Genomic DNA, 72,089 nt, shown 5'->3' with positions numbered 1-72,089 from the left:
TGGGGGGCATTTATCACTCAAACCGTCAATGTCCCTGGTGCCCCAGCCTCCTTATGTGCTGATTATCAACTCTGACATCGGGTAGGATCCAGAGCCGAGTTGAAAGTGTCACACATCTTTCTAGATGTACACCCCATAGCCTTTCTCGGCTGCGCCATTTATCTTTGTGTATATAGTGACCGTCATTTAAACTTGCTTTTCTCTGGGGAAAAAAAAGCCAGATTTTCACACGATCAAGCAGTGAGTGTTGTCCGGCATGTATTCCAAGTCATGACAATCTGGGTCAAAGTTCAAACTGAGGCCTTGATACTACCTAAAACTTTTCATAGTTAGACATTGCTTAGTTATACTTGTAATCTGTTGAATAAAATACTTTTATGTTCTTTTTTATTATAATTTATTCACATTGCCTCCTGATTATTATCCCTTGCTCTTATCCTCCTGATCCCACACTACCTCCCTCTTCTGCCCTACTCCCCTCCCCTAGTCCTCTGTCAAGGGAGAGCCTTTCTCCCCCACTACCTGACCTCATCCTATCAAGTCTCATCAGGATAGCCTGCATCCCTTTCCTCTGTGTGCCTGCCAGGCAGCCCCACCAAGGGACAGTGATAAAAATCACAGGCACCGGAGTTCATATCAAAGGCAGTTCTAGCTCTTTCCCCCTCCCTCCATGTAGAGAATGAACTGTCCATCAGCTACATCTGAGCAGGGAGGGGATCTAGGTCTCTGCTTACAAAGTCCTTGGTTGGAGCATCAGTTTGTGCAGGCCCCTCTGGGTCCAGATCCGCCCACCTTGATGGTCTCCTTGTGGGACTCCTGACCCCTCCTGGTCCTTCCATCCCCAACTCTACCACACAACCCTCAGTGCTTCAACCAGAGACCAGCTGTGAGTCCTGGTATCTCCCCCGCTGGGTGGAGTCTCTCAGAGGTCATCTATGTTGGGCTAACATCCACTTTTAAGTGAGTATATACCATGTGTGCCTTTCCGGGTCTGGGTTCCCTCACTCAGGATGATTATTTTTAATTCCATCCATTTGCTTGGCAAATTTCAAGATTTCCTTGTTTTTCATAGCTGGATAGTATTCCATTGTGTAAATGTACCACAGTTTCTTTGTCCATCTGTCAGTTGAGGCACGTCTAGGTTGTTTCCAGAATCTGGCTATTACAAATAAAGCTGCTATGAACATAGTTGAGCAAATGTACTTGTATAGTGAAGCATCTTTCTCAGGTATATGCCCAGAAGTGGTATAGCTAGATCTTAGGGTAGCATTATCCCCAGTTTTCTGAGAAAGCAACAGATTGGCTTCCAAAGTGGTTGTACAAGTTTGCACTCCCACCAGAAAAGGGAGTGTTCCCTTTTCTCCACCTCCTCATCTGTAGTTGCTGTCACTTGAATTTTTGATCTTAGCTATTCTGGTAGGTGTAAAATAGAATCTCATTCTGATTTAAATTTCCTTCATACCTAAGGACATTGAACATTTCTTTAAGTGTTCCTCAGACATTCAAAATTCCTCTATTGAGAATTATCTGTGTCTCTCTGTGCCCCATTTTTTAGTTGTGTTATTTGGTTTGTTGGGATTTAATTTCTTGATTTTTTAAAATATATTTTGGATATTATCCCTTTGTCTGATGTAGAGTTGGTGAAGGTCTTTTCCCAGTCTGTCATTTTGTTCTGTTGACAGTGTCCTTTGCCTTGCAGAAGCTTTTCAGTTTCATGACGTCCCGTTTATTGATTGTTGATTTTAGAGCCTGAGCTATTGGTGTTCTGCTCAGGAAGTTGCTTCCTGTACCAATGACTTCAAGGCTCTTCCCCACTTTTTCTTCTAACATATTTAGAGTTTCTGGTTTTATTTCGAGTTCCTTAACCCACTTGGACTTTAGTTTTGTTCAAGGTGATAAATATGGATCTATTTGCATTTTTCTACATGTAACCATCCAGTTAGACCAGCACCATTTGTTGAAGATGTGATACTTTTTCCACTGTATGGATTTGGCTTCTTTGTCAAAAATCAAGTGTCTATGGGTGTGTGGGTTTATTTCTGTGTCTTCAATTCAATTCCATTGATCAACCACCATACCGGTTTTATTACTTTTGCTCTATAGTACCGCTTGAGACCCAGGATGGAGATCGCTCCAGAAGATCTATTATTGTACAGGGTTCTGTTAGATATCTGAGTTTTTTCCATATGAATTGATCTTTCAAGGTCTGTAAAGAATTGTCTTGGAGTTTTGATGGGAATTTCATTGAATCTATAAATTGCCTTTGGAAGGTTGGACATTTTTAACTATGTTGACCCTCCCAATCAAGGAGCATGGAGATTTATCCATTTTCTGATATCTTCTTAAGTTTCTTTTTTAGAGACATGATGTTTTTTGTTACAGGTCTTTCACTTGCTTGGTTAGAGTTACAGCATTCTTTATGGAGTTTGGGGCTATTGTGAAAGGTATAGTTTCCCTAATTTCTTTCTCAGCCCATTTGTCACTTGTATACAGGAGAACCCCTGAATTTTTTTTAGTTGATTTTGTATCCAGCCACTTTGTTGAAGTCCTTGATAGAATTTTTGGAATCACTTATGTATGCAATCAAAACATTCATGAATAGTGATACTTTGACTTCTTCCTTTCAAATTTGTATCCCCTTGATCTCCTTCAGCTGTCTTATTGCTCTAGCTAGGACCTCAAGAACTATATTGAAGAGATATGCAGAGAGTGGGAAGCCTTGTCTTGTCCCTGATTTCAGTGGAATTGCTTTAAGTTTCTCTGTTTAGTTTGAAGTTAGCTATAGACTTGCTATATATGGCCTTTGCTATGTTTAACTACTGGCCTTGTATCTCCAGTCTCTCCAAGTCTTTTAATATGAATGCGTGTTGGATTTATCTGATGCTTTTTGGCATCTAAGGAGATGGTCATGTGTTTTTTTTTCTTTCAGTTTTTTTAATATGATGGATTGAATAGATGGATTCCCATATATTGAACCATTCCTTTATGCCTGGGATGAAGTCTACTTGGTCATGATGAATGGTATTTTTATGTGTTCTTGCATTGGGTTTGTGGATATTTTATTGAGTATTTTTCCATCAATGTTTATAAGAGAAATTGGTCTGAAATTCTCTTTGTTGAGTCTTGGTATGGTTTAGGTATCAAGGTGTCTGTGGCATCATAGGATGAGTTGGGTAATGCTCCTTGTATTTCTATTTTGTGGAATAGTTTGAAGAGAATTGGTATTAGCTTTTCCTTGAATGTCTGGTAGAATTGAGCACTGAGTCCACCTGGCTCTGGCTTTTTAACTTGGGAGACTTTTGATGACTGATTCTATTTCCACAGAAGATATAGGACTATTTAATTTGTTTACCTGATCTTGATTCAATTTATGTAATTGGTAGCTATCAATAAAATTGTCCATTTTATTTAGCTTTTTAAACTTTGTGGCATATAGGCCTTTGACGTAAGACCTAATGATTTTTTGGATTTCCTCGGTGTCTACCATTATGTCTCTCTTTTCATCTTTGTTGATTTGAATACTCTCCCTTTGCCTTATAGTCAGTTTGGCTAAGGGTGTGTCTTTCTTGTTGATTTTCCCAGAGAATCAGCTCTTGGTTTCATTAATTATTTGAATTGTTCTCATTGTTTCTAATTTATTGATTCCATCTCTGAGTTTGATTATTTCCAGCTGTCTACTCCTCTTGGATGTTTCTGCTTCTTTTTTGTTCTAGATCTTTAGGTATGTTGTTAAGTTGCTAGTATGGGTTTTCTCCAATTTTTAAAATAAGTTCTTAGTGCTATGAATGTTCATCTTATCAATGCTTTCATTGTGTTCCAAAAGTTTGGGTATGTTGTGCCTTCATTTTCCTTGAATTCTTAAGATGTCTTTAATTTCTTTTTTTTTTTTATTTCATCTCTGACCCAAAGGTCATTGAGTAGAGAGTTGTCCAGTTTCCATGAGTTTTTAGGCTTTCTGTTGTTTTTGTTGTTGTTGAGTTCCAGCTTTAATCAATTGTGGTCTGCTAAGATGCAAGGGGCTATTTCAATCTTCTTGATTCTGTTGAGTTTCACTTTGTGACTAAGCATATAGTCAATGTTGAAGAAAGATCCATGAGGTGCTAAGAAGAAGATATATTCTTTTGTGTTTGGGTGAAATGTTCTGTAGATATCAGTTAGGTCACTTTGATTTATGATGTCTATGAGTTTCATTATTTCTCCATTTAGTTTCTGTCTTGATGATCTGTCTGTTTGTGAGAGTGGGATGTTGAAGTCTCCCACTATTAATGTGTGGGGTTCTATGTGTGATTTAATCCTTAGTAATGTTTCTTTTATTAATGTGGTTGCTTCTGCATTTGGGGCATAGATGTTCAGGACTGAGACATCATCTTTGTGTATTTTTCCTTTGATGAGTATGAAGTGTCCTTCCTCATCTCTTTTTATTAGTTTTGGTTGAAAGTCTATTTTATTAGATAGTAGAATGGCTACTCCAGCTTGCTTCTTGGGTCTGTTTGCTTGGAATACTTTTTTCCAACCTTTTGCTCAGTGATACGGGAAAGAGATGACTAGAATGTGCCATATTTCAGACCTCCACCTCTAATGTCAGATACTGAGCAGGTAGATTGGGAAGTGTGCTGCTCCAAGGCGCCTGATAGTCAACTTTGAATGGAAGAGTCTGGCATTGAAGATAGCTTGACATTCCCAAGGCCAAAATGTTCTTCTACACATGGCATCTAAATGGGACATCCCAACTACTTAGAAAGTGTACATGTAGGAAGGGAAGGATTGTGTCTTTGGGCACTTGGGCATTTAACATTCAGAGAATAAAAACGCATAAAAAAGGCTTAGTATGAACTGCCGAGACAGAGTGGCTCTGAAGTAAAGGAAAATCCAGAAAATGTGGTCATCGTGAGTGCTGAGGGGATGCGGTTTGATAAAGATATGGATGCCCACACTGCATCTAACTCTTCTGAGAAACCAGGTAACACTGGAGAAGCTATCTGCCGAGTTGGAGGTCCTTAGAAACCTTTACATGTAATCCTGCAGAATGCTGGGCATGGAAGACTGAGCTTTACACGCCCCCTACAGTGCTTGCCTGAGGAGGATGGTGCTGGTCCTCGGGTTAGAGAAAGTGCATGAGTGACCAGCCATTTTGTGGTCTTGCTTAATTCACATTGGATAAGTTGGTACCAAGGGAATCTGCACAGGAAAAGAAGAGAGATGCTTCCGAGAGTGTGTACCTTGGGGCGAGAGATGAAGCGGTTGATGCAGAGTAAGGAGAATCGTATGACGTCCAGCCACTGTGCTTAAGAACTGAGGTTTGTGTTCTATGGGCTCACCTATTGGCTGGAGAAGGAGAGGGAGTCTCCCTGTGATTGTTGGCTGTTTCCTTTGGAACCTCAACTCAAGGTTCTGTTACAAGGGATCAAAGAGTGGAGGAGAAGCTTAACAAGAGAGGTACAAGGGGTGAAGTATTATTTTAGAGGTGAAAGCATAAGTTACACAAAGAGGTGATAAGCAGATCCACAGATGGTCCTGCATGCCCACAGATGGTCCTGCATGCCCACAGATAGTCCTGCATGCCCACAGATGGTCCTGCATGCCCACAGATGGTCCTGCATGCCCACACATGGTCCTGCATGCCCACAGATGGTCCTGCATGCCCACACATGGTCCTGTAGACCCACAGATGGTCCTGCAGACCCACAGATGGTCCTGCAGACCCATATATGGTCCTGAATGCCCGCAGATGGTCCTGCAGACCCACAGATGATCCTGTAGACCCACAGATGGTCCTGCAGACCCACAGATGATAGTCCTGCAGACCCACACATGGTCCTGCAGACCCACAGATGATCCTGCATGCCCACAGATGGTCCTGCATGCCCACAGATGGTCCTGTATGCCCACAGATGGTCCTGTATGCCCACAGATGGTCCTGCATGCCCGCAGATGATCCTCCAGACCCACACATGGTCCTGCAGACCCATATATGGTCCTGCATGCCCACAGATGATCCTGTAGACCCACACATGGTCCTGCAGACCCACAGAATATCCTGCATGCCCACTTCAAGAAGAACACGCACCCACCAAACCACGTGCTTGGCTGAGCTGGTGTTCAGCTCTCCAGCTGCTGGGATGGTAGAAGCAAATATTACACTGTCCCCAGTGCTGGTGTGGTCAGCCTTGTTCGGAAGAACACGGATTCTGAAAGTATTGTAAACAAAGGAAGCATGTGAAGGAGATGACGCCTACGGCTAAAATAAACACAGAGCAAAGGGATGAAGACCATGAAAGTGTGACAAGCTCAAAGGAGGTAACAGGTCTCAGGATTGAGCAGTCCTTCTCCATTTAAGTTGTATTGTCTACTTTTTTTTTCTCCTTTATTAATTTATTCTTGTTACATCTCAATGGTTATCCCATCCTTTGTATCCTCCCGTTCTTCCCTCCCTCCCATTTTCCCCTTATTCCCCTACCCTATGACTGTTCCTGAGGGGGATTACCTCCCCCTGTATATGTTCATAGGGTATCAAGTCTCTTCTTGGTAACCTGCCGTCCTTCCTCTGAGTGCCACCAGGTCTCCCCATCCAGGGGTCATGGTCAAAGATGAGGCACCAGAGTACGTGAGAAAGTCATATCCCACTCTCCACTCTACTGTGGAGAGTGTTCTGTCCATTGGCTAGATCTGGGTAGGGGTTTAAGGTTTACCTGTATTCTATTGGGACTCTAGATGAGAGAAGCATGGGAGAATGGCAAAGTAGAAGGATCCAGAGGGTCCTAGAAACCTACAAGTAGAGCATTATGATAGGCAGATTTGGGCTCAAGGGTCCCGCCCAAACTAAGGCACCAGTCAAGGACAATACAGACGGTATTTTCTACTGTTACCACTAAAATTGGGTAATCTACCTTTTGGAAGGCAGGCTCTCAGAGTTCTCAGCTGTCCCCTTGCACCACTTATTTGTGAAAGATGCAGACCTCACCTGAATGGAGGTAACCAAGGCGACCAAATGATTCCTGTGAAAAGCTTAAATGGCGTTTCAGACACGCAGTCCTGGTTTCTCCCTAAGATGGTCATGCAAGTTATATGTGAGGTGGAATATTCCGGCCACCGAAGGTGTCGGCATAGAAGGGATCCTGGGAGAGGAGAAGTGGTCAAGGAAGAATGAAAGGCCCCAAAATGTCCGACTACACCACTCTACTTCCTACCACTCTCGGAAGCCCCAAGGGAAACTGTCTGCTGTCTCTGCTAGATTCCCTCAGCTCCTTTCCTGTCCTCAAGTGCCAGAGGCAGTGACTTAGTGGCTGCCCTTTCAGGAAACAGCCTTGGATGTGAAATAGGGGAGGCTCCAGATTCCTGTTGGTTTTTACATTTCCCAGTCATCTTTTGTAAATACCATTTTCTGACCGTCATGTTGTCATTTTATTGTCCTTGACCCTGAAGATATTTTTAATGTCCTCTGCAAAAAGGGATACCTGACAATGAACACAGCAAACACATGGCATCTACTTACGTATCATAGATGAAAGGGCAATGTCTAATGTCATTGCCTGGGGCCCCTTTTTATTCCGTTTAGCCTGACCATGGGTGAGCTGCAGCAACAGTTCTCTCAAAAGTCTCTGAGCACCTGACTGTGTGATGATGACAGCTCTGGTTGGAGGACTCAAACCTGCCACATAAGTGCATTTGCTGTTCTGGGGTAAAGCGTGCTTGAATTGAATTTTTTTTTTTTTAGCCCAGGGAAGAGAAAGCTAAAAGGTAATTTAATTTATAGTCATTGAGTGTGTGGAAGTAAATTTTTCCCTCTAAGGAGAATGATAGCTTTTAGCAAGTACCTTGAAATTCAAAGGTGTAAACCTGTAAACAGACAATGGGAGGCCTTTCAATGGGAAGAAAAAGCCTCACCTGACCGTGCTTCCTCCTGGAAACTCTCAGCTGTGCTTGTGAGATGTGTTAGGTGGTGGGTCTGCATAGAGTTAACATGCACCCAGGAAACTCAGTTTCTCAGGAAGGAAGGATACAGAGCCAAGGCCTCTCTCCAGGTCCTCCTCAGTGCCCCTTTCCATGAGCATCTCACCCGCTGGTCAGTATCAAGTTACAGCGTGCAGCGTCACTCTCTTGGGATGTGCACCCAGGCCTTGTCCTCTGCTTGAAGGGCATGAACACATGGGGCCTGGGACTGCACATGCACTGGGCCTACAGCAGGGAGCACTGAGACTCAAGGGCCCGCTCCCAGCCTGCCTCTCTCCAAAGGCATCTGCTGTCTAGCACATTTCAGAAGCCTTTATAATTCACAGCCTCTCAGTTCTTGGAGACTGTCCGCAGAGCCTGTTTGTTCCAGCTTGATGGCAGCTTTCTTTAGGTGATAATAAAAGAACCCTGCTGCTTTACAGGGAGCTAATCCAACCCCTGTGTGGATAAGCGGTCTTCTAGGTGGAGTGGCTCATCTCTCTGAAAGGGGAGATAGATTATTGCTCTGAAATCTCGAAGCTTCCTTTGGTTCTTCCATTATAGTAAGGCACTTGCATATTTACTGTTAGGAGGGGCCTCAAAGCAACAACAAGCCTAGAGGAGCAGAGAGGGCCAGGTGTGCTGGCCAGAGGAGCCAGGCCTGGGGAGCGAGCTTTCTTCTTCACTGGCTGAGATTTGAGGGGCTTACCTGTCATGATTGAGCTTCTGCCCTGGCTCTTTCATTTGAGCTCTAATGTTGGTACAGACTGATCAGTGGCCCTGCTGCTTCTCATAGGAAACTAAATATCCAGTGTCCAAGGAAACTCTTCAGCCGTAGACATACTGAGGTACCTAATTGCTCTATTAAAACCTCAGCTGGAAGAAAAGGTAAAAAGATAAAGGACATATCAATGAGGGGGGGGTCAGGGGGACAGGGGGAAGCACATGTTTTTTTCCAAAATAACATATTCTCAGAATGTAGTGTTGAGCTCACTTTAGTATTCTTCTGGTGAAGAATGGGGACCTTTAAGGTCATGGAAAGGACCTTAAAATAGCCATTAAATAATGATCGGTTAAATACATCTCACACCTTTGCTCACTGGAACAACAAAAACTTTATGTAAGAGCAGATGTACACTTAGAATGACGTAGAAATTAGAAGGGAAGAAGGAAGTGACATCCAGGAGTCCTGATCTGGTTCAGTTTTCTCTACACGTTAAAGAAATAAAGGAGAGCAACAGAGAAATTGCAAGCACCACAAACAGCAACAGACAGAACCAACAGCCAATGGAAGATATCCAGGGTGCGGTCACACACACACACACACACACACACACACACACACACACACACACACGTGAAGCAGACACATAAAGCAAAGACCATCTCTGAAACACAAGGAGGACTTGGGAAGCAGAAAGACCCACCGTCCTCTCAAAGGCTTAGAATTTTACCAACTCTGAATGCCACAGACTGGACCATCTCACTCGGGGATAGGTCCTTGGGAACCAGAGTTCTCCAAGTGTCAGTGGACAAAGATAGACAAGTGACAAACAGACTAACCCAGCGTGAGTTTAAGTCTGAGTGTGTTTTTTAAATATTTTATTTAATTTTAATTTATGTGCATTGGTGTGAGGGTGTCAGATCTTGGAGTTACAGACAGTTCTGAACTGCCATGTAGGTGCTGGGAATTGAACCTGGGTTCTTTGGAAGAGTAGGCAGCGCTCTTAACCACTGAACCATCTCTCCAGCCCAAGTCTGAGTGTATTTTGCAGGCAAGCCAGCTTGGTTTTTATACACATTTTTGAAATGGGGACTGTTTTTCCTGGTTACATTTTCTTTTTCATACAATTCAAAATACAGGATGCAGAGTAATAGTGCTGTCGGCAATCTTGAATCCCATTCTTAAGTCATTAGATTGGTATCACTGTGCACGTGCCCTCTTTATCAAAGGTCAATGTTCTCTCATGCCAAACATCTGTGAGTCAAGACAGTTTTTCTTAGCTCTTCTTGTCACTATCTGGAGCTTTTTTAAACACTTTATTTGTAAGTCATAATATAAACTATTAACTGGTGATTACTTCTTAGCCATATTTGTTTTCACAAGTGGAGCGGAACCTGGATGGCCCTTGGCTGCAGTCCCAAGTTAGGGCGTCTCCTAGCAACACAGTTACGACTGAAAAGTTCTGATAAGAAAGTAAGTCAGAAAGAGAAAACAGACAGAATGTTCCAAAGCAATGAGAAAAAGAAAGGGGGACTGCAGTCAGTTACCCCTGGCAGGAACATCAGACCCGTTCCAGGAGGCTCTCCCTAGGCCGGGGTCGTCACCTCGGGTTGTGCAGTAACGTTAGTCACACAGACTTTCAAACATTCAGGCTGTGACAGAATCCAGCTCCTTGTAGTTTGAAGACTGAAGACTTTATTTCTTCACTGGCTACTTGAGACAGCAAAGCCACTGCCACTGTGGAGAGGTTACCTGTACTTGGAGATCTCTGCTGGGAAGAGTCCCCATGGTTAGGGTTTTGGTTTGTTGTTTGTTTGTTTGATTGATTGATTTTGTTTTGCAATGATCAGAGGACCAAAGAGTGCACACCATGCAGTATGCCTTAGCCTAGCAGTTTGCGGGGGAGGGGCAAAAGAGGGAGTATATTAAAGGCTGCTGATGAGTGAGGATGGAAACACTCAGGGTTCGAAGGCTCAGGTGTTACAGGTACAGCACGTGCACAGAGGGAGAACATGCCACCCGTGATGACAGTGGAGATGTGCTGCATTTGGCAGCTGGTGATGATGTGGCCAGTGGGGCTGAGTTACTGAAGTCAGTATGAGGGGAGTTGCTGGTTCTGGACTGTGGGTGGGTCTCTGTTCCCCAACACCCATCTCAGCTCTTTCCTTCTGGATGCCAACAAGAGAGCAATAAACACAAAGGAGACGATTGCTGTAGTCTGTGCAACCAAGCTCAGATAATCACACTGAACCGTCATGCCTGCCTCCTCTGATGGCCGACCAGACGAGAGTCACAGGAGCCACTCAGCAGGTTTATCTGCTGCCACAGTAGCCTAGAACGTTCTGTCGAGTACATTCACTACTGTTTGATAAAATAAAATGCACATGCATCAGACGTGAACAAGACAAAAACAAACAAATTTCCACTAACCAAGAAAATAGGACGCAAGAGACACGGCACTGAATCCGTTGGCCTGCCAAGTCCTGTCTTTCAGAACTGTGTGCCCACTGACGGCTCAGAGCCTTACATTTCCTTTTGCCTATAGGTGAAATTCAAAGTACCTCATGACAGTTTTAAGACTTTGTAGAGAAAGTATCATATCTGATTGATTGGGGGAGGGGTCGTAACAAGTAGCCAGTCTATTCTGTAATAAAGAATAAAGCAAAAAAATTTTTTAAAAAGAATAAAGCAAAGCAACTCCATTTACAATGTACACAAGGTCCTGTAGCATGCTAATAGACGGCAGTAAGAGACAGATGGTACCAGATCTCCTAAGACACCCGACGGCTGATGGGCCGGCAACACCAGCACGACCTGGCAGCACGCGGGCAGCGCAGAACATCTATTCCAACCACACACCTCAGGATTCAGGGTCTCCATTGGAAGAAGGCACAAATGCACATAGATATTAAGAGGCCATGGGCTCGGATAATTAAAATACTCCATATCACAGTGTCACATGCACCCAGGAAAACATTTTCACGGAGAAAAGCTACCCAGGATAGTTATTACATTATTGTTTATGGTAGGAAAAAAGAGAAAACTTGGGGAAATAAAACTAATTGATCATCTGTAAGTATCTAAAAAAAACCAGCTAGAGTGTTTACCAAAGGAAACTCTCACAAAATTAAAATTAACTAGAGATAGGCACATATATCATTAATATAGAGATAAATGGATAGATTAATTAATCCTCCCAGAAGATACTGTTGAAATTAAGGAAAAAAGGAAAATGCAATATAATAATTCCATTAGTCATTTGTATAAAGGTCAACGTCATCCTGCACAGATGTACGTGGGAGGGGCTGAGTAGCATGCCAGATAGATTCCTCTGAAGAGACAGGGTGGGGAAGGGAAGACACACACAGGACATGCTCAGTGTGACTTTTTATGACAAGTGGAAGGCACACAGATGTTTGTCGTGTTTTCTTGAATTTTATACACTCAAAATATTTCCTAATAGGGCTAAAATGACAGCTCAAACAATGAAAAGTGTGGACTTCTCTTACAGTACCCACGGTGGGAAGCCTATGACTGCCTTTAGTTCAAGCTTCAGAGGATCTGACTCCCTTTTCTGGACTGTGAGGAAACCTTCATTTACATGCATGCGTGCGTGCACACACACACACACAGGGAGAGAGAGGGGGTAGATTTTTTTTTAATTATTTGAAAATGTTAATAATAAAGAAGAAAATTGTGGTTTTCTGGATGGTGACAAATTGTCCCTCAAAAAATATATATATGCTAATTTGCAGTCCCATAAAACACATATGCTAATTTGTAACTCCACAAGGTGAGAGGCCATCCCATGACACTGGTCTTCACATGTTTCTTCTGGTCAGATTTCTAACTTGGAGCCCATATGCTGGGCACAGTGAAGGGGCACCCCATCGCTCCACTCCTGTTCCTTCCTGTCTTTCAAGCCAGACCACCCTGTCCTGCTGACAGCTTTCCTCTTGTGGGAACCAAGTGTTCACATCCCTGCCACGTTCCCTCCTTTACTTGCTTTTCCCTATTGATTTGTTGGAAACTCTAATTAAGAGCACTGAGGATGTAAGTTGGCATCCTTCCTCTAAGTTACAAGAAGCTATATGACTCCAAGACCAGAGAGACCACAGGCTAATGAAAGATCTCCCACTGCACTCTGGGTCACTACCTACATTAGCATCCAAGCCATGCATGCAATATTTTCATCCATTATTGTTAAATGTGTTATTATTAAATGTACACTATTTTAAAAAAATCACAAGGTCAATACTAAACATCAAAGAGACAAAATTACTTTTTCTGAAGTTTCTGTCTTACACTATCCCCAAATTAATTCTAGTGTTTTGTTTTAGCAATATAATACTTTTTTTAAATACATGGGCTTCGCAACTCTCTCTGTCTCATTGTGGTAATCTTGCTTTACATTGTAGAGACTCACTATTTTATTTATGTTTTACTGTCATTTAAGGGAAAGAGAAAAGCAAAGACAAGGAATCAGTGAAATGAGAGTTTCATCTAAAATTTGTATCAAGGACCTAGAGAGATGGCTCAGTGACTAAGAGCATTTGCTGCTCTGGCGGAAGATCTGAATTCAGTTCCTAGTGTGCACAAGTAGCTCACAACACCTGCCACTCTAGTCCAGAAAGTGCAATGCCCTTCCCTCTGCCAGCCTTTGCAGGTACCCACACTCCTGTGTGTGTATATACACTTAAAAATAGAATAAAACCTTTAAGAATGAGTGCATGCATGTGTGTGTTTACTTGTTCGTGGTGGTGATGGCCTTGGAGCGAACAGTGACCTCCAGAAATGATTCAGGGGCAAAAATTCCATCTCTACTGGATATAGTAAATCTCTAGCCTCACTGTTTGCATTGTGCTGTTTTAAGATGCCTTTCGTTATTTAAACCAAGAGGAATCAGTTTGTTTAGTATGCAAGGAAGTCCTTCTGCTAAAACAATTAGGAAAACTCATTTTTTACGTTGGATATTCCTAAAAAAAATTTTGGTAGTAACCCAGAGAAAGCTGTAGTTCTCTATATAACGGAAAAGGCAGCAGGGTCGTGGGTGAACAAGACCAAGTGCTTATGGACTTCTGCAAAGAGTTTAGTCATTTGGTGAGTCATCCCTGGTCTTCCCGCACTCCTGCAGGCTCTCAGTAGCCCCCACAGGTTGCGTATGAGCACCTTTCCTTGTTCCTCGTAATGGAAGGCTTGTCTGGGAACAGTGAACACCGTAGAAGAGCAAGGCAAGCAGGCACAACAGAAGAACACTTTCCTGGACTTGTCAGATGAAGACAGATTTGAGAAAATGTCATCTGCCCAAGACAACCTCACTGTGGCTGAGTGCCAAGAGAGGACTGAAGATGACAGTCAAGCTCAAGAAAGGATTTGTTTGGGGTAGAGAGAAAGGGGGTTCTTAGGAGCAAGCCCAGACTCACCTGCTGCCTGTTGACAAACTGCTCATCTAGATGTGTTGGAAAAGCATCGATTGAGATTAAAGCTCATTTTCTCTGGGCACCTGTGTGTTGTCACTCTACTGGCCATGTGTGGGGTAGGAACAGATGGCAACAACCACGGCCATGAAGCAAACGCGAACAAACTGGGGGTTTTCAGAGCAGGGAAGTGAGAGGGCTCTGGGACATTAACTAACTTGTCTAGGATCCTCAGGGCATTTAGAGTATTATGGGTACGAAAACTGACTCTCACTCTGCATCGAAGACTGATATGACAGTGATCTATTGTCACATTTTTGCCAGGCCTCACCTCGTGTGTGTGCACGAGCCCATGTGTGTGTGTGCATGCCCATGTGTGTGTGCATGTGCCTATGTGTGTGTGCATGCCCATGTGTGTGTGCATGCCCATGTGTGTGTGCACGAGCCCATGTGTGTGTGCATGCCCATGTGTGTGTGCATGCCCATGTGTGTGTGCATGCCCATGTGTGTTCAGGTGCACCAGCTACGTTTTCTATCAGAGCCGGGGAGCAGCAGAGTCTCTCACTGGCTTGGAACTTGTCTAATAGTCTAGATGACTGGCCAGTGAGCCTGAGGGATGCATGCCTCTGCCTCCCTACTGCTGGGATTCCAAGTGGGTACTATCACACCAGACAGTTTTACGTGAGTTCTGAAGGCTGAGGATCACACTCTGCCTCATGTTCGCAAGGCAAGCACCTCACCTGCTGAGGGGTCTCTTCAGGCTTTAGCTTTCATAATTGGAAGTATCTTCCTTCCTTCCTTCCTTCCTTCCTTCCTTCCTTCCTTCCTTCCTCTCTCTCTCTCTCTCTCTCTCTCTCTCTCTCTCTCTCTCTCTCTCATCTCTTCTCTGAACCTTCAGGCCATCTTGTCACTGGTTTGCTATCTCCTCAGCTTTTCTGGCCAGCCTTTCATATTTCTCCCTCACTCCTCCAATGCCCTTTTCTGAAGGGTTTAAGGAAGCAGCCGTACTCCTGCAATGCTTGACATAAAGCAGATGTTTTAGGAGGTGTGTTTGTACATGTATGTGTTACAGAAGGGCACTGTAAAGACACCGACAGCTTAAAGCTGAGTCTCTTTAGCGGCTCCCAGACATCCCAGGTAGGCAGATCCTCTGCCCAGGCTCCAGCCACAGCACACCCTGCTGCTCATCTCTCTGCGGACCTTTGTCTTCAGCCTTCCCCAAATTGCTTTCTTTCTTGAGCAGCTGAAATGGAAAATTCTTATTATTTCCTAGTAGCTTTACTTGGCTCCTTTTGTCTCTCTCTTCCCATTTCAGTTAACCCCTTGAGGCCTTACCTGCTATCACCAAAAGGGGCATTAACATGTTTTTCTAAAGAAACAAAACTCTTTTACTTAATGACTCCACAATGTAATTCAAAAACAGAAAGAGGTTTTTAAAATATAATACTTCCATGGTTTTACATATATTAGACCAAAAGTCTCAGAATAATTATATTAACACTTTCTGTAACAATTTGATTACAGAAAATAGTTTCAGAAACTTTTGGCACTTGTTTCCACCAGCCAACCTAACCCTGGGTAGATTTGAACAAAATTGATGACCATTTTTGTTTCGTTTGTTTTTTTTTTCCCTTTCTCACTTGCAGTAAATCTTTTCAGTATGGTTTTGTCATCAAATGGGTACATAGTTAAGGTCATCCATTAAACTTTACTTTCAGTTCTAAGTAATTTTTTTATTTATCTAAGTGCTATTTAACTGACTCACACACATTATTCCAAAGTAGAAACTACAGTACTTGGTGCATTCACAGCAGCCTCACTACCATCCTCCTCATCCCCCTCCTTCATCCCCTTCTTCATCCCCCTCCTCCATCCCACTCCTCATCCCACTCCTCATCCCCTCCTCATCTTCCTCCTCATCCTCCTCCATCTCCTTCCTCATCCACATCCACATCCCCCTCCTCATCCCCCTCCTCCATCCCTCTCCTCCATCCCCCTCCTCCATCTTCCTCCTCCATCCCCCTCCTCCATCCCCCTCCTCCATCCCCCTCCTCCATCCCCCTCCTCCATCCCTCTCCTCCATCCCCCTCCTCCATCCTCCTCCTCCATCCCCCTCCTCCATCCCCCTCCTCCATCCCCCTCCTCCATCTTCCTCCTCCATCCCCCTCCTCCATCCCCCTCCTCCACCCCCCTCCTCCATCCCCCTCCTCCATCCCCCTCCTCCATCCTCCTCCTCACATTCACTTCTGACACTCAGAGCAGTCCACACCCCTGGAGAGAAAGACTCTCCCATGTAGCCATGGACTACCAGTAGCCTCTAAGGGTTAGGGCCTGTGAGCCCCTTCCCCACAGGCACTAGCATGCTAACTGGCTTGGTCATGTGAAGTTGTACTCCCATCCTGGTTCCGTGAAGGATGCGTGAGCTGGTGGAGGCGTGGACTCAGCTGCGCCCCAGCCTTTGTCCCGCAGACCTCAGACCCCTTTGAAGCTGGATGAATTTGTAAACACGGGTCGTGATCACTGTAGTGTGGTCTGGTCTGCTTTGTTCCCTTGATTAAAGAGCTTCCTTGTGGCGACTTGTGGTGCAGAATTCCCCCTTCTCTTAAATGCCCCGCTTCCTCCCGGACACTTTCCCTACATAGAGAGCCTTTAGAATATCAGCAAATAAGTCCTGCACACCACTCAAAAAATTATGAAGCAAACTACTTTTGTCCATGATTAATGTTCTTCAAAATGCCAAGATACTCACTGTGCCTGCTTCCTCCCACGGTCCAGCAGCCGCCTGTGCTGCCAGAGCGAGGCATCTTCTATGACCACTCCTAAAGTCCCCTTTCAGCACCGACTCAAACCCTTGCCGGGGCCTCTGTAAAACACATTGCAGATCCAGAAGACTGTAGGTGCTAAGTATTTTTAGAATTCTGCTTTTTGGTTCCTTTTCAAAGAGCAGGAAAAACCAAGTTAAGTGTTGGAGGAGGAGAATCTGAACAGAAGTCTACCTCCCTTCAGCATCCCCTCCGAGGCGCCTTAGATTGCATCCTGAAATATTCATATGAGCAAATACCTTCACTTACTGTGAAGAAAGTCTGAGCGAACACGGTCAAACACAATCATCTCTAAGGCAAGATAAAAGCTCCCAATGGGTAGTGAGGTTGCCAACCTCTGCTCAACATTTAGATCTGCTAACAGCACTAAGTAAATATTAGTGAATGCAGCAACAACTGGGCAAATATATGATCACAGAGAAAGTGTTCTGAAGAGAAGGTTTACAGTCGTAGGGTGGGGAAAACTACGTGTGGCTCTTTTTCATGGTACCCAAAGCAGGGCAGAGATCTGAGACACTCCAGAAATTCCTGTTTTATTTCTTGTGCTTAGCAGTCTTATCTCACTTTTATTTTAAGTGTGTGTGTGTGTGTGTGTGTGTGTGTGTGTGTGTGTGTGTGTGTGTGTGTGTGCTTGCCTAAATGTAAATCTGTGCATCATATGCTTGTAGTGCCTACCGAGGCCAGAAGAGGGCAGCAGATTTCCCAGGACTGGAGCTACACACAGTTGAGGGCTGCCACACAGGTGCTGAGGCTCTGGAAAAGCAACCAATGTTCTTAGCCACTGAGGCAGCTCTGCAGGCCTTGACTTTTATCTTGAAACAGGGCCTATCCATAAGGGTCCCGGATGAGCCTTTAACTCATGACAGAAGCGCTGAACTTGCAGCCCTCCTACCTCAGCCTCCATAGTAAATGGGTTAAACAGCTATGCCATGGTACCTGTGAACTTACAACAAGCTCTGTGCTACAAACACCATCACATGATAATCAGATACAGGCCACATCCACTAATCAACCTAACCAGTGTCCTCACAGTAAGTCCTTACTGGTCACTGTGTCACCCTTTCACTCCCCATGCTGACTGGGAAGCTGAGAGTGGTGCTGCGCCCTTCCACGCCCGACATAAGTGGACAAGGAGGGGGCTGGCTGGCAAAGCAGTCCAACAAGGAAATGAAAAGCAGTGCTCTTGAGTGTGAAATTCAAATGAAATATAATTGGAGTAGAGGAGGCAGTGGCTGGCCAGAGAAAAGCTGGTGCTACTGCCCTTTGAGAACCTCAGTGTACAGGAAAGATGAAGTTAGCAGCAGAAGACAGTAAAGGGGCTCTGGTCTGTGGAGGTGTCTTACAGCACGCTGCTTAAACTGCTTCCACTCACACCCCCTTTAATCAGAAAGATGCTTACACAACCCCAGTCACACACATGGACAGAGCCTGCATAAAAATCAACAACTAATAACTTAAAGAACATCTTGTTTTCTAAGATTTATATTTATTTTTAGTCCTGTGTGTGTGTGTGTGTGTGTGTGTGTGTGTGTGTGTGTGTGTGTGTGTCTACCACATGTGTGTGGGTGACCGTGAGGAATAACAGACAGTTGTGAGTCACCTTACAAGGGTTTTTGGAACTGAACTCAAGTCCGCTAGATAAGCAGTAAGCACTCTTAACTGTATAACCATCTATTTAGCTGCCCAAATTTTTATTTTGAAATTTTATACACATATACACAGACATGCAATATAAATTAGGTATACACAGAAGTTTTTTGGCCTTTTTAGAAATTACTGGAAATTGTGTCTAAATTCCAAGCGAAAATTCATTTAACAACTTTTTGTGAACTTGAGTGACAACTTTTAACTTTAAGCATTCTAATACAATACAATCTGAAGATGTTTAAATTTGTCCACGTTGAAGAATGGTGGTTGCAAAACACTAAATATGTACTTTCTGCAATTATTCCATTATGTTTGTGGAAGAGCAGAAAAGTTAGTGTGTAGACTAAAAGCAAGGAAACGTACAACATGCAGTCACCTTGGATCTGAGCTGAGGTGTCTCAGGGAGTGTGTGTTGCATCCCATGGCATGCGTGTATGCACACTGTAGAGTGTGTGCTTGTATCTTACCTGGGTGTTTCAGTTGTGTTCGTTGTATTTCACGGCATGCGTGCACGCACACTGTAGAGTGTGTGTTCAAAACCAACTGGACCGGGAAGCATCACAATGCAACATGGTCAGACGCTGCCAGAAAAAGCTCGGAATCAGTCCACGCTGGACTTTGAACAACTTCTTGGTGGCTGCGCATTAAGAAACCTTTTCCTCTCAGAGTAAATTGGTTCCTCACTTCTAGTAGTAGAAAGCACTTTCCCCTGGCCCCACATCCAGTCGCAGGACCCCATACAGAGCAGAGGAGCGTTGAGGAGCTGGGTTCTAACAGAAGCGGAGCTGGCAAGCGACCTCCAGCTGAACGGACTCTTACACACAGTGCACAATGTTGAGTGCACAAAGAATACAACACTAGCGCTGACCCATGAAAAGAAGGGACAACGAGAACTGCACACGACTATAGGAAACACAGGACCATGGTGGCCAGGTTATCTTACACACTGCACCCATATGGATATGCAACACGGGCAAAGATGGCTAATGCTGTGTATCTGGGAGGATTAAGAGTCAGCACAAAATGGCTGATAGGGGTATCTTCTAGAGTGCCAATTTTGTGTCATTCTGTATCAACATAACCTAGAAGGCAAAGGGCTTTAGTCTTCACTTACATCTTTACCAACCCCATGTGTGTGCATGCACATGTGCATGTGTGCACATATGTGCATGTGTGTACATGTATGTGTTTGTCTGCATCTGTGTGTATGGTTGCTATTCTGCATGTATTCCTGCCCCTGTCCTGTGCACAGCCTGTGTGTGTGCTGGCATGAGGCTGGGTGCTGGCCAGCATCTGCCTGCCTAAAGGTCTGTGGTAGCCTTGCCCAGAGAATACAGGATGTCTTGTCTGCCCATGACTCCTTATGATCTTTTCAATTTGCTGGCCTCCCATGGTCCCCTTCAGTCCCTGGTCCCAGAGCTTAGACCTAATAAAACCATTGAAAATCTGCTTGTTCCATATTTTAGCTTTTGATGGAAAGAAATTAAGTATCATCTAAGCTATTAATGATGATCTTTTACAATTAAACTAAATATTTCTATCTCAATGTTTCAAATATCTTAGGTTTCAGCCGTTAAACATAGCCTTACTGTTTTCAACACTTCCACATATATTTGCAAAGGGAGGAAAGGATGTTTCAAGTTCTGATGAAAAAGCTATGAGGGTCCCAGAACAATCATGTCTGTGGTAATGAAGCTCACTCTGTAAGAGGTCAGTAAAGTGGGGACAACCCACACTTCACAGAACAGCATGGGGGCTGAGGATGGCTCAGTGGGTAAATCACTCTCAGGACAAACGTGCTGACCCAATTCCAAATCCCTAGAACCACATAAAAACCTGGACTTGGTGAGTACACACAGACACACACACAGACACACGCAGACACACACACACACACACACACACACACACACACACACACACACACACATCTTAAAGGCTACTGAGTGGTGGTGGGTGTGGTGATTTAATGCCTGTAATGTCAGCATTAGGGAGAGTGGGCAAGAACTGCAAGTTCCAGGACAGCCTGGGCCATAGGGGGATACTGTGTCCTGAAAACTAAACAAGAAAAATAAGCCTAATGAATAGATGGTAAATTTGCTTGAATGATGAAACCGGAGTAATTACCCTAGGTTTCTGCAATGTTTATTGTAAAGGGAGTTTAAGGTTTTTTAACCAGTCACGGGCCTCCCTGGGAAAATCCAATGTCATAAGAACGGAAAGACGAGGGCAGAAAGGAACCAGCCTCGACCTCGACCTGTAACGCACATTGAATTGGCAAATTGTAGTGTGTTGCTGAGCTCACTGGAAAGCTAGCTCAGAGTGGGCATTGGCCCACCATTCAGACCCAAACACACTTAGCTCAGTGTTCTCCAGGTCCCCTGTTGGGGGATGGGCTGGCCCCCCAAATTCTGTGACAGGAGAGTACATCAAAGCAGCTCCAGAGTAAAAACCCTGTTTCCTTGACAACAGCTAGAAGGTAAGCAATTTACCACAGAGGTCACCCTTGTTCATACGGTGGTGAAAAAGTGCCCACAGTGAGAAAGAGTAGCCTCAAGCTCATTCGAAGCCTCAGTTTACCCAGTCTGTTTCTAGTGGTTTGTTAAGCCTCAAGTTTGATGCTATCTTTCTAATGCTATGTGGTTTTTTGTTTTTTTACTTGGGAGCCTCACCTGGGGGACACTCTGCTCTGTGGGGACCTTCACTCCAGGGGACCACCTTGAGGGGATTCTCCAGTCGTCAGTACCCTACTAGATGGCCTGTGTCCCACTTTGTTATTTTGTACATATGTACCTTCTGTTTTCTATTTATTCGTATACTTTGACTCTCTATATACGTAATAAGCTCATGATAGAAAATAAAAACTTGGGGCTATCAGTGGAGACAGAGTGTGACATAGGGAACTGAGGCATGGGTTACAGCCTTGGGCACTGGCTTTGGTGACAGCTGCCTTGCTGCACACACCTATATGAGAAAACACACACATGTGTGAGCATGAAAATGCTTTGCACAGTGCCAGGTAGACACCAGGACCCTAACAAACCGACACTGCAATTTTTACAACTACATAAGAACAGGAAAGAATCAAAGAAGAACTCATAATTGTGAAAATCCAGTGTGATCAGAGAACCCTTCTCCTGTCCAATCAAGGGATGGACGCCAGAGTGCATTAGGGGCCCAGGAGCTGTCAGGCCTTGGGCAGGCACAGTCTCGTTCAATCAGCGCAGTGGCGTGGCAGGACACGGCAGAGGGCACTTCCAACGGCTGCTGATTGCGGCAGCGACTGCTGCATCTTCCTGCAGGACACGGTCAGCACTGGGCAACGGAGAGAAAATCAATAGTTTGCTGTATCACTGGGCCATCTTGGATTTTTTTTTTTATTTAGGGATTTTGAAAAGGATTTCAAACTCAACAGTGTCTTTTTGTAGCTTATTATTTCTTTGATTCTAAATTCAGAGGAAACACACTTTAGCTTCTCTGCCTCCCCTTTTCTTTGAGTACAGTACAAAGAGAATCAAATTTTAATAACTACTATTATTATGTGTTTACATATAATGAGGCTATTTCCATGTTCGCACAGATGGTCTGGAATGACTAAACCTTATTACAGCCCATTCTTGTAAGGGCGGAGCTTTCAACCAGATCTTCTGACCTCTATCAATAAAAAAATTGTTATTTTGATATCCATTTTCGTAATAAACTTTATGCTACACTGAACGTTTGCTGGAACTGTGAACTGAGCATGTTCCTTACAGAAGAAAGTAAGAAGGTTTTCAGGGTGAGCATGTTCACCCCTTCATCTAAATAAATAAATCTGGAGAGATGACTGCTTAGCTGGAGCCTGGAAAGGGGCTGAGTGAATGACAAAGCAAGAACTGTGCCCCACTGAGACTTGACAGAGTCTCCTACCCCTCTTCCACACATTCTTACTCTACCCACTGTGGGCTGATGGCTCATTTGCCCTGTACATTGTCTTTATTTGCCTCAGTACATTAAAACAATGTAAGAGTTAAGGGGAGGGGCAAAGCATGGCAGGCCAAGTAAGGTGGAACCAAAGAGGATAGAAAGTTCGTCTGCTGAGGGAAGAGGGGAAGAGAAAAGTGCGACACATCCTGGGTGTGCTCCCGCCTAGATCTTCCAGTGTGGTTTTAAAGGGTCATTGTTCTGACTCCTGTACCCTTGAGCTAATCATCAGCTGTAAGAGCCATGAAATCTCAGCACCAGAATTCAGTTTGGGAGTTGGAGCCTTGGAGGAGGAAATGGGGGGGGGGGGGGGGATGGGAACAGAGTGAGCCTTGAGGTTTTCTAGGCTGGTGCAACATCCTGTGCTACTCCGTCTGCTTCCTGCCTGCAGGCACAGCAAATCAGGGGCTTCACACTGCTGCCTCTGCCTGTGTCTTCCTCGCATAATGGGCTGTACCTACCCCAAACTGTAAGAGAGTGTAAGCCCTTCCTTTAGCAATAGGAAAGGCACATGACCCTACAGTTTGCCATTTGTCTCATTTCTACCTTCTCCTGGCTCTATTTGCCTAGCATCGTTCTCCATAATCTTGGCTTCTTTGTTTCCCCCAGGGGAAAAATAATAGAATGTTCCTTCCCTACTGCTGTGGATAGAATGTGGCCCTGGCTTGTCAAGATTCATAAGCTTAAGCCCGGTTCCCAACAACAAAGTATTTGGGTGAAAGGCACTTGGAAGGTGAACAGGCTATTAAAATAGACCCTAATGGAGCTTTCATAAGGGAGATCACTGTTCCTATGAGGAGACACAGGGGAAATAAATAACTCTCTCTTTCTCCCTCAGCAGTGTAGACACAAAAGATGGACATCTGCAAGCCAGGAAGTGGCCCTCACCAGACACCACATTTTTCTCCCCTTGCCCTTGGATGTCTCAGCCCTAGCACTGTGAGAAATAACTTGTCATTGCTTAATCCACCAAGTGTGTGATAATTTTGTAACATCAGCTCAGACTGATGAAGAAAATGACATTGCTTGCAGAGTCAAGCCTTTTCTCTAGTTGCTGTTTTTTAATTAAATATATTTTAGTTGTAATGGTTAAAAATGTATAATGTTGTCATTGACACCAGAGTTCCTGTTAAGGCAAAAAAAAACTTTTTAATTAGAAAAACACACTGAAAAGCTGAAGCTAACAGGAATTAGGGCCCCTAGGGGTAACAGTGTAGGAGGAACTACACAGAGAGAAGTTAAAGCTCTTGTCCCCAAAAGACAATTTGAAGCTATAGAGAAGGGGCGTGAGGGTAGAGAGAAGAAATGGCTGCTGGCAAGTGTACTGAAGATACTCAGAGAACAGGGTAGAAGTTTCCAGAAGGAGGAAGTTCCTAGAATTGGACGGGAGAGTTTTATATGAAATGAAAACTGATGTTCAACGTATGTTAAGAATCCTTGTGCGTCATTGTTCCTGTTTATCCTGCTGGAAACCAACCCTTTGTGGACATCTCATGGGCAGAGCTTTTGAGACACAAAGGAAAATGGTTTTCCCTATATGTCAACTGACACCATGTCTGAGAGAAAGGAACACAGATACAAGAAAACACAGGGAAGAAACTGGATCACCCGGATTGACAAGGAAATTTAGAGAGAGAAACGTCATCTTTTCCTATCCCAGATCCTGACCTCTGCTCATTGCAGTGATCCACCTGCAGGTAATTTTCCCCACACCCGTGAAATTACAGGCACATTCGTGGCCCCTCAGGGCTCTTCCTGCGCTAACATTCTATGAGTCTACACCTTACCCTGATGCGGGGAGGACAATGAATTGTGTCTTGTAGAATTTTTTGGTGATATGAACTGATTACGTCTTGCAGAACTTTTGGGTGGTGTGAAGTGATTTGATTGATTATTTACACACAGGAGACTACACAAATAATGATGCCCAGTTAGCACCTAAGTCAGAAAAAAAGGCAATTTAGAGGCGTTCTCAGGACAGCCTACAATGAATGGCTTGCTTAGATTCCTCTGGAAATTTGTAGCATATGTTCTAAAACTTATAATGTGCCTTGAGATTACTGCTAAGGCTAGATACAAGCGTGTGGGGACATTTGTGTTATTATGTTATTTTTAAAAGACAGAAAAACAAACAAACCAATAACATGGCCCCAGTGCCTAGGGATGCAAGCATGTGGCTCTAACCTAAGAGCAACTTTGCATTCTCCCCAAACCCAGCAATTTAAAGACAGTTAACACAGGATGTCAAGGAACTATTGATGCTGAGAAATTGCTCCAATCAATTGATTAGCATGCAATTATTTGGAAGGAAAATATTGAGTTGTTTCTGTTTATTTGCCGGAGGCAATTATCTGATTGTGTTTAAGTAACTCCGCTCACAAACAAAAAGAGAAAAAGAGTCAGAGGCCGGCTGGACTCACCCATCTAAGTGACAGCGAGTGTCTGTTTTGTGATGGAGACTCATCTGAGGGAAGAGGGGATGCTATCATGTCTACAGTGATCTGGAGGTGGCTAAGTCCGTTTTACACTGCATAGCAAATGAACGTACAGAGCCAGCAGAGTCCTGTAGAGAATTCCAGTGTGAGTGCAAATGGTGCTTCTATCACTCGCTGCTTATAAGATCAGCTAGACAGATCGACAGACAGATGATCAGACACATGCACACACGTATGCTCCCGTGTACACATGCTCACACACACACACGTGCACACACATATGCTCGCATGTGCACATGCTCACACACACACATGCACACACATATGCTCGCATGTGCACATGCTCACACACACACACGTGCACACATACTTCTAACTCTTTGACTTGTTGTGGAGCTTAATGAATTAATAAAGGAGAATTACCTAATCTTGTATGCAGCAAGGATGCTATAACACCAACTGTTGGCTTGGCTGGAAGATATTTGATGAGAAACTGGAAAGTGTAAGCTGGTGTTCTGTCATAACAAAGCATGGCTGGTCCGTTGTTAAAGCCGGCTCTCTGCAGAAATCCTAAAACTTTAGTATCATAAAAGCAGCATTTGGTAAGTGAACACTTTCATAGGACATATCCCTTGGCCTAGTGTCCAGAAATAGAAGGATACAGAGGGTCCTAGAAACCTACAAGAAAAACATTATGATGGGCAGATGTGGGCCCAGGGATCCTGTTCAAACTATGGCACCAGCCAAGGACAATACATGCGGCAAACTTCGAACCCCTACCCAGATCTACCCAATGGACAGGACATTCTCCACTGTTGAGTGGAGAGTGGGGTCTGACTTTCACAAGAACTCTGGTGCCCCATATTTGACCACGTCCCCTGGATGGTCAGGTCTGGTGGCACTCAGAGGAAGAATAGCAGGCTACCAAGAAGAGACTTGATACCCTATGAGCATATACAGGGGAGGAGGTCCCCCTCAGTCACAGTCATAGGGGAGGGGAGTAAGGAGAAAAATGGGAGGGAGGGAAGAATGGGAGGATACAAGGGATGGGATAACGATTGAGATGTAATATGAATAAATTAATAAACTATATTTTTTAAAAAGCAGCATTTGGGTTTTAAGATGCTGTGTTGATGTTAAATGGGGCACCTTGGATATTAAAATTGAAAACTGTTAGGTTTCATTAATTAATTTATAAATTAGAATGGCCATTAGAAATCTATCACACACTGACACTAATAATGTATTCCTATGTAGTATAGTAGTAATTACAAAGGAGAAGATAGTGAGAACAGTGCCTTTGTACAGATTTTGTAAAACCTCGCTGATATCTGGCTTTTCAGAAGGCAGTAGGATCAAATCTGATGTAGTTTAATATGTTGTTTAGGTTGAAGTTTATAAAGACCATCCATCTACACACGGATGGACTTGGGAAAGCGAGGTACATTTTGGAAGGCTTTTTAACATAATTGTGTGTGTTCCTTTTTGATATTACAGCAAAACACAATGGGTAGGAGTTCCTTAAATATATGCCGTATCCACAGTCATATCAATAAACTTTTCTTTTTTTACATTAAATCCCAGTAGCCCACCTTTAACCAAGTTGGGTCTTCACCTTTGATTTTCTAATGTCATACATCAGTAATTTGGAAATTCACTAATTTATACAGTTTCCCAAAGTTAATACATTTTGTCATTCTCTACAAAAAGCTTACATGTATTAATATTACCACAAATCTCAACAACTCCCTTTATGAGTCAAGGCACTATTAAATGTAACTTATCAATATTCTAATTTTCATTTGAAAGTTTAAACTTTATTATTGGAAGCAAATATTTTTAGTCAGGTTTCTGCGAATAGCAGGTGCATGTTGATGGTTTTTAGGAAATGTCTGGAAAATGCTGACATCTGAATGACCACAATTTGTCTGTCAGCCGTCCTTCCTAGGGAGAAGGGTGTTCATGGGGAGACAGACAGTTCAGCGTGCAACGCAAGCATTTGCACAAGTGCTTCTCCACACACGGCCACAGGGTTCAGAATGCTGAAGTGATTTCCACATACCCCCAAACTTCTTCCACATAGGGTTTTAAAAAATAGGTTCAACTCAGAATTGATGTTTAAAAGTAGAAAAATTCTGTTTTGTTAGCGGCATTCTTGACGAGGCTGGAATTTCCCTCTTCCAAGTCCACACAGATATAAAAACAATAACTGTACACAGCTTATTGCCATGATGTACACTCCACGCTATTCACACCTGCAGAACAAATGGCAGACACTGAGAAAGGCAAGTGACATCATGAAAATACAGTGGCCTCTGGCTTCCCAGAAAGATCTTATAGAAGTCCAAATCTGCAGATCACAGCCTCAGAATCAAGGCTTAAGGGATCATGCTAACAAATCATTATAGTGTTTCGGGCTGCTGCTCAGAAAACCCAGGTAAGCCCAGGGCCAAAGGCATACAATTTGATTCACTGTGAGGTGGTTCCATGTGTTTAATTTGAGGAGTAGAGCACTATACTGAGGAAATTATGTGCATGCAAACATTGTTGCCAGGGCCCACCCACACTCTTTTCTGATTGAAGAGTTTCTTTGGGTTTGGTTTTGTGATGGAAGCCACAGAATTTCTAATTAAACTCTTTTTTTACAGTGATTAATAGGAGGAAAGTTTACCTTCATAGAAATACTCACCACTGCATGGCATCAATCCAACTGAAGCTCAGGCAAAAACGTGCTGCACAGGATTATTTAAGACTATAAAGAAACATCTAGGAGAGTCTGAGGCTGAAGCAAGGGGTGGGAAATGCCAAGCCAATCAGCCAGCGGCTGAACTTTATTTCCTGACAGGGCTTCAAGCAACATCTTCCACGTGCCCAGATCGGTAAAGACATGAAGGGCTTCTTTAAATGCAGCGAGGGTGGCATAGACATCTGTTTCCTTACAATAAATTAGGTGAGGTAATGTTGTACATTCTCAGGTGCACAACCTGGTTGGTAACATACACGATTAATGAGAGTTGGTGTGTACTTAGTGTCTACCTAGCTTTACGGAACACTCGTCGTAACCTCTGCAGGCGTCCGGGTCATCTAGTCTGCGCCACCTGAAAAATGGGCTTACGGATGACCACATCTCCTTTCCATAACGAACTCAGAGGGCTAGAACAACAGTGCGCTAAGGAAGCACAGCTCTTGCTTTACAGAAACAGTTCAACCTGCGACCAAGATGGTAGACACTGAACAAGCCATTGATTGGAGTCCTACTCCACGGCTCCGTGTGTGATCTTGGACAGGCCTCCTTATCGCTTTGTGTTTTAGCGCCGTCTGCAATCATGATAATCTTGTCTTGTTCCACAGAGAAGCCTGCTGTTGCAAATGCGAATTCAGCACATAAAACGCAGTGTTGACACCAAGCACTGCTTTCACGCTTGCTGATCTGGTCACCGTTACCACACTCCTGACCGTCAACCGCCATCATCAGTATCTTGGTTCATAACTCTTACTGAATTCTGATTTGAGATGCCATCACCGCCGTAGGCTCCAAGCCATGAGCAAGCAAAGAGTTAAACACATGAGGCTGCTCCTTTTCCTGGAATTTGATCCTTGTAATTTCCTTCCACTTAGGACTGTGGCTGAGCCCCTAAACTTCCTTGTCCTGAAGCTTTACCTCTTGCTACAGATGAAAATCTCATCCAAGAGCTCCCGTTGCCTGCGTCTATGCTCCTGCTCATGAGCACGAAAGAGAACAAAGATTTCCAAGCCGACATTTCCTACCGTACGCACCATGAAAATGGGCTGCCTCCTCTAGTTCAGTTTTCAGTCTTGTTTTTGCTTCTAATTTGTCACAAACTCCATTTAACCAAATAACTCACAAGATAATTTCCTATTCTTTCTTGACAAGTTCTCTCTTGACTTCTGTTCTTCCTACACATTTGAAGTTAATGACTGTGAGTTAGAATAAACAGAAACTTCCCTCGGCTTCTCCTTTGTGGCGCACGTGCTCTGCCCTGCCTTTTTCCCAGGCAGGTGCAGCCTCAGGGTAGGTTATTTTTCTCTTCATGCACTGATGCTTATTAGAGTTCAGTAGTAGTTCACCGCGATTTTGGTCATATGGAGGTGTTTTATACTTCAGCAGACACAGAGGGAAATGTTTCCAGCAAAGAGACTTGTAACTTTTCCAGAAATCCATTCCCATCATGCAGCTGGATTCTACCCAAAATGCAACTGTTCTCTAAGGCTCATGTGCGTTTCTCTGAAAAGAGAACACACAAAATTCAAGGCAAACACCACACAATAACAACCCTTTGTGTCAGTGCAAACAAGAGCCAGAAACTGACCAGACTAGCACACCACAGGGATTCCTTAACTCACATCCCAGCCAGGCCAGGCCATCAGAGGCCCCATGAAACCAGGATGTGGCTACTCTCTAACCAAACCTCAAAACAGGACACCTCACCACCTCTTTTCACTTCCTTGGATTCTGTCCCAAGCAAAGCAAGTTCAAAAAGTGGGGTGGGGGGTCTTAAACTGTCTTTAAGGGTTACTAAGCAGACTATATGTTTACTTGTTTACAGACTTAGTACTGTGTATATGTGTGCCCACCCATTCTACACCACACACGTGTAGGTCAGCTTGCTGGAGTCAGTCTGCCCTTTCACCATGTGTAGAACTCAAGTTGTCAGGTTGATGGCAAGCACATTTACAAGTTAAGCTGCCTTGCCAGCTCCAGATGGCTTTTCATGAAGAACTTTAATGAGTAAAGATTTAAACAACAACAACCATATAAAAGACTTGATGACTGTGGACCAACCTAAGTTGTATATTAAGTGAGGAATCAATTCACATCTGTGGGCAAATATATACGTTCACTAATCCTGCATGTCTGGTTCCTATGCCAGATGGAGAGATACATTTCAGAGCGAGAGCACGTATAAAGCTTATACCCTCTTGCCCTTCCCAGCTGCGTCCAAGATGCTTCAAGCTCCTATCCCTGAGGGAGTGATGCTCAGCACAGGTACTTGTATTCCTAGTAAGGTCTTCAGTGCCCTCTAGTGGTCATTCTGGGTTTGGCTTTTTGAGTCCTGATAATGTGCAATGGGGAGCAACTTTTGCCTGAGGGGGAAACAGGAAGAATTCTTGCTGCGATACTCGGAACTTCTGGAGAGCCTCTGATGACAAAGGGGATTCCAGTTCCTAAAAGGCAGGCGCACAGCCAGGCTTTGTTCTTCCATCCTCTTCCCCGCGGTCCCCAACATGTCCTGCTTGGAGGTCTGTTCCTTTTCAGCTCTGCTTTATACCTCTTTACAAAAAGAGATCATTTCCATCAGAAAGACAGCAGGAAAGGCTCTGGTTTGGGGTTGGGGGGGGTTGGTTTGTTTGTTTGTTTGCTTGGTTTTGCCTTACATTTTGACTCTTGGAGAGGAGTCTTATATATGAATTCCTATGGGAAAATAGAAACAGTCATGCCAGTGACAGAAGCCACAGGGAGGTGGACATGGCGTACTTGTAACGCGTTTTCCCCCTTCATGTGCTATGAGCTCGATAGGAATCCATTGATCCTTATAGTTTCCAAAACCCAAGGTGATTTCGGGAAGCACACACGGAGAGGAAACAGCTGCTCTGCATGTCGGGGCACACTCACTTTGGTGCAGCTGCCAGGCCCTGCTGGTGCCTTCTGTGTATTTTGGATTTCTAGTAATTATTGAAAGTGACATCAGCCCTTGTTAATTAACCCTCTGACACAAACAGAAGGTATGTGCTTCCTCCAGAGGGCTGGGTGGTGGGGGAGAGAAGATTGTGTGGCTCTGCACTCCCAACCCCTCTTGGCAACACGGCAAGGATTAAAACGATGGTGTGGGCACATTCAGAGCTGCACTTCACACTGATCTGTGATGAGATGCCCATCGCTCCTAAGAGACACAGGATTGGGACAAAGTTGCACAGGATGCGGAAATGAAGCAGCACCTGAAGTCACCAATGGTCTCTAGGTCAGAGTTGGTTTGACCCCTCCAAAACAAACAAACAAACAAACAAACAAACAAACACAGAGAGGCTGAGGGATCTCCAGGAGCTTGATGCCAGGCTAGTCCACGGAGGTAGTTCAAAGACAGCCAGAGCTACAATAGAGAAACCCTGTATTGGCCAGGATGGAGGGGGAGGGTGGGGGAGGGGCAAGGAGGAGGGGGGAGAGGGAGAATAAAAAACACCCAACTTTTCTACAGTCATTGCTTTACAATTAAAATATTACTTGTGGAACTGACCACATCATGGTATAGGTATAGGTGTGTGTGTGTGTGTGTGTGTGTGTGTGTGTGTGTGTGTATGTGTGTGTGTGTGTGATGAAGGTAATAAGAAAATAAATGCCGTGTATCCATATGAGCTAATACTAATATGTCCTGCTAGTTGCATGCATTCCCTTCACTATGACATCCCCTGCCCCTGTCCCTCCCCCACCCCTCCCCCACCCCTCCCTCACCCCTACCCCCAGCCCCCAGCTCTTTGTATTACCGTTTTTTCTCCTTGGTTCTGTTTTGCACTTCTTTCACTTTGGATAAGCCTGAGAAGGATTTCTTTTTTTCTCTCTCTCTCTTTCCTTATTTTCTTTTTCTTGATGGTTTTTACTTATGCTTTCTTCTGAACCTCATTGGTTCTTTACTCAGTTGTAAGAAACCCTTATATTTTCTACAACTATATGGCCGGCTTGAGATCTTTCTATTCTTTTTGTGGTATATTTTGATGAATATAAAATTAATATTTTTATGCAGCTGAATTTGTGGATATTTACTTGTGGCTTCTTAGGGGGAAAAAAGCCTTACCAGATTCTTACAGATAATGTCTCCTGTCATCTAATGTGTTACCATGTGATTGTGTTCACAGCCAAGAAAACCAGTCCCCAGGACCCTCCCCGTTGCACCGCTGCACCGCTGCACCGCTGCACCGCTGCACCCATACTGCAGATGACAGCGCTGTGAGAAGCAGCCAGTCAGCAGCTGGTGCAGCTAACCCCTCCTGGCACCTACGAGGGAGGGGCCGTGTGGCTACTGCTTGAGCACAGGACATGAATGTAAGTGCTGTAGGATCTACACGAGAAGCATGTGTTTCCCTCTCAACCCTTGTCCATAAATATGCAAGGTGGGGGTGGGCAGGTGCTTTGTTTCTTTAGCTGTAAAAATATGAAAATTAATATATTGAAGTGGGAAGATAACTTAGAAAATTCTTAAAATACATAAAATTGTCAGAGTGGTTGGGACTGGACAGAGAGAGACAGGGAGGGAGGGAGGGGGAGGGAGAGAGAAGGAGAGGGAGAGAGAGAGAGAGAGATCCAGAAATGTGCAGTTCTACTGTGCAGCAGCATAAAACGTTGCCTGCTGTAATTCTGCAAGCAGACCTCATGCTGTGAAGAAGGGGGCTCTGCAGGCATCAGCCATGCATGCTGCATTAACCTCCTTTGGAGTCTACTTACTGCTTACACCAAAGGAATAAAGAGCTGTCTCCAAGCATGAAGAGGTGGTCTTGAGAGCTGAGGCGGAAAGGAAGGAGAAATACCAAACATTTAGAGACTAAACAATTATCAAAACTATTTCTAGCCTCTACACCAACATCACAAAGTTAGGGTGAAAAAAAATACTTAGAACAACAGAGACACCTCAGGAGTGGTCAGTCACGGGGAAGGACGAGACTGTCGCTAAGGTCAAATCAAGGTCGTTTCTGTCCAACTCAGTTCTGTGAGGTGCCCTTAAGGAATCTGTGTCATGCTGAAAGAGGTGTGTGCAGGATATGGGGAGCAGAAAGCAAAAGTATGAATCAAATTAGAAGTATGTTGAGAGAAGAGCTCTGGTTATTCGCACATGGAATGTACTGGAAACAAAGAGATGAGAAATCTACTAAGTTCCTGTGGGAATTGCATTGCTGCACAAAATATGTTGTTTTAAAAGCCTGGGATGATAAAATAATTTCATACCACCAGCCAAACTGGCCCTAGTAGAAGGTAACAGTGAAAACTTCACCACCTCCAGGAGGGCACAATTCCTAGAGCTCATTTCCAATGGAACCTTGGGGAGTGGCTCTGCAGGTGTGGCCCAAAAACCGCACAGTCAATAGAAAAACACACTGGATCAGAAGGCTAGAAATTGTGAAGGGTGCTGGCCTTTTGCTTTTCTTTAGTTTAATTTTAATTTATCTATTCATGTTACATCCTGACCGTAGCCCCCTCCCTCCCCTTCTCTGGACCCCACACTCTTCCCCAACTCCTGCTTCCCTTCTCCTCAGAAAAGGGAGCCCCCCCCCCCAACTCACCCCATCACATCAGGTGTGTCAGGACAGAGCTCATCCTCATCCACCGAGGCCAGACAAGGCAGCCCCGTTAGGGGGAAGTGATTGGAAAACAGGCAACAAAGAACATTTCACAGACAGCAGCTGCTCAACTTACAGGGGACCCATATGGAAATCAAACTGCCCATCTGTTACATACGTATAGAGGCCTCGTTCCAGTCCGTGCATGAGCTCTGGTTGGTGCCTCCACCTCTGTGAGCCTCCCTGGGCCGAGGTTAATTGACTCTGTTTGTCTGTTGTGCTCCTGTGCCTTCCAGGTCTTTCTGTCCTCTGCTGACTCTTCCACAAGACTCTCCAAGCTCCACCTGATGCTTAGCTTTGAGTCTCAGCATCTTATTCGATCAACTTCTAGGTGGGGCCTCTCAGAGGACAACTCTGCTTGGCTCCAGTCTGTGGGAGGTTGGTCTGATGTAGTCTGATGCTACTTACTGCTGACCTTCTCTGTGCCCCACCTGTACTTTGCCTAAGAGCCTAACCTATTTGACCAATAAAAGGCCATCCAACCTAGGTGGGGCGAATAGGATAGGCGTGGCTAAGATTCCAGGGCTTGGGAGACAGAGAATCTTGGGAGGAGAGGAGATCAGAGGAGAGAAGCAGGCTGCATCATGGCTTAGCTGAAGGAGAAACACGTGGCCGCCATGTATGGAGATTTGGCCAGGTGATGATAATTAGCAAGTATTTGGGATTATGAATGGGAGGTAGTTTGATAGAAATTATTAGAAGCTGATGGCGTGGGATTGGGACAAGTTTCCCATACCTGCCCCACTATGGGAAGTAGTTTAGGGGATTAATATCTGCCCTGCCCCAGGTTAACTAAGGCTATTTTAAAATATAACAGGTTTCTGTCTTGATTGATTGCTAGCGGGTTAAAAATACTGCTGTAATAATAATTATAGGCTTAAAAATAAAGTTTATTAGGCCATACTGGTAGATTAACCACAATACCAATCTGTAAACATAGCAGAGTATTTTGTTTTGTTTTGTTTCTTCACTTTTTTCTTTTATTTATTTTTATTTGCATATTTTTATATACACATTTATATCATTACACATATATGCAATAAACTACCTATAGCAAGAAGAACCATGAAACACTCAGGAATTACATAAATGTTACATTCATAGTGTTTTGGCTATTTGTATTTGGAAGCCTTAAAGAAAACATTTTTCTTATCTTGGTGCATCTAAAATTCTGAATGCAAATCAATATCATCATATCTCATCTTTATCAACTTAAAATATCTATCTAAACCTAAAAATAACTTAACCCCTAAACAACTAAGCTTAATTGTAAAACTAAATTATCTGGTCTTCAACACCATCAGAGACTTGAGAAGGAATAAAATTAATTACCTGAGTATACAGGGAGTGCAAGTTAGCAGCTCAAAAATGAGAAGATGACAGACAGTTTGCTAGCTGAACAGTCACCCAAAACTCTATACTGTTGGAGCATCATCTTCAGCATTCTGGACCACTGTACCTGACAGGCGTATTTGTGAGGCGGGAACTATAGAGGACTTGCTTGCCCTGTCTCAGAGACATACGGGATATGGTATTTAAAGGTGTTTTATTATTTTAAGGATTCATTGACAGTAAGACAGATTAACTCCTGGCAATACCCAGCCTACCTCAAAGAGGATGATGAGCATCAATGAATTTCCTTATGGAGATGGCTTCAAATGTGGCAAACCAGCCCCCAGACAAAATGTCCTTGTTTCTACCAGAGAGAGAATTCTGCCTAAAAAATGGGCAAGCTTGGATACAGGCAGAGCCAACAGCAGAGTGTTGTTAATTGTGTCAGGGCTTGGCTCTCCCCCGTGGGGTGGGTCTCAGGTTGGGCCAGGCATTGGTTGACATTCCCTCAGTCTCTGCTCCATCTGTATCTTTGTACATCTTGTAGGCAGGGTGAATTTTGGGTCAAAGGTTTTGTAGGTGGCTTAGTGTTCCCCTCCAACCACTGTTAAGTCCTGCCTGGCTAGAAGGTGACCTCCTCAGTCTCCATGTCCCCCTCTGCTAGGAGCCTCAGCTAGAGTCACCCCCGTGTCTTCCTGGAGTCTACCCTGTCTCAGGGATGTCCTGCCTTCAGTTTTCCCTGCTTCTCCAAGCCCTCTCACCCTCCCTCCCCACTCTCCCCACAACTGATCTTTCTTAACTAATTAATTAGATGTGATCTCAGCTAAAATGTTAGCAATGCATTTAGAAAGTTTAACAAGGTCATTCTAATACTTATATGGAGATATAAGGGGACTCAACTTTTTGAGCAATAATCTGGAAACATCTTTAAATATTTTAGGCTTTTTTTTACAAAGCTACCTAATGTGTCAGTATGAGCCTTAGACAAATATGACAAATAATGCTAAAAACAGAATGGAATAGAGAGCTGGTGAAGAGACCCAGAAAGATAATTACTTATTTACAGAGACCACTAGGTAATTAAGTGAGGATCTGTAGTGTGTTCCTTAGCTTTTGCCTTAACAACTTGATTCCTACGTGCTAAATAAGGACCCTTGACCCTTATCTTATGCCATATATAAAAATTTACTGAAAACAGATCATTAAATGTAAGATCCAATTAAGCTTAATTAAGCATAAGGTCTAAACCTAGACATTTTAGAAGAAAACAGGGGGGAAATCTTTGTAACCACTGATTTCTTAAGTGCATAAGAAACATAAACCGTACCTGCTAATTAAAATGCATCAAAATTAAAATGGTTTTCTCTTCAAAGAAATACATCATTAGCACTTTGACTTGGTGACAAAAGATGGAAAAGTCATTTGTTACCACAATTAGATGAGCTTTACAAAAGAAGTTGTACAATTAACGGACACACACATAAAACAAGAGCCAGGCCTCCTCGTACAGGCCTGTGACCCTAGCTATTCAGGAGGCTGAGGCAGAGAGATGGAGAATTCAAGACTTGGCTAGGCAGATTAGTAAGATTGGTGGTGGATGCCTACCTTGCATAAAGTGCTGTGTTTAATTCCCAGTACCACAAAAGAAAGAGGGACCACCCTGATTTTTATCAGTGCATAACATTAGTCAGATAGCGCCACAAAATTCCAAAGCCTTGCAGTGCTATGTAATGCAAGCACCCCTGGAGCAAACAGAGTGATGCCTTGAAAATGTTTGCCAACTTCCGATGTGAGCAAATACTTTCCCTTATAAGTTAGATGTTTTACATTTTAAATGTGTCAACAGTCCACAGACAAGATCCACAAATGTATGTAAATCTGTACTCAAAGAGTAGTTTGAAGCCATTTTTGAGGCAGACTATGTATTCCTTTTCCATTTATTGTAATTAGTGATATATTTGCAGTTAACACTCCGTCTTACCTTTGGTTTCTGTGCGTTCCACTTCTATGCCTCTTCTTCTCTTTTCTTGGTTTCATTTAGACCAACAGCTAGCTTTTACTGGTTAGTCATTTATTCATCTTTTACAGCTTTCAGGTGCAATTATCATAATTCTTGGTTTGTGAAGGTTCTCATGGATACTTTCGTAACAAAATGTTCTTTTTTTTTCTAGCTTATGTCTTTGCTTGTCTATTAAAACAATAAGTAGTCATGCTCACCTTCCCACCTGAAGATCGCTGTGGATGACTAACTCTCCAGGCTCGGACTACTCCTTCCTGCTGTTGGCCTTATGCGCTGTCCACTTCCTCAAGTCTGCTCTTTTGGAGTTTAAAAAATGCTTGATATTTTACACACTGAAACTTACCACCCCTGAAGTTTCTGGACATGATTATCCTTGAAAACAATAGGAAAATCTTACTCTAATTCCCATGTCACTTCTCCCAGGTAACTCTGACAGTTGTGAGATTTCCATTCAACTTGTATTTTAAACCTACCACGTAGACATGGCCAAATTGCTTCATGTAGTCCATATTTGCTTACACTTACCTAGATAAACGGAAAAATTCTGGCACTCAACATTTTTCTTATCTCGGAGATGTCTATTTGACTTAAGTGTCATTATTTTCCCTAAAATACAGTCTTGGGAATTTTGCACTTTAGAAGTTTGCATGGTGATCATTTTGTTTTACTTTGTGAAAGAAACTCTTTTATGGAGATGGAATTCTAGGTGAATAAATACTTTTCTGTCATTACTTTAAAAAGACTACTGTACTATCTTATGGAACAGTTTTAGGTTTGAAAATCCACCTTCATTGTTGTACACACTCACCCATAATATCTTGGTCGCTTGTCCTTGGTTGGCTGTATATCCATCTTTACAGGTGTGGAGCTGTAGCTGAAGTATTCAGTTGTCCGTTTGTTCTGAGTTAGTCCATATATATTTATTGGGCTTTGAACTTGGAACCCTGGGAGCTTTCAACAATTCTGAAAAATTATTAGACATGTATTTCTTCAAATGCTAGGTATATCTTGTTGCTGTGTAAAGCATCTAAAACAATTTAAGTTAGGAAAGGTACATCCTGGCTCATGGTTCAATGGGATCGTATATTCCATGACATAAAAGACAGGAAGTATAAGAAAGTAGAGAGGGAACAGGATGTGAGGCTAGACTTTAAAACCTGAAGGCCGACACCTGTGGCCCACATCCACTGCCTAAAGGTCCTGTAACCATCCCAACAACATCAACACATAGAGGCCAAGTATTCAAAAACCATGAGCCTGCAGGTGACGTCTTACATCCTTACCTCACCACAATGATCACCTGATCACTGGGGACATGATCTTCCAGCTATGCTAATTGATAACTATCTTGATTATAATAATTGATATGAGGATACCTGCCCACTTGAGTGGCACCATTCCCTGGCCAGTTGATTGTGAATAGGGCAGTAAGTTGAGTACAAGCATGCATAATTCATTGCTCCCGTTCTTGATTGTTGATGGGATGTGGCCACACCCTTCAAGATCCTGCTACTGTGCAACCTGGAACTGTTAGACAAAGGAAGCCCTTTCTCACTTAAGTTGCTTTGTTACACTATCTCCTCACTGCAGCAGAAAAGAAACCGCCACTCCTAGCCCTGTTTTCTCTCACATCACCTAAAAATCTGCTCGTATGTGTACTGGCTGCTCTCGTTCTCTGCGCTGTAGCTCTTCTTGCCCACGGCTCTTATTTTCTTCCTTAATTTTAAGAGCATTTCCGACAGCCTTTACTGATCTTCCTTTCAGCTCATTAATTCTTTGTTTGCTATGTTAAATCTGTTCTACTGAGCTATTAAATTTTATTTCTATTTATTATATTTGTTTCTATAAATCTGTTTTTTTAGATTACTTATCATTTGAAAGCCTTACTGTTTTTTTTCTTTTTTTTTTTTATTAATTTATTCTTGTTACATCTCAATGGTTAACCCATCCCTTGTATCCTCCCATTCTTCCCTCCCTTCCATTTTCCCCTTACTCCCCTCCCCTATGACTGTTCCTGAGGGGGATTTCCTCCCCCTGTATATGCTTATAGGGTAAGCCTTATTGTATTTGCTCATTTATTCAAGCTTCTGTTCCATCACTTCAGCGCTGCAGGGCTCCTGCTCTACAGTTTTTCCTGTTTCTGGGATGCTCTATGGGCAGCACTAACACTCCCTCAACTCCTGCTCTTTCTCTCACTAGGCCTTTCAGTTGATATTCTTTGTGTTATTTTTTATGACATGCAATGTAGCCCAGGCTGGCCAAGACCTTGTTTCTTTCTGTGTAGATAGCCAAGCTGGCCTCAAACTCAAAGTCATCCCTTTCCTCATTCTCCTGAGTGATGGTGCCACAGGTGTGCTGTACCACGCATAACTTGGCATGGCTTTGAGTTTCTCATCCTCCCGCCTGCACCTCTTGAGCGGGGTTACAGCATCCCCTGTTTATCCAGAGCTAAAACTCAAAGCCAGGAGTTTATGTACATATTAAGCAAGAACTCTATCAACTGAGCTACCTCTCCGATTCTTGAGACATGGCTTAAGGTTGTGTTTGGTTGAAGAGGTCTCCTTGCACAGGCTTCTGCATTTACCTGGTGGTAGAACTCTTCCAGAAATCACTTTAAACTCTGTTTTCCACTTGAAGTTTGATTCTTGACATGAAGTAACAGCATGTTCACATGCAAGCTTCATGCTATGATTTCCCAGGGAAAAATTCATTTTCCCTCTAACCAATGTCAAAGCCAATGGCAAGTCTTTTATACCTAACCTTTCAGCTTGAGGCTTTGTTTCTCACTCACCCCACTTGGGAGGGTACAGCCCACTTGCACGCTGAGTTTCCTGCTGGAATCCTCACCTTTGTGGGCTGCACCCTGCCCCTTGCCCAGGGTGGGCAGACATCATTCTAGGCACCTGGGCATAAGTATGTATCCCATTGATAACTTGCGCCAGGGAAAGTAGCACTGACAAAAGCCATCCTAGATGATTCAGGATATATGACCACCCTTTGCATAACAACACATGCCAAAATTTAGGCTAAAAGTAACTAATTTTCTGTTAGTGGAATTTTGTTGATCTTGCTGGGGGGAAAGAACACTGTTTCTACTTCCTGCTGACGTCTGAGTTCCTGCCTTTGCTATTCCCTTCATGGATTACTTCACTTTTCACCAGCTCAGTGAGCATCTTTATGTGTATTTATAAAAATATTTTACTTAGATCTTCTCGTTGTTTCCAGCTGGAAGGGTTTACAGTAGACTTACTCTAGGAGGTTACCTGAAACAGAAGTATCTTTCTTTCCCTCTATCCTCAGAAGCAATACAGTGACTCCATTTAAGTGTGAATTTTCCAGATGCAGGAATTGGTCAAGTTAAAATTTGGGATTACATGCAGCTACTCCAGTTCTAGCAGTGGCTCAACTTTGTTGTGGCTCCATGAGTGATATTTCCCAGGATTTTGCCATAAGCCAGGAATATAAATGTGACCATATACTGGAGATGTTTATTATTACATGAGGGGCAGGGGACACACAGCGTTGGAACAGTGGTAACACCAGTCCTGCGTGCTAAGTACTGTATACTACTGAAATAAGAAAAAGAATAAGAAAAGAAGTGAACTTTAAACTACATTGTTGAAGAAAGAGAAAAGCTGGACCTTCGCACTGTTTTCATGAATGACTAAAATTTGAGTAACAACTTTAGCACCTGCCTCCTTCCCCCTCTCCGTGTTCCCCTGAAACAGGGTTTCTCTGTGTACCCTTAGCTGTCCTGGACATGTTTTGTAGACCAAGCTGGCCTTGAAATTCCTGAGATCTGCCTGCCTCTGCCTCCTAGAGATCTGGGATTACAAGCATGTGCCAGCACACCTGGCACACCACCCTACTTTGAAGTCCCTAATATTAGCTGTCATTGTGTGCCTTGAAATTTAAAGGGGAATCCTAGCACTGCTAGTTAAGCTTTCACTGCAGCAGGCAAACTGGGCAAGGGGCAGGGAGCCCTTGCTTGAGTATTGCCTGTGGTACACGTGTAGACTTCCCGTCACAATTTGACCATACTGCTTCTAATTATGGGTTAATGCCACATGTATAATTCTAAATACTCCTTTATTGTTCATCTCTTGCATAAGTTTAACAGTTCAGTGGGACAGCCAGTCATGTACAAGCAGCAGCCCTGCTGTTTCTGAGCACAACTGAGACACACACTTCTTGCCTATTGATGAGAAGGGCTTGGATAAACCAGGATGTTGCTGCAATCTCCCTTTGAGGGCAGATTCATGTTGGAGCACCGTGGCAAAGGGAGCTGGGTAGACGGTCCTCTGACTGCTGATGTGCAGACACTCAGCATGAATGATGCAGTGCTCTGTGTCTTACTGTAGGTCGCATCTCCCTCTGAGGTGTTCCACAGTACTTTGCGCACAGTGGGAATTTTAACACCACCTGACTAGAAGTTAAAGCTGGTGCATTCTAGGCACGCAGCCTACCCCTTTTTCTGTGCTTTCACCCTGTGATGGAAAGAGCCACCATACAAACTGAGCAACAGTTCCTGCTCTTGTGTTTGGATTTTTAAAGGTTCCAACCTTCTGTGATTACCCAAAGAATAGTTGTAAAGTGTTAATGTACTGTGAATGATCATTTTCAGGTATAAGTTGTTAAGTATGGTATACACACATATGCCGTAAGATATGATAATCACCGTCAGTCAGTGGTGGCGCACGCCTTTAATCCCAGCCCCAGCACTTGGGAGGCAGAGGCAAGCGGATTGCTGTGAGTTCAAGGCCAGCCTGGTCTACAAAAGTGAGACCAGGACAGTCAAGGCTACACAGAGAAACCCTGTCTCGAAAAACAAAACAAAAACGAAAATGAAAAAACAAAGATGTGATAATCACAGAGATAAAAGGAAGAGGCAGAGCGGCCCTGAAAACGGTCAGCAGAGAGCATTTACCAAAGAGCTCCGTCCCTCTAAAACCCCGAATTGAATTGCACACAAACAATACAAGCCAGAGTGGTTCCTCTGACGCAAAGTTCCGAAATAATATCACCACCATCTACTACCAGCTTCTAAAATGCCCTTCTAAATGTCAACCAGAACTGATGGGCAGAAGTTGCCAGGAGGCCTGAGGTCCCTGGGACAGACAGGCACCATCTGCGCATGTGCAATCAGTCAGCAGAGGGCACCTGCAGGGCCCATCTCCCCTGCTCAGGAACCCAAAGTTACCGCACATCTTTTGTCCTAACTCCCGATCTGCTCCAAGCATTTCACAGACGGTGTTAATTACTATCTTTTGTTGGTGGCCATATCTTCTCTCCCTTGCACTGTTTGTTTGTTTTTATATTTTTTTTTAATTTTCTTTGCTTTGTTTTTGTTTTGGAGTCTCCAATCCGCACCGCTGCCTCTCTTCAGTTGCCCTGTTGGCCCTGAGCCTTCACTTATGCTCAAGAGGACAAAGAGAACTTGGGCTGTCAAGGCAGTTAGTTGACTTGCTATAAGCACGGGTTCCACTCCAGCGGCTCACGCTGAGATCTTAAATTCTTGTGTCCTCAGCTAACAATATTAGAGCAAAAATACATGGATAATGTAGAGATAGGGATGGTTTGTAAAGACGGAGAAGAACACTCCCCAGGACAGAAGTGGTCCAGGAAGCTGAGACAAGTCCAAGGCTCAGAAGCTCCTGGCTCACAAATTCATGAACATTTACAGATCCTCAATACACTGCTGCCTTCTCCCATGTTTTACAATGCATGTTTTTCCTTTTTTGCACATGCTCTGTCCTTTGCAGGTAACCCTGATGCGCAGGGATTTCCAGTCCTTCTGCCCATTTGCTTCTTTCATTTGTCTTGGTAACTTTCTCCTAACTCCCTGCTTTCCGCCACAGCTCTCAGATGGGGGCATCACTGTGCAGTTAGTAATTGGGTCCTTCAACAAGCAACAAATATGATATAAAACTGGATGAGAGATGGAAAATACTTAGCTGCAACTTGTATCAATGTAGCTAGGTCCTTTTTAAAGGAAAAATAAGGAAATAAATATGAGATATAGAGTTTTAAAAACATTATCAGTGCATAGTATGATGTGTTTTCCTTCCACGATCTCAATGTTGGAAGAATCTCTTATCCTCCAAACATGTTTATGTCACTAATGTCACAACACTTAGTTTCATTTCATATCCGACAAGTTGGAACTGGATGGTGCTTAGGCTCTGGAACTTCATGGCTTTGGAGTTAATTGATGTCTTGTTCTGCTCCTCAGAGCCATGGGGAGGAACTTTAAAACGGAGTTTGCTCGGTGAAGAGGATGCAAAAAAAAAAAAAAAGAAAAGAAATAGACTGAGGTGGCCTTGAGGATGTGTGAACCAGAAAGGCAGCGGTTGCCCTTCGTGGGGTCATAAGCAACTAACCCAAGAGGAGCAAGAACGTGGCCCAAAGGGGAAGATGCCAAATCTTCCTGTCACTGCTTCCTCTCACTGAATAAGTCCTCGGCGACAGAGTCCCTGTCTCCTTTCTTTCCTCTTTCCTTGTGCTTTCCCAAAACAAATGGTAGCTAAATACAGTTGGGGGGAAGCATGTAAAGAGCAAAATAAAACACATTTAATCAGAGGTTTTCTTTATAGAAAAACTATGTCTAATAGAAGCAAGAAGCTGTTCGGCACTTTAAAGTCACCTAGTGGATCAAACAATAATAAACGATCAATAAAAGTTGGCAAAAATCAATAAAGGCAATGGAATGGAGGCCAGAAACCTTAGCGTAATACAGCCTGAGTCTCTCTGCTCAGCTGGCAGTCAGGCCGCACAGCTGTGATGGATAAGTATTCCTGCAAATGAAAAACAAAGAACGGGAGAGTGGGAAGGAAAGCGATAAGAAAGAGACCACGCCGCATCCAACCTCAAACTCTGTGTTCTAAATGACAAGTGAAAGGAACCGAGAGACATGGAATAAAAAGCAGTCAGATACGGAAGGTGGAGTTTTCTGCAGGACTGCAATTTTATATCTTTATTAAATAAGTAGCTATAAGGGGAGAAGAAACTGTTCGTTTACTTATTTGTGTGTGTGCTTGTGTGAGTTCATCTTCCTGAAGAGCCTGGGAAAGCCAGAAGAGACTGTCAGATCCCCTAGAATGAGAAGTGCACGTGGTTTTGAGCCACCATGTTGGTGCTGGGAACCAAATCTGAGTCCTACGCAAGAGTGGGAATCTCGTTAAACACTGAGCCTTCTCTCCAGCCCTAGGAAAGCACACAGCGAGGAACTGCTTAAAGGAAATTTAAGAGGGTTTGGACAGGCCACAGTGGCTAAGAAAACTTTCTGCTTTCCGGGAGACCCGAGTTTAGTTCCCAAGTCAGGTATCTCACAACTGCCTGCAACTCCTGCCTCAGGAGACTGGACATCGTTTGTTCTCTGGGCATTCTTCACCACATTTGTGAAACACACACACACACGCATACACAGAGAGACACACACATGCAAGTGTACACACATATATGGCACAAACACACAAACAGGCACAGAGATATGCATGCACACACAAAAAAACATATGTATACATACATACATACATACATACATACATACATACATACATGCCAGAATCTGTAGAGCTTGTTCATATCCTTAATTTTATTTGAGTTGGAGAGATGTAAAATACACTTTTGATTGAAATATGGATTATTGGCTGGGAGTGGTGGTCTGTACCTGTAATCCCAGCACTTGGGAGGCAGAGGCAGGTGGATCACTGTGAGTTTGAAGCCAGCCTGGTCTACAAAGGAAGTCCAGAACAGCCAAGGCTACACAGAGAAACTGTCTCAAACAAATAAAACAGACAAACAAAAAAGAAATATGGATTAGTAGTAAATAAAATTAAGGACTTTTTGTGGTCTTGAAATAGAACCCAGGGCCTCACGCATGCTAGGTAATTTTCTTCTGCTACCAGTTTTCTTATTTTAATTATTTATTTACTTTTTTATTGAGGCAGGTATCTCTATGTAGCCCTGCATGGCCAGGAACTATCTGTGTAGTCCAGGTTAGACTTGAGGAACTCCTTAAAGGAAATTTAAGAGGGTTTGGACAGGCCACAGTGGCTAAGAAAACTTTCTGCTTTCCAGGAGACCCAAGTTTAGTTCCCATCAGAGATCCATCTGCCTCTACCTGAAATTAAAGGTGCCGGGATTACAGGTCTACACAATCTTGCCCAATGTCTACCACTATCTATAGGTAAAACTGTATGTTGTCCAGAACATGCCCTTAAATATTCTTGAAAAATCGGAATACACTGACAAATGAAGAGGCAGATGACCACGAGGATGGCAGGACATCAGTCGCTGGGAGCATGTGTTTGGGCGACCACATCATTTTTCACACTTCTCTAATTTTGTGATTCTGGACATTTCTGTGAGGCACACACAATCAAAAAAGGAGTAATATTGTGTCCCCAGGTTCTCTGTACCTCTTCTGGGTTTTCTCAGGTACAGCCGGACTTGAGTACCTTGCCTCTCATAGTCGGGCAAACAAAGTGAGCTTCTTCATGGTGCGTGCAGCCTGCCCTCTGCTCGTTCATGGGTGTCTGTAAGAGGCAAGGTCTCGAGGGTCCCACTGTAGCCTGGAAAGTATGTATCGTTATCTGCCTTCTGAGGGGGAGGGGGACTCAGTTCAAAATTCAACCCCTAGCCCAGTGAGTTCAGAACCTTATACTTTGGAAAATAAAACTAACCCTTTGAATTGAATTTAGCTCGGATCTTTGTGATTATGTTCGGTCAGCAGGGCGGTGGAGGGCAGGCCGTCATCAGTGTTTGCTCGTTCCCGTGGGAACCAGGTCAGGTAACACGGTGACAGAACGTGAATTAAGCGAGGCGCTGTAGGGATAATGGAAAATCATGCATGCTCCAGAGCTGAGGTCAATTTATCCAGGGTAATAAAAATGTAAAAAATTGAAGAAAGTGGGATTAAGTGTTGGAGTCAGGTCTCAAAAATAACAACATAAAGCCACAGATATAGTGGACTAATCTGCACCAGGAAGAAAAATTATTTATTTCCCTGTACTTTGGTGGGAAGAAAGAAAATGACCAAAGAAATTATATTATATATATATAAACACATAGACACATAGACACAACACACACATATATAAGTGAATAAGGTATATTTATACATATATATACATGTACATGCACATAGATAGATAGATAGATAGATAGATAGATAGATAGATAAGTTGGCTTTTCTCTGATAGATCTTTGACATAAGAAAGAATGAAAATTCAGATGAAAGAAAGGGGTTTAGAATGTCCAAGTTTTTTTTTTTAAAAAGCCATTTTTTGTGGGTTCTACTTGATCACTCACCTCTTATCCTGGAAAACATTATGATGGAGCTCATAAGTTAAATGAGAAATTTCAAAAAGTGAAAAAATAACAACTTATATGCAGCTACATGCTAGAGATAGTCCAGCGGCTAGGCCGGTACTGAAGAGAACAGAAGAGAGGTAGAAGAACGCTGGGAGGTCCCGAGTGGACGGCTGGTCACGACTCCAGGCTATACGGCCGCCATGGAGAGGCAAGTCAGGGCTTCTAATGTAGTACATGAGAAGTCTGTGAGACCAAAGGCGAGATAAACATGTCTCTTGCTTAGATCACATGTGGGGGATGAGAAAAAGACTTGTGAGAGAGCAGATGATGTTTATCCCCTTAGAAGTTGAACCACCTTGTGGGGGAGATTGGTTGTTAAGCAGCTGAAAAACATCCTTGAACAAATTCTGAGAGGAGGCATAAATGTGAGCCAAAAACAAGAGGTGAGGCCTTTGGAGACATGGAATAGTTCTGGCTGTTCATCACTCCACTTGGAGATGCTCCTAGAGAGATCTGCTCAAGGGAAGGCTTCGGGGCTCCGGGCTCCTGCTGAGGTTCCGGGTTCTGCTTGCTCCAGGTTCCAGCAGAAGAAATCCTGCTGATTACACCAGGAGAATCATTCCTTGGAACTGATATCCTTACAGTTTCATTACTGTATTCTTTAATCTCCTTTTCCTCTTGTTAGGTTAGTCGGGTTACAAGTGAGGCACTCTCGGTTAATAAGTTTGTAATAAAATATATTTGCTAAGAAAATTAAGCCTACATGAGACTGGGAAGGAGAAATAGAATAGACAGAGGAAGCGTTTGAAGAGCAGGAACAGGAGAGGAGAGGGAGCGCTGAGGGAAATGAGGGTGGGGATCCGATGAGGGGAAGGGGGCAGGAGGACAGTCAGCTTGCAGAGAGAAGAGAAAGCAAGGCCTGGGGCATCTCTGAGACAGGCTGGAGACCTACGGCAGGGTAAGCTCCCAGGAGGATATGGGAGTGTCTCCCACAGAGACCCCTACCAGCAGTGGGTATAAAGACGGAAGAGGCCACCTTCTTACCAGACAGGACTCCTAGTGGAGGGAGGGAACCACCAAACCATCCACAGAAACTTCAATCCAAAATTTACCCAGCCTACAGGGATAAAGATAGAGCAGACATTGAGGGAATGTCCATCCAATGCCTGGCCACACCATGCAAGAGAGCCAACCCCTGACACTATTAATGACACTCTGCTGTGCTTGCAGACAGGAGCCTAGCATAGCTGTCCCCTGAGAGGCTCCACCCAGCAACAGATCAAAACACATGCTAAGACTCGCAGCATTGAGTCTGAGTGCAGAGAGCCTTGTGGAAGAGTGGGACGAATGACAGAAGAACCTGGAGGTGACAGGAGGGCCACAAGACCAACAGAGCCAACTAACTGGGCCCAGCGGGACTTGTGGAGACTGAAACACCAAGCAAGGAGCATGCATGGCCTAGACCTAGGCCCTGACACAGATGTTCCTGATGGGCAGCTTGGTCTTTATGTGGGTCCCCTGGTAAGGAGAGTGGGGCTGTCTCTGACAAGGACTTTCTTGCATATTTTTCAGTCACCTCCCCGTGGCAGGGCAGTGCTGATGTGACTTGATGAGCTGGGGGCGGGGGAGGGGGCGGGTACAGGGAAGAGGGAGTGAGGGAGGGGGAGGGAGGGAAGGAGGGAGGGAGATTGGGGGAGTACGGGGAAGAAGGAGGGAGGTTGGGGAAAGGTAGGACTTGGAGGAGAGGAGGGAGGGGGCTACAACTGAAATGTAAAATGAGTGAATAAGTAAATTAATTAATTTTTAAAAAGAGAAGAAAAGCCTGTGAAAGAAAGCATCAAAGGTGATAGTTATGAGGGCTGCTCTCATCCAGGGATTCATGATTAGGGCCCAGGTTCTCTTCTTTCCTCCCCTATCCTATCCCAGCTCCCTGGCAGAGGATGTTGATATGTATCTCTTGGTCTAAGTCAGACACAGTGTCCTAGAAACCCTCACTGCAGTCTTCCCACGCAGAAGCCTTGTGTTCCAGCCGTGTTCTACATCTCATTTTCAAACTTGTTTTTGCTTAACAATCACTGTTGATATAGTAATAAATAAGTTACATTTTCATAGGAAAGACGACCAATTCAAGGAGTAATTATTTTTAAGTTTATTAATCATATCAACACATTCATTAGAGTTTAAAGTATGTAGACAGGTATTTTCTCAAATATTTATGTTTACTGATAATCACACACATGATCCAAGAATAACTTTAGATGTTTCCACAGGAGTTGTTTTCATTATATTTCTAAGAGATCAAGATACCGAAGAGAGTCAGTTTTTCCTAGACAATTCTTCTACAGAAATTAAAACAATATTAGATTGGATTTAGCATCTAATGTGTCTATGGCATTTGGAAGTAGTTCTATTTCATCAATTTGTCTTCCGTTTCCCCAGGAAAAGTTGACAATTATTAATAAAAGTTAATATGATTTATAAATTCAACAATTGTTAGCATGACCTACAACAGTGAAGACACAGGCCCAAGGGCAACCTTGCTTGCTGTTCATCAGGAGCTATATCCTTCCATTTTTGAGTCATTATGTTAGAGCTCAGGCTAGGCTGGCTGGTCACCAAGCTTCAGGGACCTGCCTGGTTCTGCCTTCTCAGAGTCGGGGTTCCATGTGCATGCCTCTGCAGCAGGCTTCTGTGTGTAGGTTCTAGGGACCAGACTCAAGCCTTTATGCTTGTGCACCAGGCACTCTATTGACTGGGCTATTTCCTCAGCATCCTTTTAATTGTGTTCTAATGTCTTCATACAGTCTGAAGAATGAGAAGAACTAAGAGGAAAGTTCAGAACAATAATCGCAAAGAAAATTTAAAGTTAAGAAAAAACCAACTTGTAAAGATATGAGCTGTATAAATATTGAGGAGGGCACACGTGATGCTTTTGGATAACTAACCCGCGGTTTCAGTAAATAGCGTTCCCAAAGTGTGAAAGGCCATGGAAGAGCATGCTTGACTTTTATTTGGCTCTAGTTTGTTTGGTTTGGGAGGTCTAGGGTTGCTGTACAAGCACCAGTTCCCACGTACAGGCAATGAGTTGGCGGCAACAGAAATCTTTAGGGTTTTATAGCTTCCAACTCCATATGCTTTACTGACACTCATGAATTTTGCTCGCTAATATCCCAAAGATCTCAATAAACACATTGGTGATCTCCTAAGAGCCTAAAGCCGATGACTCATAATGACCTGAAAGTACTGTAGTTACAAGGGGAATGTGTATTCTGGATTTCTTGGAAGTTATATATAAACTGTCGTGAGGTGTTAATTGATTAATTAATTGACATTTGATAAGTACATATGTGTGAATGGCATGTGGCTGTTGGTGGGGGTGGGAGGAGGCTGAATACATGCCACAGTGCACATGGAGAGCTCAAAGGACAGCTTCACACATTGGTTCTTCCCTTCTATCTTTTTGGGAACAAGGTCTCTTTGAGGTCAGTCACTGTGTCCAGTTGGCTAGCTGGCCCTGGAGCCTTTAGGGATTCTCCTGTTTCCTTTTCTGTCAAACCATAGGAGCACTGGGGTTGCAGGTGCTTGCCAGCACACCCAGTTTATGTGGAGTCTGAAGATTCCAGCTCAGACCCTCACGTTTGCATGTCAAGAGCTTTGTCATGGAGCCATGTCCCTAGGCTTGACTAAACAGCGTGACTCAAGGGTTGTTAGAACAACTGTCTTTCTTTGCTTGTTCAAGGCCCCCACTGGCTTTGCATCTCACTATGGAGCAGAATGCCTGCTGGAAGTTGTTGCTGACCACTACATATAACAGCAGGTTGCCAAAGGTGTTGAGGGCAGCTAATGGTCTAGAGACAATGTAAGCTCCGTGGATGTGGCTCTCAACAGAGCAGCTGATTGAAAGCAGGCGAGATTCGATCCGAATGACCCTCAAGACGTGGAAGGGTAAGAAGCATATGTAGAACACAAGGAGAAGCAGGATGGTCAGCCTCCGGGCCTTCTGCTTAAAGCAGCTGTGGGTCTGGGGCCCATGAGTCAGGCTGCTGATAATCGTTGTGTAGCAGAGTGTCACAATCACCAAGGGCAGGCAGAAGGTGGTGGCGGTCAAAATGAGGTTGTACCATTTGATAGTAGTGAGGTCATCTGAACTGGTGAGGTCAAGGCAAGCAGACCTGTTGGTCCGGGTGGTTGACGTGAACAGGAAAGTCATGGGCATGACGGCTACCAAAGAGATGACCCATACCCCAGCACAAGCTACCACTGCCCACCGAGTCTTCTGGATAGAAAAACAGCTCATCGGGTGAATGATCACAGCATAACGGAAGATGCTGAAACACGTGAGGAAGAGGATGCTGCTGTAGAGGTTGAAATGGAAGCCGAATCGGATGAACTTGCACATGAAATCCCCAAAGATCCAGTGTTCACCGCTTGCATAATAGTGGATGAGGAAAGGGAAGCTGGTCAGGTACAGCAAGTCTGTCAGGGCCAAGTTCAACATGATGATAGTGCTGCTCTTCCAGGGCCGCATTTTGAAGACATAGATGGAAATTGCCACCGTGTTCCCCGGGAAGCCCACAAGGAAGATGATGCTGTAGATGACAGGAAGGTACTGCATCTTGAATGAGATTTGATCATCGGTGCAGTTCCCCAAAGCAGCTACATAATCCAGGAAATCAGAATTGTTGGCTGGACTGTCCAGTGGCTCACTCATGGTTCCTTTCTTTCATCTTGCAAAAAAATGGAAGAGTTCAGATTGGCCATGGGAGTCCAGCACAAAAAAACTAGCTGATCAAAGAGAGCAGAGAACACTAATGAAAACAACGATCAATAGGTCATGGGAGTAGCTCTAAACTCCTAGTAGGTCACTTCTTTCTTTCTCTTTAACGCTAAAGAGAACCCGTAGAGAAGAGACTGAACCCCAGGAAAGCAACTGGCAGCTCCAAGCCAAGGAGAAAAGGTTGACAGTGTCTGAGGAATAACACACAAGATTAACCCCTGACTCCACATGCACAAGCACACAGGTAAGCGAATGCACATGTACACACATACACACAAATGCAGAATCACAAAAACGAAGCTGTGGTGAATTGTAACACTGTATGTGTGGTAGATTCAAAGTCAACATTCAGCTCGCTGTATCTATTTTAATTACTTCAGAGAAGTGTTACTGCATGTTCATGGGTGGGTTCCTCAGTATAACGCAGTACTTAAGAGCCTGCACTCCAAGTCCACGGATGACGCCCACCTGAGCCACTTTGCCACTGTGAGCCCCTAACTAAGTTTCTTTAGCTCTTTAGGTCTGGGTAGGATGCCATTTTAAATTATTTCTTCTGGCTTCTCTGACTTTGCTTTAAAAAAAAAAAGGTTTGACAGCAAATTTATAACATGATTATGATTATGAAGAGTTATTATGAGCCTATTATTTGAACGTAAATATTTTGGGTGTAAAATATATCCAGTTGCATGTTTCTGGGGGCACCCACTGTGTACTAATTAGGCAATTCTCCAGCTGCAAAAGAAAAAGCCACACAACTATATTTACAACTATCAAAGTCTGAGGCAGGAGATGGACACAGAAAATATAACTTTACTCCAGGTAACAAACATATATATCTTTCTTAAGTAACAAGAAAAACAGTTAGTGTATATGCCATAATATAATAGATACTCTATAAGATTAAATTGTTGTTGACCAGTAAGTCATTTGGTAGATCGTAGTTCAAGACTACTGAGATCACAGAGAGAAAGACAGGAGACTAAAGCAAAGTCACCGATGTGGGGCTATTTTACCTGAACCCAGAAAGGATTGATTTCTAATTTAATGCCTTAGCTGGGGCTTCTACTGCTATGACAGATCACCATGGCTAAGGCAAGTCATAAATGTGGTTAATGTGGTGCTTATGGTTTCAACGGGTCCATGGTAGTACAATAATAAAGGAGCAGTGACAAGAAGAGCTGAGAGAGAGAGAGAGAGAGAGAGAGAGAGAGAGAGAGAGAGAGAGAGAGAAGAAGAAGAAGAAGAAGAAGGAGGAGGAGGAGGAGGAGGAGGAGGAGGAGGAGGAGGAGGAGGAAGAAGAGAGAGGAGGGGAAAGGACCAGAAGGAAGAACTCCAGTAGAAGTAGTTAGTCTGTTAATTCTTTGAACACAGAATGCAAGTCACTTCTTTCTGCCTGACAGGATGACAACTAGAGGGATTCAATTAATATTTGTTAACTATATTAAAGAGCAATCAGCAACATGAGCAAATCATTTAAACGCTGAAGAATGAGGGAGGCGGTGACTATTGCTTAACAACACAGAACTTGGCTCCTCAATAACTTAAAGTGAAGAACAGAATTACAAGCCCCATCTTTGACCAAATAACCCCCCACGGCAGTGTTATAAAGACATTTAAATGACAATCAGCCCAGGGAGTGACAAGTTGAAGGTAGACACACCCACCTTCAGGTTTTGCAAAACAACAGCTCAACAAGGCATTTACTGGAGGCTGATTAGTTGGAAGAGAATTGGAGTTGCCTGCAAACCCAGAGCTCTTCCATAAAACCTCGCCAAAAGTATGACCTGAGTTTACAAAATATGTGTTACATTTAAAACAACACACAGAAACCAGCCCAGGCAGTGAGCAGGGTAGATGCAGGTTCTTCTTTCTCTGAAGCCCGGGGCCCTGCACACTCCACTGTCACAGTCTGGGGTGCTTTGTGGCCCACACTCTGCTGTTAAACTGAGGACGTAGGAAAACAGCAGGACAGCACCCCAGATGTAGGCCCTGTCTTACGCCACAATGGTGGTCCCCAAATTTGAGTAGGCTGTTGGCCACCTGAAACTAATGGATTCTTTATTACTGGGAAATAGTGATGCAGTGGGTGTCAACACTGCAAATTATGTCAAGCATGGATGAGTATGCATGAGAGAAAGCAAGCACCAAATGAATTTTATGTAGAAAACCATACTTTTGGTATTTTTTTCCTCTGATACCATGAAGATACTTCATTCTGAGGCTGGCTGAAGAACATGTTTTAAAAAGATACATTTTGGGGACGACTGTCTACTCATCTCACCCCTGAGCCCACAGATGGGCAAGCTGAGAGTCTGTAGGGATGCTTGCTACTTTACTACACAGTATCTATCCCTGCACTTACATTAAAATCGCTTCTGACAAGTGATGTTCTTATGCACTACTCTTGCAGTGCCTGTTTTATTCCCCTCTCACCCTCAGCATTTCCAGTGCTGCTCCAACATCAAGTTCACCGCTGACTCTCTCTGCTTTAATAAGATCTTCCTGTGAACTAGGCAGCTGAAGACTCAAAACGACGCATCGTCCAACTTCCTCCACTAGGCCTAAGAAACTCTACTGCTGGGGTCACTTTACCACACAGGACCCTCTCTCTCTCTCCCTCTCCCTCTCCCTCTCCCTCTCCCTCTCCCTCCCTCCACCCCCCTCTCTCTCTCACACACACACATATGCATGCACACATGCACATGTATGCAAGCACAGACAAAAACACATATTTATTGGTTTGCTTCTCTACACATTTTCAAACTAGTCAGAAGAACAATTTTAATCCCCAAAGATGTATGGCATGGAGGAGTTGTCCTTAAGCACAGAAGGAATCCCTCTCCTTAACCTTCTAGATATTTCTCGATGTTTCTATGCTCTTCCTTCAGTTCCCACTTTCAAACCAAAGTCCTGAACCATGCAGCACCGAGCTTGGAGTGCACCCTGGAGGGCGGCCATCAATGGGAGGCAAAGATGAGCTTTCACTCTGGTTCCCAAAGATTCCACATTTCACTGTGGTGTAAAGTGCAGGGTGTGAGAGGCAGCGATAAACTCCTCAAGCTTCTCAGAGATAAATCGCTGACAGCCTTAGGGTTCCTTGGTTCCCCTGCCAGGGTCCTGATGCTCCAGCCTCCCTTCACAACAGTCACTGTGAAAGAAGGGGTGTGGCTCTGTCTGCCCCTTGTCTGCAGCACATATGAACCCCAGTTTAAAGCAGAGTCATGACCTGGTACTTTCATTTCTGGGTTTACACCCAGAGTAGAGAGTTGAATGGATAATTGTTCACCTGTGTTCACAGCAGCAATGCCAGCAAATAGCCAAGAGATCAAAGCAACCCAATTGACTACCAGCACATGATGGATAAGCAATACATGTCGTAAACAGTCTATGTCCTTAAAAACCAAAGAACTGACACATTATTACAACATGGATGAAAGTGAACTAGGTATGAAATGACAGATACCATCTAGTTCTACTGTTTCACACACCTAGAGTTCACACACCTAGAAATAGACAGTTAGAAGGCCGTTGCCCAGGGCTAGGAGGAGTGGAATAGGGAGTTGTAAATGTTTATAAATATCGCTTTTTAGTGTAACTCCGAATTCCCAAACTATCATATTGCTTTTCAGGGGAAAGAATAATTAATCAATACAAGGTGAAAGAGAAAAATATGATTTCTACATCTTTAAGAAACATGCTTTACAAATAATGCCATTCTTTTAGAGTAGGCACGAAGCTTAAGATTGGAGGGGCCACATGAAGGACTTGTGTGAGCGTAGACGCTGGCTCGCTGGCTCCTATTTAAGCCTGGTCTCTTGCCCTGATTTAGAGAGCACTCTCTTCTTTAAAATGCCCCCCCCCCCCCCCCCCGTGGTACAGGATTCCTGCATGTACAGCCACAGCGCAGTAGAAGCCCAGGTGCCACCTGCCTTGTACTGCACTTGCTTCTTTGAAGTAGGTCACAGGTTTATCTCCATGGTGATCGATAGGCTCCAACCTCTCTAATTAAAGAGCAAGGGCATTCCAGTGTCCTCTGTTCCCCGAACTCTGCAGAGAAAGCAAAGTTAAGTAGCCTTCTCTCAAGGGTCATTAATTATCAATCCGGACTCACTACAGGAAGAACAGGTGCCGAGCCCATGAGAAATAGTCTTAGCTTCTACTCCAAGTTTTATGGAGACAGGAAGAGGAGAAGATGGGCTCTTCTTCCCTCTTCTCTGGCTGTTACTACGCAAACTTGATGTGACCTTCAAACGCCTTTACAGTGTTCCAGCTGTGCCTGGCTATTTTGTGGTCTTGCTTTATGTTTCTGTAGCATTTGCTGTGTTTGATGTTGAAGAAATACTCTCAGGAGATTACTTTTTATAATCTAAAGAAAAGTATTGGCATTTATTAATATCTTTATAGTGGATGCTAAGTGAAAATGTACTGATTAAATAATTTTATAATCTATAGTAGGGCATATGAGGAAATAAATTCATCCTTCTTATGGATTCCAGATTCCTATGGTTTTTTAGTGAGAATGGAGACATTAGAACATAAGTCAATGGTTGGACAAGTCATTCTCTGTATTTGTTACTTTTCCGGGATAAAACAATGTGACCAACGCAACTCAGGCTTGTAAAGGATCATCACAGCTGGGCTTGCAGGGTTGTGGACGCTCTCTTAGAGGAGGGGGGCAGGAAGTGAGTGCCCCCCCCCAGAGTATCCAGCCACTCCTCACAGTCACTCTTACCTGACTTTGCTCTAGTTGACCATGGCCTCCAGGTCCCCAGGAAAGGCTAGCTAGATCCCACAAGCTAGAAAGGACTCAATATGTGGGAGCTAAGGGTGCCCCGATGTGGGCTCTGTGCTCACCCGTGCCCTGTAAGTGAATCCATTAAACTCATCGGTTCCCCAACAGGAACTTTGGTTAAAATCAAACTTTAGGGTTTTTATTGAGATCTTAGGAGTGCATAGACATTTCCCAGATAGAAAAAAATTTACAACATGCAATAACAATCACCCTTTGTTATTAAGAAGTAACTAGAACTTAGAACTTATTCTTCCTTTGTCTTTAACACAAAAGTCTTCAGATATTGGTGGCATTAAGCAGCTCCCCCTGCCTTAAGCCCACTAAGTGAGCATCTGAAAAAAAGAATAGACAAAAAGAAATGAAGATGTACAGATGTCTTCTTGTCCTGTTCATAAAAAGAGCAGAAATCCAGCCTTAATTGTTCTGTGCATCACATATACCTCATACACTTATGAGTGTAGGGCTGTATAATGCTTGTGAGAAATTACATGCTTTCAGAATAAAAGAACCAGACACTGACATTGGATCAGACCTGACAGGATGCATTCCTCGCAGCATATTGGACATTGACATCTGTTTGGAGAAATGGGTTGAAAAGAAAGAAGGGGGAATATAGAAATCTATAGGGAAGCTAGAACAAAAAGTAGATTAGTGAATCTACTCAACGTAATGCCTCAATTGTCACTCACAGGGCATTTTTAATTCACTGGTATAGAATTTTGTATATAGATGCAAAATAAGTTTAATTCTAGATGCAGTGGTATAGAATTCAAATGTAAGATTATTCTTCACACACACTATATATATATATATATATATATATATATATATATATATAATACAAGATTTACTTCTAATGCTTTGAAAGTGTTATAGCAAGCTGTTTAGGAGAAATAAGTTATACAAATTAAATGTTAGTAGATTAAATCATGGTCATGTCAATTGCTAGTCTACTCTTATTACAAGAGTATACATCTTAGGTGCAGCCGATAGATTTGACTCTATAGAAAGATAAGGAAGGATAGGTAGACAAGGTCTTCAAAAACCCCAGAGACATGCAGAATATGGCATTTAAAAATGTTTTTATTACTTTAAAGATTCATTGACAATGAGACAGGTTAACGCCTGGCAACACCCAGCCTACCTCAAAGAGGATGATGAGCATCAAAGAGCCTCCTTACGGAGATGGCTTCAAATGTGGCAAACAAGCCACTGGGCAAAATGTCCTCATTTCTACCACAGACAGAATTCTTCCTTTAAAAATGGCAAGCTTGGATGCAGGCAGAGTCGACAACCAAACTCTGCCAAGACTGGGTAAGCAAGTCCTCAATACTTCTTGCCTCACAAATATGTCTGTCAGATATATTGGGCCAGAAGGCTGAAGAAGATGCTCTAATGTTATAGAGAGTTTTGGGTGACTATTCAGGTAGAAAACTGTCTCTGTCATCTTTTCATTTGGAAAGCTACTAACCTGCAGTCCCGGCATACTCAGATAATCAAGTTTATACCTCCTCAAGTCTCTGATGGAGTTGAAGACCAAGTAGCTTAGTTTTACAATGAAGCTTAGTTGTTTAGAGGTTAAGATGTTTTTAGGTCTAGATAGGTGTTGTAAGTTGATATTGACAATATGTGATGGAGATTGATTTACATTCAGAAATTTAGATGCACCAAGATAGGAAAGATGACTTCTTCAAAGCTGTCAAATACAAATAGCCAAAACACTAAGAATGTAACATTTATATAATTCCTGATTGTTTGATGGTTCTTCTTGCTATAGATAATATATTATATATATGTATAATAATATAAATGTCTTTGTAAAAAATAAAATGAAATAAAATATTTTCAAATTTAAAAAATCATAGAAACTATTATTGAGCAGGCTATACATATGTATGTAGGAATCTATTATACATACATACATATATATGAATAAATGTGTATTTTTGTGCATGTGTATATAGACATTTTAAGTTTAAATTTTAGACATCTATTTTTTTTATATAAGTGAGAAGCTAGACACTATAAATCAGTGCTCATTATTCACCTTGTAAGCTTAGAGTAGATATTATCATCCTTGGTATTGTCATTATAAGACATTTTTAAGTTTTGTGATTATTTTGCTCTGTGCACTTACTGTAGTGTGAGAGGAAAAAATATGTATGGCATTTTTAATTATAATAAAAAGTGCAGGAATTGTAAAAAAGAATATACAGAAAGAAATAAAAACAAATTGACATAACTAAATAATCATGTCGTTTAAATTACTTTGTTAAATAGAAGAAATTTAATAGATAAAAATTAAATTGAGTACTGGAGATCTAACTCTGTAGCAGAGCAACTTCCTGCTGTGTGCTTGGTTCAATTCAAGTATGAGAAGGAAAGAAAAAGTGGGGGGCAGCAGAGTGAAAAGGAAGGACAGAAGAAAGGGAGAGGGGAGTGAAGGAGGGAGGAAGGAGGGAGGGAAAATTAAATTGACATGTTTGATTCAGGTGATTAAAAACTCATTAGTGACCTTGAAACCATCCAGTCCTGTAGCGCAAGCCAAAGCCAGTTTCTGAAGTGAGCTGAGGGGTAAAATGAGAAGCTACAATTTGGTAGGAAAGAAAATAACTAAGACTGTTCCTGTGTGGCTGACACATTTAAAAGGAAAAAGTTAACTTATTCTTCCCTCTTCGTAGAAGAAACTTGAATGTGTCTCTACACAGAGGGCAAGCGAATAAGCCAGTGGAAGTGGACAGACTGAAGGGAGCCAGTTAGAGGAGGAGGGGCAGGAAGGAGTGAGAAGAAACGCCTGACAACTGGGATCAGGGCCTGCCTGTGCCAGGCTCCATAACACCCTCCACTAACTCCCACAGTCACAGCAAAATATGAACGTCCTAAGGCCCCCTCGCACAGAAGGGGCGCATGGAGGCCACACTGACAAACAATGACTGTTAGTAGGTCAAGAATGCAAAGGGGGCGGGGATTATCTTCTGAGACAGGAGAGAAAGAAGGTCTGTGAGAACAGGGTGGGTATACCACCTGTTTCCATCCCAGAAATGAGTTACCCTAGAAAAACATTAATATTAGAATAAGTTGAGAAGCTTTGGAAAATATCAAATGATTGAAGAATACCCCTGCTTAAATCCCTGCAGAAATCCATTAAACAAAACTTGTGAAGGTGGGCATAGTCTTAATATTTGCTATCAGTCAGTCAGCTGCCACAATTGACAGGCCAAATTGGAAAAAGAAATGATCAAATGGACTGCATATTATAAAGACGTAGACATATAAAGGCTACTGATGCCAAACATTGGCAAATGTTGGAGACGTTGTGTTGAGCATAGAAGGCCAGAAGCAAAGGAATTAATAGAGTAAGATTCCATCGCAGTTTTTTCAGGATACTAGGCTGGGGCCAGAGGACGATCTAGGAAGTTTAAAACGAGCACCGTGCTTGCTTCTGGGAGAGCACAGAAGTTGACCAGAAAAGGCAAGAAAAAAGCTTTTAGGCTGATATAGATGTCCAACGGCTTGACTGTGGTATGAGTTACTCAGGAAAAAATACAGTTGTCAGTACTCATTGAACCAGGGGCTTAAAATCTATGTACTTACTGTATATAATTATACAATGATCAAAAATTAATTAACTCCAAGCAAGGCTTGGATAAATTGGTGAGGGAAGTGGATGATGTAGTGGGATTTCTATAAGCATTCCAGGCAGGTATGTAGAGGTTTGAGAACGACTGAACAAAATCCTCTGTGGAGAATGAGTGAGGCAGACAGAGGAGGAAGGAAACTTGTGAAAACTGATGAAGGTTTGGAATTAGAAAGTGAGCTTAAATAGGTACAACTTTGTCTCTTGGGGCATAATTGTGGCTTGCAGGTATCTGAGAACACTGTGGTGCTTGAAATAAAAGCCAATTCTTAAGGCTGTCTACAGACCCACAGAATAAAGCCCAGGGATTTGCATATCAATGCACCCCTCTGGCTCTCCTACTCTAACATTAGGGCGCCTCCAGAGTGAAAGGCTCTCCTGAGGGCGAAACCAACCACCGCCTGCCGGCAGAGGGGAGGGGATCAGTGGTGGGAGATTCAGACTGAGGGCAGAAGTTGGAAAGCAGGTCACGTGACAACCAGAACAGACAGGTAGCCACAGCAAGCTGAAGAGAGGACTTACAGCTGTAATGCATTAAGTGGACCAGCTTGAGAAACCCAGAGGAAGAGAAGGAAGGAACTTGGAGTCTGGGGTCGCTCATGGGCCAATGTGCACACTCTGGGCAGCCTCCAGTGCTTTTTAAAAGATGGCTACTTGAGACGCACCAAAAATGAATGGGCAGGTTGACAATTTATTTAAGGAGAATTGGCAAAATGTTACATGCCCAAGGAGAACCCAGCATACATTGTTGGTTGGTGGTGCTTTAAGAGGCTTGACCCAGGTGGAGGTTATTTTCAAGAAAGAAATTTCAGAGCCAGGTGTGCACACCTTAACCTCAGCACGCAGGAGGCAGAGGAAGGTGGATGGATGTCTGTGTGTTTGAGGCCAGCCTGGTCTACATAGTGTGTTCATGGACAGCGAGGGCAATGTAGAAAAATGACAAATGATAAATAGACAGATAGGCAGGCAGACAGACAGACGGACGGATGATAGATAGATAGATAGATAGATAGATAGATAGATAGATAGATGAATATAGACAAACAGATGTATTCAACACTGGTTTATACAAAACATGAAAGCTTAAAACTTAATATATATTTTCCTGAAATATTTCAAAAAACTTCATTTAGGAGAGGCAAGTTCTAAAAAAACAAATAAATAGAATGAAAGCGTGAGGAAAGACTAATTTCCTCTCACCTCATGCTGGCATTAAGAAGTAATCGTCACGAGTCCTTCCACAGAGTCTAGGGCACTAGGAGGCAGATCCCCCCCCCACTCACCCCCCCCCCCCCCAGGCAGCATCCTGACAGGAACCTATCACAGCCAACAATTTGCCTGCAGCCTGGGATAACCCAGAGAAGCAGGGAAGCCAGCATTAACCCTGGACTCACAGCAACTGTAAGGCCATCAGGGTGGCTTCGGAGAGCCCTGGAAAGGATAGAGTACCGACATGTAGCAAAGCCATGTCAGTGTGTTTAGCACCTCATTGTCTGCCAGAGTGTGTGCAGACTGCGCTGTTGTGTTATCAGTAAGTATCCACGGAGGAGCAAGAGTGGCCTGGGGAATGAAGAAAGGAGCTGAGGTCGGCTGTAATGCTGGAGATGACTCCTCCATACATAAGCTTGTATATGTAAACTCTCATTACTTACACTTTGAGTCACATAAACTATATGTTGTATTGCTGCTCATCTGTCCAGTTTCTTATCTTCAGATGATACAGTTACATTTTTTTCTACTTATTTTCTTTTTTAGACGCCTGAAACCACAAGTCATTTCAAACATGAACGATCCAGATTACTTAAACCATCACCTAAAAGGAAGAGGAACAAGTTCAAGAGCCAATGCAAATCCGTCTTCTGCAAGCGTGACAAACACCAGCACAGCTCCATCTTTCTTTTGCCTCTGGAGCCCTCCTCTCCACCCGTCTACCCACCCAGATTTGCACCACTGTTGACTTGCCTCCATATTGTTTCCTTTGTCAAGATACACAGAGTAGTGCTCGACTTTTGTGAGCTCCAAAATGACATCAGCAACACGGGACAGGAAGACAAAGGTAAAGGTCAGTCACAGGAAGCAGTTCTGTACCCGTTCCAGCCTCTGTGGCCCCTGGTTGTCCTATCACTATAGCAACAGACCCCCAAATACACTTCTGCTCCGGGTGAAGCTCAGAGCTTCAGATTCTCCTGTGTAGAATAACCAGTGTTTGTGTTTTCTACGGTAGCGAATGCCTTCTGCGTGAACTTCACCTAACACTGAAGTAAGATCTGATGACAGTTATTCCTCCTGTTTCTACTGCAGTGGCCTCTTTGGAGAGCACAAGGTCATGGCCGGCGGCTGAAATGAACCTTCTCTGTCCTGCTAACGTCCTGTCACGTTTCTCTGTTAGCGACCGTAGCTGGGTGTCACTATTGCTTACTTTCTTTGCCTTGCTTCTGCATTTGGATAAAAATGGTTCTGAGACACACAGCACCTGCTCTGTGGTTTCTTTGTTGCATAATATTCAATCTCTTCCTTTTGACCTTTTGTATGGCTTTCATGATTAATTTTTTCCCAGGGCTGTGTTGACATAACAGGCCGCTGTACCAACCTATTAACCTTTTGAAAAATCAAAGTTGAAATCTGATTTGAGTAAGGAATCCAAAATAGTTTTCAACTACCCTGGAATTTATGAACAATAAGCAAGCCAAGCCCATCTCCATGATGTGTCCATCTCCGTTTGTATGTAGATCAGAAAAACAAAATAAAAGCACACATAACTTAATTACAGTAGCTATTATGGTTCCTCTGACTTCTCACAGAGTCCTCTTGAGCCGACGCCTTTTCCGCTTTTCCTCCCGACACACGATTGTTACTTCTAATTGTTACGCTACCCTGTGCTCCTCCCTCCCTCATTGTATCTGAGTGGTATTTCATTAAATTGGATTTTTTTAAAGACAGCCTTTTTAACTGTAAATCCTACTTGATCCAGATTATGAGTTTAACTGAATCCAGACTGCATAGTGATAATTGCAGAGCAATGTGTGCTCCGTCTGGCTAATCTCTGCTCTGAGAACAGTGACTCGCTCACATAAGCTCCGTTTCCAAGGACGGTTTATTTCTGGCCACTGCAAGGCTCCCCTCACCCTTTTTTCCATGTCACAGCAGACCGCTGACCTGTGGTCCCACAGGTCCCCCTGGCTCCCGCACCTGCCCTTTCAGCCTCGCTTTATTTTTAACTAAGAGCAAATGGGTCACCGAATCTCCCAAGTGTTACTCTTTGAAGAAGCAGATCCCCATTTGCCGTTGTATTATATATTTATTTGAAAAAGATTACACTGACACGGTGTTCCCTCGGAGCTGTAGCCTTTGTGGTTGTGTCGCTGTGGCTCTCATGTGGGGGGACAGCAGTGGGTGTGAGAATGTGTGAAGGTGGAAGGGAGTGTGGCAAGAGTGTCCTCCTGAAAACCAGCCTCGCAGACCAATTATGATGAAAGAAGAGCTCTGGGGAGCCACGGGTTTGTGATGTTAGGCACCCTGCGCTTTCAGTCACTTTCCCTTCAAAAGAGCTGAGCTCTGGACAGCGTTCTCTTCTGACATTAAACCCAGAATGCACATGGTCTCTTTTGCACCGTGGACTTGTGCACTTACTTGGGCCTTGAGCAGGGTCAGCGAAGTGACCGCAAAATGAGAACATGAGCTCTTAGGTTAAAGTTTAGAAGAATACCTTTGTAGAATTAAAATACAAAGCTCTCCTCCTTCGCCATCTGTCCCAGCATCTATCATTGTGTGGTTTACATTCCACGCCCCCCCCCATTTTAGGTTATTTTATGTCATTATAAATAAAGAAAAATTATCATCCCAGATTATTAACATTCAATTTATGACCCAGCTTCCTACTGTACTATGCTGTCTTTAAATGTAAATATGAGATCACGTATTTAACTTATAGGAAATATTCTCAAAATGAAACAAATCATGTTTCTCTCTCTCTCTCTCTCTCTCTCTCTCTCTCTCTCTCTCTCTCTCTGTGTGTGTGTGTGTGTGTGTGTGTGTGTGTGTGTGTGTGTGTGTGTGTGTGGTTTATGGTGTGTGTATGTATATGTGTGTGTGGTTTATGGTGTGTGTATGTATGTGTGTGTGTGCAGCTTATGGCATGTGTGTGTGTGTGTATGTATGATACACTCCTGTGTGAGCAGTTACTCATGAGTGCATGGGTTCATGTGCGCACACACATGGAGGCCCAGTCTCAGAAGTGCTATGTGCCTCCTTTGACAGAGGCTCTCATTGGTCTAAAGCTCAACAGTAAGGCTAGATACACCCCTGTTCTAGAGAGCTCCAGGGATCCTCCTGTCTCTGCATCCCCACTGTAAGCATGCACCACACCTAGGGTTCTAACCAAGTCCTTGTGTTTGTTAGTCAAGCATCTAGCCAGTGGGCCACCCTGCTCCCATTGCTACAAGTCTTACTCCATTGCGTATGCATGTAGGTTTCTTTGGTTTTCAGCTATGCAAAATTAATTCAGATTTTTTCCATATTTTCATCTCCCACTAAAGCCATCTTGAATCTACTGATGATTAAAGAAAATGTAAAAGCAACATGAGTTATGGATTGCTTCCTTTTCTTCTGTGCCACCATTACCATTGTAAGTTAATGACCTGCCCAGTGAGGGAACACACATGTAAGACAGGCCACAATATGGATCCTTGCTCACAAAGATCTCTTATGATGGCATTAGCTTCTTTCTTTATTCAAAGAAAGCACTGGGTTACACCGAAGGCAAGCACCACTTTAACCTGGGAACTGCTTTGGGTTTCCTTGAATCCTAAAGCATTGTGGTGTCAGAACCCTTTTCTCACTGGGCACAGTGAATGGAACTTGAGAACAGGGCTGCAAAGAAGGGCCAGATGTGTACATTGTATACACCTGCCCTCTCCACAGATGTGTACATTGTATATGCCTGCCCTCTCCACAGATGTGTACATTGTATGTGCCTGCCCTCTCCACAGATGTGTACATTGTATGTGCCTGCCCTCTCCACAGATGTGTACATTGTATGTGCCTGTGCCTCTCCACAGATGTGTACATTGTATATGCCTGCCCTCTCCACAGATGTGTACATTGTATGTGCCTGTGCCTGCCCTCTCCACAGATGTGTACATTGTATGTGCCTGCCCTCTCCACAGATGTGTACATTGTATGTGCCTGCCCTCTCCACAGATGTGTACATTGTATATGCCTGCCCTCTCCACAGATGTGTACATTGTATGTGCCTGCCCTCTCCACAGATGTGTACATTGTATGTGCCTGTGCCTGCCCTCTCCACAGATGTGTACATTGTATGTGCCTGCCCTCTCCACAGATGTGTACATTGTATATGCCTGCCCTCTCCACAGATGTGTACATTGTATGTGCCTGTGCCTGCCCTCTCCACAGATGTGTACATTGTATGTGCTGCCCTCTCCACAGATGTGTACATTGTATATGCCTGCCCTCTCCACAGATGTGTACATTGTATACACCTGCCCTCTCCACAGATGTGTACATTGCATATGCCTGCCCTCTCCACAGATGTGTACATTGTATGTGCCTGTGCCTGCTCTCTCCACAGATGTATACATTGTATGTGCCTGCCCTCTCCACAGATGTGTACATTGTATGTGCCTGTGCCTGCCCTCTCCACAGATGTGTACATTGTATGTGCCTGCCCTCTCCACAGATGTGTACATTGTATGTGCCTGCCCTCTCCACAGATGTGTACATTGTATGTGCCTGCCCTCTCCACTCATGTTCCACCTGCCCCACCACAATTCACTCATAAACCTATGTTCAAAGATGACATCATGTATGATCCCAGGCAGCAAGCAAAGAACCCTTTTACTTGTAGTGCTTTGGGATCAGGCTGCACAGCCAGTAGGTTGGCCCTGGGCTTAAGCTAAGAAACCATGTGTGACTGACTCAGCTTCAACCTGAGTGAATCTATCGCATTTTAAGCATATTTTCACAAATGTGAAATAGGCATTTCTCAAATAGGCAGAGCTTATATACTTCTTTCCAAAGTTTGTAGACAACAAAAGGCATCAAAATGGGTTGTCTCTGAGGCTGTCTGTCATCTCTGGTTCCCTGTCTTATGTTACAGAACAGTCTGAAAAGCTTCAACCTGTCAGGATGACCACTGGCTTCCACTATGAGTATATCTCCCAGAGCCTTGTGTGGTTGCTGACTGTTTGGGGGGATACAGGATACGGCAAAGGTACATATATATAAAAGTGGGCATTGCCTGAACCTGATGACTCTCCACCCAAAGGAAGCTAATGTGGGTAACTGTGACCTGAGATATAAAGTCATAAAAAGGCCAATGAAGGAGGGGTACCAAAGGCTCCACAGCCTGTGACAAAGAAGGCTTTATAGTCCTTCCATTGCACAGAGGATGTCCACACAAACAGGATCTCCCACGGCCCAGCCTGTCCCTGGACCCCTGTGTATCAGTGGCAGATGTGAATTTTTGACCCTCCTTCCTCTGTCTCTGGAGTTCTGAGGTCACAGGCATGGACCATCAAGCCCAGCTGTGCTTCAGGCTTTTTAAAACTAAATGCCGCCCCCCAAACAAGGGAGACTTAAATAGTCAGTCCTCAGACACAGTGGGACAGTCAGTCACCAAGGACTCAGCACGGAGTCATTCTGTAAGATGTCCTCATCCCATCGCACATCGATAGAAATGGTCAGGAGTAATATGTGCATGCTTCTCCAGGGAGCGGCATTCTATTTGCATCTTCTCCCTGGGCTCCGTGGACAGCTGGGACACAAAGCCTCGTCCCTTGACATAGCGTACTGGGCTTCTGGGAAGTACAGTATAGCAGGTTCTGAGGTGGATGTCCTCGTGTCCATCCTCCCCTTTTTGCCCTTGTGCGCTGATCCTGACTACATACGCATGCGGGGATAAACACAGACCAGTTCTGACCTGCTGCCTAAGGCAAGCCTCTGCCTGTGACCTGTACTTTGCATGCAGCGGGGTACCACAGGATCCATCCCTGAGGCAGGGGGAGCTCAGTGGGCAGGGCTGGGTTTGTGATGGTGTAGGAAAGCACTGTCTCTATTCTGTCTCCTGAACCCACCGGGAAGAAACTTCCAGACACCTTACATTCACTGCGCCTCATGTTGCATAGATGAAGTGGGTCGTGGATGTGGATGGGAATCCCGCTAAAGAATAGCTCAGTAAAGTGAGCATGGCAGCCGCTGAGTTGAACACAATAACTCCCATACTGCTGAGCTTGGCTCTGTGTTTTCCTAATGGGATGACCTTGGACAAGTCATTTACACAGCATAGGGAAACTGTTTTGTGAACAGTAACAGGAGGTACTGCTACCATGTGTCCACAGCCAAGCCAGGCTATAGGGATTCAAAATATCCACAGTTCCATGCCTATCTGAAATAAATGCACAAACTAGTTGTCCAGAAATATCCAATACATGGCCAAATTTTATTTCATATCAATATAGTCTATATTACTAATGACAAATACACTTTACACTGTGATATTGGGCCTAGCCTTAGTCTCATCTTACCTGTGAAGTAATAAGGCACTAAAAACTTGAATAAACCTCACACTGGGGTAGAAAAAGTCACATCTAACCTATGAAACCCATGAAGACCAAGTCCAGAGCTCAGACTTCACCTTGGCACCATGACTTCTCTTGTCACTAAATGGATGCTCCAGACAGTGACTGTCAGATTTGCTTCTGAAGAGCTCAGTATGAACATCCTCCCAAGCCTTGCTTCCGGCAGATACCTTCCCCTCTGCCACTTACTCTAGCTGCAGGCTAAGGCACTGTAATAGCTCAAACACAAGGGCGTGAGGCCTCACCAATATTTCCCCTGTTAAAGGTCTCTGCACAGGGCAGCCCATGACGACGCACACTTCTTTGTGATGACCCTCACACAACCCTGAAGACAGGATAATCAACACCAACTGGAGATGACACTCTAGGACCGTCCCAAAACATACGACACAGACAAGAGCTCAGCTATTTGGGGCTGGTCTTGTCGACTCATACCACATTTAGCAAAATATCTTAAGGGGACTCTGCTTTATCATGAATTCTTACTCAAAAGTCCTGGCCCCTTGCATGGATTCTGTGAAGCAGAAATTGGTCTCATACATGACATGGAAACAAACACCCTTCCTATTGACAGGGCTTGGACAGGATAAGCCAATGGGGGCATTTGAACACAGAGCCACAGTAATAACAGCAACGCCCTGGGTCTGGAGAGATGGCTACGTGTTTAAGAGCACTCGCTCGCTCCTGAGGAAAGCCAGGGTCAGGTCCCAGCACCCATATGACAGCTTACAACTGTCTGTAGCTCAGTTCCAAGGGATCTGACACTCGCTTCTAACCTCTGAGTATATTATATTATATTATATTATATTATATTATATTATATTATATTTCTTATATTATATTACATTATATTTTTTATATTATAGTCAACAGAAGGCGCTCCTAAGGAGTAACAGCTGAGATCAACTCCTGACCTCTACACACATGCATCATGCATGCACACACACACACATATGTCTTACACATAAACATTCAGAGAAAGGGAGAGGGAGAGAGAAGGAAAAAAAAGACAAAAATAGACCAGGGTGACCCCAAGCTATGCTATGATCAGCCAAGGATATGTCTGACACGCTAGCTGTGTGTCTTTTCCCTTTGCCCGTTCCAATACTTGGCCCTTAGTAGCCATACAAGGTATGGTAGTTAAGGCAGGAAGTCAGTGGACATCTTTGGGCATCAGATCTGCTGAGGCGCCAGTAGACCCCATCAATTGCTTTGCAATTGACACAGTACCTTGGCAGACCCCTGGCTTTCCATGTCGCTGCTTCTCTCCTTCCGGTCAACTCCTGTGGACGCTGAGTGGACTCCCTGCACCTCCTCAGCCTCCTAAGGGCCGTTTCCTGCAGCAGCGGACTCAGGCTCACTCCAGCTGTGTTCTAGAATGGGTCCTACTTTATATTCAGCTTTACTGTTTTCATTTTAAAACCTGGCCTGTTAACATAAACGACATAAATTACCCCTAATGCCCCTCACCTTCGTGTGGCCAGAGAGCAATAAAAATGTCCAGCACAGACAAGCTAGAGGCAGCAGAAAGCACTTGCATGCAGCGCTGGAGAGCAGTGTGCCTCGTCCTGTTGCTGTTGATGCTTTTACAGAACACTGTATTATGACATTCCTTTTAATTGCATGTTCTGTTTTCACCCTCAAACTCAATGTGCTTCTAAGGATGTTGACAAAGTAAGCATTTTGTTCATTTGGATTTTAGTTGTGGAGGTGGTGTGCATATTAAAAATTAAGCCCTTCACTGGGTACATGTATGGGGGGCTACACACTTTATTTCTCATCTCCAGATCTAAGAGAACCACCTTGTGCTATTCTTTGCTCCTATAGAAAGGTAGACGGTAGACATCCCATATTATCCCCTCAGTGGGCCAGCAGCTCTGTGGAAACAGGAGGCACACAAAGTGGCGGCGTACTGTGTGCTATCTTTTGGTTGTAAAACTATTTGCAGTTTCTTATTTATTTTCAAAACATCCCTGGGAGGCACCAGAGATCAACACGCATTGTACACAGCGAGGCCTGGTGGGAAGGAAGTGCACCCAGTTGGTCACACAGGGACATGGGCTGTTTTACACCACACTCCACTTGGCTTTTATCTTGTTCTGACCTCTGGAAGCTACAGGTCTCTGTCTCCTCAGCAGGCAGTCCGGGAGCCCTTTCCTTCACCCTTTCTGGTATTTAATCATCTGTGACATTGTCAACAATTCTTACATGGCATTCTCTCCCACAAAAGATCGAGTCTTAGGAAATTCTCAAGAGAAAGTAAGGAAGACCCATGATTTGGGGACTTTCTTGGATAATGTTCAGAACATGTCACTTTCTGTGGTTTACGATAAAAATGTATATATGGCATATTAGAACTCTAGATTTTTCTAGAACACACCCATTTTTAAATTAATTAGTTTATTCACTTTATATCCTCATCACAGCCCCTTCCCTCCTCTCCTCCTGGCCCCACCTTCCCTCCCTCATCTCTCTCCCCTATTCCTATGAAAAAGAGGCACCCCCTGCCCACCCACCCCTGCTCCTCAGGTCACATCAAGACTAAGCATGTCTTCTTCCCCTGTGGCCTGTTAAAGCAGCCCCACCAAGGTAAAGTCATCAAAAAGCAGGCAACTGAGTTCATGTCAGAGACAGCCCCCACTCTGCTTTCTAGGGGACCCACATGAAGCCTGAACTGCCCATTGGCTACATCTATATAGGGGCCTAAGTCCAGTGTATGCAAAGTCCTTAGTTGGTGCTTCAGTCTCTGCAAGCCCCCCGGGACCTGGTTAGTTGGCTCTGTTGGCGTTCTTGTGGAGCTCCTGTCACCTCTGGGTCCTTCTATGCACCAACGTACTTTCCACAAGACTCCCTACAGTATGCCTAATGTTTGTCTATGAGTCTCCATAACTGTTTAAGGTCTACTGCTGGGTGAGGCCTATCAAAGGGCAGCTATGCAAGGTTCCTGTCTAGGAGCATGGCAGAGTATCGTTAACAGTGTCGGGGGCTGGCTCTCTCCCAGGCAGTGTGTCTCATGTTAGGCCAAGCATTGCATGGACATCCCCTCAATTTCTGCTCTATCTTTATCCCTGCACATCTTATAGTGTGAATAAATTCTGGATCAAAGTTTTTATAGGTGGGTTGGTGTCCTCCTCCCTCCACTAGGAGTCTTGTCCAGTCAGAAGGTGTCTTCTTCTTCCTCATGGAGACCCCCACTACTATGAATCTCAGCTACAGTCACCCTCATATCCTCCCAGAAGCCTACCCTGCCCTATGTCTCTAGCTTGTCACAGAGGTGCCTCGCCCATGGTCTCTCTTCTCTCTGAAGACACTCTGTCCCCCAACCCCCTCACTCTCCCAGCTCTGATCTTCCTGCTCATTTCTCTCTGCAGTCCCTCTCCTACCTGGTTCCTTCTCTTCAGTCACTTCCCCCATCTATTCTAATTCCTTCTGAGAGGGAATTAAGTATCCTTTATTGGATCCTTCTTGTTAGTTATATTTTTTGAGTCTGAATTGTAGCATTATTTTCCTGTTTGATATGGCTAAGATATGCTTGTGAGTGCATACCATGTGTGTTTTTCACAAAAGAATATACTTTCTACCCAGAACCTTCGCCAAAATCGGCCATACTGTTGGATACAATGTAAAACCTCAATCAATAGAAGAAAACTGAATTAACCCATTGTACTGTATTAGATCACCATGGATTAAAGTTGGACTTCAACAACAACAGAAATAACAAAAAGCTTACACACTCATGGAAACTGAACAACTCCCTACTCAATGACCACTAGGTCAGGGAAAAAATAAAGAAAGAAATTAAAGACTTCCTAAGATTCAATGAAAATGAAGGCACAACATACCCAAACTTATGGGACACAATGAAAACAGCACTAAAAGGAAAGTTCATAGTACTAAGTGCCTTCATAAAAAGACTGAAATTATCTCATATAAGCAACTTAACAACATATCTGGAGGCCCTAGGGAAAAAAAAATTAGACACACCCAAGAAGAGTAGATGACTGGAAATAAGCAAACTTAGGACTGAAATAAAAAAAATTTAGAAACAAAGAGAACAATTCAAAGAATCAACAAAAAAGAATTCAAGAAAATCAACAAGATAGACAAACCCTTAGCTAAACTAACTAAAAGGCAGGAAAACAGTATTCAAATCAACAAAGTCCAAAACGAAAAGGCAGACATAACAACAGACACTGAAGATATCCAAAGAATCATTAGGTCTTACTTCAAAAGCCTGTAATCTAGAAAATCGAAAAATCTAAATGAAATGGAAATTTTTCTTGATAGATTTCACTTACCCAAGTTAAATCAGGGTCATGTAAACAAATTAAATAGTCCTATAATCCATAAGGAAATAGAAACAGTTCTTAAACATCAAAAAAGAAAAGCCCAGGGGCAAGATGGTTTCAGCACAGAATTCTACCAGACTTTCAAAGAAGAGGTAATATCAATACTTTTCAAACTATTCCACAAACAGAAACAGAAGGAACATTGCCTAACTCATTCTATGAGGCTATAGTCACCCTGATACCTAAAGATCCAACAAAAGAAAATCAGAACAATTTATCTTTTGTAGATTGATTCAAAAATAGTCAATAAAATACTTGCAAACTGAATCCAATAAGGCATCAAAAATATCATCCCTCTGGGCTTCATCCGAAGCATGCAAGGGTGGCTCAGTATACAAAAACCCATCACCATAATCCACCACATAAACAAAGTGAAAGAAAAAAAAACACATGATCATCTCATTAGATGATGAAAAGGCAAACACAAAATCCAACACCCCTTCCTGTTAATATCTTGGAAAGATCCATGGTACAAGGCCAAACACAATGAAGGCAACACACAGCAAGCCTATAGCCAACATCAAATTAAACAGAGAGAAACTTAAAGCAACCCCACTGAAATTGGGGACAAGACAAGGCTGTCCACTCTCTCTGTATCTTTTCAATATAGTAATTGATGTTCTCGCCACAGCAATGAGACAAGTAAAGAATATCAAGGGGACACAAATAGGAAAGGAAGAAGTCAAAGTAGATGATATGATAGTACATCCACATTTTCAAAAAAGAGTTCTATCAAGTGTCTGCTGTTAGTTTATGTAATATCTCCATGTAGTATATTTCTTTAAAAAAAAGGAAATATTTAAAGGCAAACAGACACTGGGAAGAGCACAAGGATAGTGGGCTGGGAATTCATGCCTGTGTCTCTGAGGTGTGCACCTGAGCTGAGTCATAGGAAAATATGCCCTGGGAAATGGCATGATGAAAGGCCCCACCCACTGCTAATTTGGAAGCGCCCCTCCAAAAAAATCACATAAATTGTAAATGCT

The 72,089-nt window shown here is 43.6% G+C and overlaps 1 protein-coding gene and 1 long non-coding RNA gene across 6 annotated transcripts; one reads left to right on the top strand and one right to left on the bottom strand.

Annotated features, from left to right (window-relative positions):
- The first annotated feature begins 30,148 nt into the window (after positions 1 to 30,148).
- Positions 30,149 to 60,758, top strand: LOC311588939. Of its 3 annotated transcripts, none has more exons than XR_014776365.1 (3): positions 30,149 to 30,199; positions 31,808 to 31,994; positions 60,657 to 60,758. It is a non-coding gene; the product is annotated as an uncharacterized lncRNA (long non-coding RNA). The 3 variants fall into 3 exon arrangements; XR_014776366.1 differs by lacking the exon at positions 60,657 to 60,758 and adding an exon at positions 36,787 to 37,236; XR_014776367.1 differs by lacking the exon at positions 60,657 to 60,758 and adding an exon at positions 33,520 to 33,561.
- OXGR1 (oxoglutarate receptor 1) lies at positions 48,087 to 68,281 on the bottom strand. 3 transcript variants are annotated; one of them, XM_084767055.1, is made up of 2 exons: positions 67,985 to 68,281; positions 48,087 to 50,677 (listed from the first exon to the last, which is right to left on the bottom strand). In XM_084767055.1, the coding sequence occupies exon 2, from the start codon at positions 50,659 to 50,661 to the stop codon at positions 49,648 to 49,650; it is 1,014 nt and encodes a 337-aa protein (XP_084623181.1). In that variant the 5' UTR covers positions 50,662 to 50,677; positions 67,985 to 68,281; the 3' UTR covers positions 48,087 to 49,647. The 3 variants fall into 3 exon arrangements, with proteins under 3 accessions (XP_084623181.1, XP_084623180.1, XP_084623179.1); XM_084767054.1 differs by having other exon boundaries at positions 48,087 to 50,731; positions 67,985 to 68,280; XM_084767053.1 differs by having other exon boundaries at positions 48,087 to 50,735; positions 67,985 to 68,279.
- Positions 68,282 to 72,089: the final 3,808 nt, after the last annotated feature.

This window comes from Acomys minous, assembly GCF_964271855.1.
Source record: "Acomys minous genome assembly, chromosome: 18".
In the NCBI taxonomy this organism is placed as follows: domain Eukaryota; kingdom Metazoa; phylum Chordata; class Mammalia; order Rodentia; family Muridae; genus Acomys; species Acomys minous.
This window is presented reverse-complemented; position numbering and strand designations above follow the sequence as displayed.

Coding starts and splice junctions, on each gene's coding strand:
- OXGR1 (XM_084767055.1), bottom strand. CDS start 50,661: ATGAGTGAGCCACTGGACAGTCCAGCCAACAATTCTGATTTCCTGGAT.